The following is a 72089-nucleotide window of genomic DNA, read 5'->3' on the forward strand; positions in this document are numbered from 1 at the left end:
AAAGTGATGTATTGCATGAAAAATTGAGTTTATATTTAAGAGTAGTCTTATTTACTTAAATGTGGTGGTATTATTTGTGATTCTGAATGCATGATATGAACAGTGCATAGTTGAATTTGAATCAGAGGATGTTGGTGCATAAGGAATAGAAATTTAGAGAACTATTATGAATTCTCTGAATTAAACAAAAGTTTAATTCTTGAAGCAAAAGAAACAGCAAAAGAAAAATAAAAGTAAGGTCCAAGGCTCTGAGCATCAATGACTAGGAAGGTTAGACATGATTAAAAGCTCAAAGAGTTGTTTTCCTAGTCATATGTTTGTGGTGTAATTGTGTCAAGTAATCCTTGAGATAGAGCACTAAGAGTCGTGATCAAGTACATTTAACAGAGTATGCCAAAGGCTTTGAGCACCACTGTCTGGGAGTAACTGAATGAAAAATCAGAACCTAAAGAGAGTTCCCCAGTTAAGTGCTTGTGGTGTTTTTATGTCAAGTGAAGCTTGAGACAAAGCATTTAAAGTCACGGCTAGGCTCAAGGTGCAAAGCACCAAAGAAAAGAGAATTAAAAGAAATTTGTTGTGTTCAAGGATTAATCCGAAGTAAAAAGATTAGAGAACTGATAATATTATCTGTATTCTAATTCCGAATGACAATGGCATTCGTCTGATTCAAAGGATAGTGAGATGCCAAAATTATTCAGGATTACAGTGTATAAACCCCACTTTGAGAAGAGACAGGAGCTTAATTGAATGCTCACCTCTCATGCAAATTCATATCCTAAGCCTATATTAGTTTTGGTTGCTTGAGGACAAGCAACAATTCAAGTTTGGTGTTGTGATGCGTGAGCATCTTTCCTATCTTTTTCTAGTGAATTTGCATTCAAATTGTTGAGTTTAATCAAGATTTAAATATCTTTTAGCCACTATAGATGCTACTTTGAGTCGTGTACAATTCTGTTTATTTCAGGTAGCATTTGAACGGATTTGACAGAATTCGTATAGAAGAAACGGAAGAAAGTGGATGATGCTGTCAACGTTGACATCCTTTCACTCCAATGAGTATAACTTGAACTACAAAGGTCTAGTTGATGAAATTTCAACGATATTAGAAAGCTAACTTTCAGAGCTTTTTAACGATATATAATAGCCTATACTTTTCTTTTGGAATCACTGCCTTGGTGGCGCAAAACTTGGGATTTTTCAAGTTTGGCGCCATAATCATATAATTTTCCAAAGCATTCAGTCTCAATGAAGCCAAACTTGGAATTTTCCAAGTTTGGCGCCACACTCACCCACCTCAAGGAATCGCATGGCGTTGATCACCACACTCTCAAGATTGCATGCGAGCATTGTGGCGCCAAACTTGGAACAGCTCAAGTTTGGCGCCACAACTAATTCTAAGGTGGTCCCCATTCGTCCTTTAGAGCAGCTCGAAGATTTTATTTAGTTTTAGAAAATATATTTTTACATTAATTAGGATTAGATATAAAAGTAAAAAAAATCAGCCCTACGGGCTCTTCTCTTCTCTTTTACCTCATTCCACAATTTACAATTTTTTTGAATTCTAGTTTTTCTCCTTGAACCAAGAGTAGCTAACCTCCACTGTTAATGTAAAACCCGGTTAATTAACGGCTAATTAACCCATAAATGAGAATTTATTCTAGAAAGCCTAAAATGTGATTTTTGTGGCTAAATGTGATAGAGGAGACTGAGACGAGAATTTCGGTACCAATTTTATAGAATTCGGACCAAGATTGGACCGAACGGGCCAAACCGGGCCAACCGGACCCAAAGTGGGCCCTTGGTCCAACATAACTAAACCAAAACCCTAGTTTTCAGCACTCTCTCTCCTCACAACACTCATATTCACGCTGAAATTAGAGAGAAAGGGGGGAAGAACACTCTCTCAAGTTCTCTCCCTTGGTTGATCTTCAAACCACCATAACTTTTGATCTAGAGCTCCGATTGCCGCACCGTTTGCGGCCACGCGTTCACCGCGGAGAGCTCTATAAAACCCATACAATTAATCTTGAGGTAAGCCACGTTTTGCTCTTCGAAATTCCAGCCTTGTTTTCGAGTTTTATGAGCAAAAATATTGAGATTTTGGGCTCTTTGATGTTATAGGACCCAACTCTCTTGAAGGAGAAGGTTAATCTTGTCTCCTTGGACCTTGGATGTGGTAAGATTCTCAACCCTAGTGTAATTTATGGTTTTATGATGTTTGGGTTTTGAGATGTTGTGTATGGGTGTGATGATTGTGGCTTAGGTTGTTGGTGCGCGAAATTGTGATCACTACAACTTCGCACAACTAACCAGCAAGTGCACTGGGTCGTCCAAGTAATACCTTACGTGAGTAAGGGTCGATCCCACGGAGATTGTTGGTATGAAGCAAGCTATGGTCACCTTGTAAATCTTAGTCAGGCAGACTCAAATGGGTATAGATGATGAATAAAACATAAAGATAAAGATAGAGATACTTATGTATATCATTGGTGAGAGCTTCAGATAAGCGTATGAAGATACTGTCCCTTCCGTCTCTCTGCTTTCCTACTGTCTTCATCCAATCCTTCTTACTCCTTTCCATGGCAAGCTTATGCAAGGGTTTCACCGTTGTCAATGGCTACCTCCCATCCTCTCATTGGAAATGTTCAACGCACCCTGTCACGGCACGGCTATCCATCTGTCGGTTCTCAATCAGGCCGGAATAGAATCCAGTGATTCTTTTGCGTCTGTCACTAACGCCCCGCCTTCAGGAGTTTGAAGCACGTCACAGTCATTCAATCATTGAATCCTACTCAGAATACCACAGACAAGGTTAGACCTTCCGGATTCTCTTGAATGCCGCCATCAGTTCTTGCCTATACCACGAAGACTCTGATCTCACGGAATGGCTGACTCGTTTGTTAGGTGAGCACTCGGTTGTCAGGCGATCAACCATGCATCGTGTATCAGGAATCCAAGAGATATTCACCCAATCTAAGGTAGAACGGAGGTGGTTGTCAGTCACACGTTCATAGGTGAGAATGATGATGAGTGTCACGGATCATCACATTCATCAAGTTGAAGAACAAGTGATATCTTGGACAAAGAACAAGCGGAATTGAATGGAAGAACAATAGTAATTGCATTAATAAAGATCTAAAGTGATCAAAAGATGAAAATACAATAGTAAAAGGTCCTACTTATAGGAAACTAGTAGCTTAAGAATTACAAAGATGAGTAAATGACATAAAAATCCACTTCCGGGCCCACTTGGTGTGTGCTTGGGCTGAGAAATGAAGCATTTTTCGTGTAGAGACTCTTCTTGGAGTTAAACGCCAGCTTTTATGCCAGTTTGGGCGTTTAACTCCCATTTTGGTGCCAGTTCCGGCGTTTAACGCTGGGAATTCTGAAGGTGACTTTGAACGCCGGTTTGGGCTATCAAATCTTGGGCAAAGTATAGACTATCATATATTGCTGGAAAGCCCAGGATGTCTACTTTCCAACGCCGTTGAGAGCGCGCCAATTGGGCTTCCGTAGCTCCAGAAAATTCACTTCGAGTGCAGGGAGGTCAGAATCCAACAGCATCTGCAGTCCTTTTCAGTCTCTGAATCAGATTTTTGCTCAGGTCCCTCAATTTCAGCCAGAAAATACCTGAAATCACAGAAAAACACACAAACTCATAGTAAAGTCCAGAAAAGTGAATTTTAATTAAAAACTAATAAAAATATACTAAAAACTAACTAAATCATACTAAAGACATACTAAAAACAATGCCAAAAAGCGTACAAATTATCCGCTCATCAGTTGTGTATATGTGAATATTGGAGCTTGATTGGTGATTTTGAAAAGCTTGAAAAAGGGACTTGGTGGTGAAAAATCTGTTCTTGGAGGTTTTGAGGCCTTGAGAACTTGTGGATAAGTGGTTTGGAAGTGCTCCGGTTGAGCTTGGGAAATCGGCTAAGGTATGGTTTCGGTTTCCCGTATCTAATATGTAATGTGGTAGGAAATACTTAGGCTAGAGGCCCTAAGATAGGCATTGAATGGTTGATGTTGTTAAATGATTGAGATATATGATGTGGTTATATCTGTGATGATGATTATTGATGCCTTGGTGGCATGATGTATGAGAAATATGCATGTTGTGATATATGCTTGATGATTGGTTATGGTTGAATTGTGGGTGAAACCATGTTGATGGCAAGTATGATATTGATTGTGTACAATGATAATTTATTGAGATTGGTGTTGTGGAAAATTGGCATGAGGAAGAGTATATGATATGTCAATGTGTTTGAGTTTGAGCCACTTGGGTGAAGTGGGGTAAAATGATGAGATAGTGATTTTGGTAATTTGTGGTAATGTGTCAATGTGTGAGTTGAGGAGGCTTGATGTTGAATTTGATATATTTTGATTGATTTCAAAGAAAAGGGATGAATTTGGCATGTTTTTGATTGATTTTGAAATGAGTTGGAAATGGCTTGTTTTGAAAATGGCACTTTGTGGTTTTGTATGAAAAATATGATTTTTGGGCATACGTTGACGGGACATAACTTGGACTATGGATCTCTGTTTTGTGCCAAATCTATTTAGAAATGAAATTGGATCCGGGATGTCCATGCCGTTCGAAGAACAGGTGAAAAACGATTTAAAATGAGGAAGTTATGTCCGTCGGAAGATTGGGGGTTGAGTTTGTGAATTCTGCAGCTTTTAACTTAGAAAATATTTAGCAGAATGACCCCTTGCGCGTGGGCGCACCTGGCGCGTACGCGCCGATCTTCCAGAAAACGCCATCCACGTGTGCGCGTGATGTGCGCGGGCGCGCCGATTGTGCTGCACCCAATGCCTAGCCATTTTCAGAGAGTTGTGCCAGAACTGTACCAGCTTTGTGCCTGGGGCACAAGAGCACCCACGCGTACGCGTGATTGACGCGTGCGCGTCGAGTGGCAAATTTTTAATCCACGCGTTAGCGTGCACGACGCTTGCGCGTCGATGAGTTTTTGAGGTCATCCACGCGTGCGCGTGGAGTGCGCGTACGCGTGGCCCTGTTTTCATCCCAAAGTTGATTTTTGAGTTTTAAAAGCCAAATCTCATACTTCTAAGCCTCCGATCTCACCATTTATGTCTTAAATCATTATGATATGCCTAGCTATTAGAAAAGGAGCTAGTGAATGAAGTAACTTGCGAGTGAAGCAAGTGAAAAATGAATGATCAATGAGGATCAAAGATGATTATGTGAGATGCGGAGGATGGTGGAGGTGCTTGTTATGCCATGGGCCGAAAGGCTGTAATTGTTAATGAAACGGCTGGTTATGGATTTAACCGTGAGCCGGGTGGCTGGTTATGGATTTAACCGTGAGCCGGAATGGCTGTGTATGATTATAATATTGGCTGGTTCTGGACTGGACCGTGAGCCGAATGGCTGATATGGATGTTGATCCATGGATGAGAATTCATGCATGTTTATGCTGGATTATTGTTAATTGTGAATTGCACTTCCACTATCTGAGATACGAGTTTCCCTGGGTAGTAGCAGTGGCTAGCCACCACGTGCTCCAGGTTGAGACTCGAAGCTCTGTTAACCCTATGTCGTAAGTGTGGCCGGGCACTGTGAAAGGCCCGGATGAGCTCGCCCCCGTAAATATTCACCAGTGAGGGTGATGGATATGGATCATGATTATGATCAAGTTTATGATGAGTATAACTCGAGTTGGGGATGCGCGACAGAGGGACAGTCCAATGGTTAGCTGCCAGGACTTGTCGGGTTGGCTCTATAACCGACAGATGATATCATCAGCCACTAGGGACAGGCATTCATCATATGCATACTATATGAATTGTTTGAGATTGCCTATTTGACTGCATATTACTTGCTAATTGTCTAAATGCCTTAATTGTTCCTATTTGTATATTCCTTATTTGATATAACTGTGTTTGCTACATTATACTCTTGTTGGTGGTTGGGAGGTTTGAAGGAAATGGAAAGGGAAGTATTAGCTAGACTGAAGAATCTTTAGTTAGATGCCCTTATATGGTTTAGCTTGTTTATAAGCTTTGATATTATCTGGAGGAAGTTCTAGGATTGCCTTCGGCTTTCCTCTATTATTATGTATTATATATGTGGAAGCTGCTACCATGCTGGGGACCTCTGGTTCTCACCCATGCGGATTTTGTGGTTTTCAGATGCAGGACGTGAGGTTTCCCGCTGAGGATGCTGGAGACTTCTAGATTTGCGAAGATCCTTTGTTCTCGGGACTCTATTTTAGTTTATATGTTTTGCTTAGATACTTTTATCTCCATTAAATAATACAAACTGTGATGACTCCTCTTATGGGAGATTTTGGAGAATAGGTTTTATGTATTTGTGTCCCTTTGGGTTTCCTTTGGGGTTTTCATTATTTTATCATATGTATATATTACTATGCTCGGACCGGTTATCTTCGCAGCCGGATTTTGAGTCTTGATATTCCTGTTTTTGACACTCCTTTGTATATATATAATCTCGCGTTGGTTATCCTTGTTCGTTACGTTATCGATCGGAGTGTTGCGCTTTTGAGTTGCGATTTTTGTTTACCCCTTTTTCTATAAAGGCTCCTAGTTATAATCAATCATTCATACTACTATACGTACTAAATTTTTATTTTAGAGGTCGTAATACCTTGCCATCTCCGAATTATGACTTAAGCATAAGACTCTGTATGGTAGGGTGTTACAATTAAGGTTAGGAGCTCTGTTTATTCTAAGGATTAATACTATTACTTTTCTATTTTAATTCATGTATTGTTTTCAATTTTAAAAATTGTTTTCGTTCTTTATCTTATGAATCTCAGTGGAACGGAAGTATGACCCTTGTTCTAATTGAGTTCTTGTAAAACTTGGAAAAGCTCTTTGCTTGAACAATAGATTGAAAACAATTTCTCGAAAATTTCTAATTATCTGGACTTACAGGATACGTGACATATAATCCTCTTATATTTAGATAATTAGGATTTCTGTGGTATATAAACTAGAATTGAACTTCACCCTCTAATTGGAATTAAGTGACCAAGAAATTGGCAGTTGATCAAGGTTAGAGGAGACTAAAATGGTCTAAGGAATTAGGGTTTAGTCACATATAGTTTGCCATGAATTAAATCTTGCATGATTAAAATAGTTGGTAAGAAAAATTAATCCGAAAAATAAATATCTCTGAAACCTTAACTGTTTTACTCATATATTTCACAACCTGTGTACTGCTTGCTTTCTGATATTCTGAATTTACTATTAATGCTCTTGAACTCTCAAAACACCATCTTCTGTTTGTCTAACTAAGTAAATCACGCAATCATTGTTTCTTAGTTCATCAATCCTCGTGGGATTGACCCTCATTCACTTGAGGTACTACTTGGTACGATCCGGTGCACTTGCCAGTTAGTTTGTGGTTATAAATTCTGCACCACTTTCACTCAGGGAAACTTGTATCTCAGATATTTGGAAGTGCAACTATCACATTATCAAATCAATAATCATACATATTCATACTCAGCCATAATTCAATATTAATATAACCATCCGGCTCATAACATAATCCATGACCAGCCATAATTTGTTATCATATACATCCATCCGGCTTATAACATAAACAGCACTACCACCACCATCATCAGCAAACTCATATAATCATCATTAGTCATGGTTCATCACTAATTCACACCTCACTTCATCCACAAGTTATCTTTCTCACAATCCTCACTATACTTCATTACCCAAAATCCACCAACCAGGCTTTAAACAAGAGAAAATAATGTTTTGAAAGCTGGAGGAATGCCTTTGAAATAAAAAAGCAAAATTTGGAAGAAAATAGGGCTCCGCGTACACGAACCATGTCATGCGTACGCGAGAATGCATTTTTTCTCAAGATGTGTACGCATTCCTTGTCCGCATACGCAAGGGCACTGGATAGAGACAAACGTCCGCGTATGTAAAGGTGTGTCCGCGTACGCGAGTGTCCCTTTTGGCCCATGACGCTTACGCAGCACCTGCCTGCGTATGTGGGCGCACCAACCAGAAACTAATGGCCGCGTATGATGGGGATCCGCATACGCATGTATAGCAGAAGTTTCAAAAAGCTATTAAATCCAAAATTTTCAGTTTTATACCCCAAACTTTGATCGCGCATAACTTTCTCGTTTTAAAACTTTTTCCATCCATTTCTCAAACGGCGTAAACATCTCGAACCAAATTTTCTTCCTAAATAAGTTTGATACAAATCGGAGATCCAGAGATCAAGTTATGCTCCGCCAAAGTTGGTCAAAATCATGATTTTCATAAAACTTAACAAACCTCCAGTTTCAAAACATACAATTTCCAAACCCTTTAGAACCAACCCAAACCTTTACCAATTCAACATCCTTCATAAATCTTAACTCAATATTCCATGTTTAACAATATAAAATACACCTTCATCAACCTACCAATTCTCCATTTTCATCACATTCCAATCCCATACTTCTGATTCCACAATATTCAATATACATCATCAAATATCCATAGCAAGTACAATATCAACTTCAAAATCAACCTTTATACATACCAATCATCATCATATACAAATCACATGCATCATCAACAAGGACATCAATTTCACCCTCAAAAACCAACAACCACATAACCAACACAATCCATTTCAACCAATCAACAACATCACAAATTCAATTCCTATCTTATTGTCACTAGCCTAAATTTTCACATTACATTACATTTTAGAAACGAGAACCCGAAATCATACTTTGGCCAATTCTCCAATCAACTCGAAACACCTCCAATTCACCTTTCCTCAAGCTTCCAAGGCCTCAAACATCACCAACAGATTTTTTAGCATACAATTACACTTCCAAGCTTCCAAAATCTCAATCAAGCTCCATACCACATACATATATATTGCCTAATACACATTATAGACACCAACACATACAAACTCAATAACTAATCACATATACTCAATAAATTCACTATGGTTTGAGAATTCTTACCGTACCCATGGACCAAAGAGGCAAGATTAAGCATTTCTCTCAAGCTAATTGGACCCTATAACATCAAGGAACTCAAAATCTCAACACCTTTACTCAATAAATTCAAAAATCAAGGGTTGGAAGACTGGAATGAATTCGTGGCTTGCCGCTTAAATAATCTTGTGGGCTTTGTAGAACTCGACGCATCGGTCGCATGGCCGTAAACGGTGCTGCGATCAAAGTTCAGAGTAGCAAGATATGGTGACTTGAAGTGGGTCAAGGGTTTGCTTCTTCTTCTCCTACTCTTCAATGTCTCCAGCGTGTTTAGCTTATGGGAAGGGAAGAAGAACTGATTTCTTTTATTTTAATGAAACTTGGGTTGGGCATTGGGCCTAATACGGGCCCGATTTGCTCGGTTTGGTCCGTTCGGCCCAATTTTGGGCCGAATTTTTTAAAATTAATGTCAAAGTTCTTATTTTAATTAGCTCTATCATATTAAACTATAAAATTTTATTTTCTAATTTTCTAAAATAAATATTAATTTATGAATTAATTATTTATTAATTATTCGGTGTTACATTTTTTGTCATCATTATGTGTTTAAATTTTGAAAAATATGAGTGAAATTTGTATTGATTTGTGCGTATAAAACTGTGATAATATAAGTATAAACAATATATTTTTTGTATAAATAATAATATTTGCTGATCATGTAACATTGCATCTAATATAAAATTAAAGTGTTGGTCAAAGTATTAGTTAATATTAAAAAATATCGACCTCTAATATTTCTCAATTTTCATTTAACTTAGAGTTTGATTACAGATCATTGTTAAAAAATTGTCAAAAAAGTTAGTTAAAAAAAATGTGCTATTTTCCCATATATAAAAATTTAGTTATTTAACCCTCAACTGGATCACATGGTTAAAAGACGAGATGAATTATACCACTATATCATCCTTAATTATTTTTTCCTATTATTAATTTTATTAAACTGACCCAACAAGAAAAGTTAATTTATTAAAGATTTAACTTTGATATTCTATCACAGAGGTTTTTATGTTAACGTAGGCCTTATAATTTTGGCTTTGTTTGATTTATTAGATGAAAAGTGATTGGGTACCAGTTTTTTTTTTTTTTTTGTTACAATTAATTACCAGAAGATGATGAATTAAAAATCACTGTCTTTAAGTAATTGCATGGCAAAACAATGGTAATTCTTCATTGAATAATGCAACCATTATATAGAAGATGGTGGACATTACATGCATAGTAGGTTTCATTTTAAGAGTCAGTATACATTGGAATGAAGTAAATATTTTCACAGAGATGCAAATCAAAGTTATGTAGTAAACAGAAAGAAGACAGAAGGGAAAATGTGTTTCTTCAGAGTTCACTACAACAATATAGACTATTTTTTAGGATTATTATGTGTCAAAAAAAAATTAAAATTCGTCAAAAAAATAAATTTTAACACTATTTTAACCGTGAAAATATGTTAATAAAAGTTTTGTCAAAAATAGTATTTTTGACATATAAGTAATTGTAAAAAAAGTTTAAATCTTATTTTGATAAATATTGGCCGTAAAAAATAATTTGTTAGAAAAATTTGAGAATATATTTTTTGTGATACTTATTAATCGTCAAAAATACTATTTATTTTGACACTTATTGACCATAAAAATTTTTCAACAAAAATTTTTAACAAAAAATGAGATGAGATCTTGAAACTGAAGAATAAACTGAGATTTTAAAGATGAAGAATGAGTAATATGATCCTAAATTGAGAGTAGTGTGATGCTAAAATTGACGGAGCTCAACGAAGAAAAAGAATAATGAAGTAAGTTAAAAATAAATAATGTCAAAATTGAGGAGTAATTTTCTACAATCAAATTATTCATAAAAAAACATAAAAAAATTGATATATGTGATATTTGTCAAAAATATATATTAATTTTTACACTTAACTATGGCCGTTAAAAAAAATCACGTTAAAATAGCTCTTTTTTCTTGTAGTGGTTGTTGCAACCAGAGCAAAGGTTTTCAATGCCTTCTTTTTTATTATAACTTCGAACAACAAGTTTTATCATTTCTGACAATCTTTTTAACTTCATTAACTTTGTTCTTGATGATCCACTTAATTCCAATAAAAGTTTTATACTCGGTCTCAAAATTAAATGTCAACCTTGATTCTTTTCAAATTGTTCAAGTTCTTGAATAATAGCAGTGATCCAATCTGATTCCTTGAAAAATTTTAGAGTAATGCTACATGTGCACTAAAATCAGTCACCAAAATCAGCCACCATCAGTATAAAATACATGTTAAAATACAAATACATATTGAAAATAAATTAAATCAGACATGTATTTATATACAAATATATTGGTGACTGATTTTAGTAGCTGATTTTGGTGTATAAATAGCAGTTTTAAAAATTTTAATACATGATTTAGCTCAATCTCAAATATTAGGATACAGTTTTTTTGGAGATCTGCTACAAACTCCTTCTAAGTTCACTACAAGAAAAGAGAGCTATTTTAACATATTTTTTTTAACGACCATAGTTAAGTATAAAAATTAATATATATTTTTGACAAATATCACAAATGTCAAATTTTCTATGTTTTTTGATGAATAATTTGATTGTAGAAAATTACTCCTCAATTTTGACACTCATTTGTTTTCATCTTACTCCATTATTCCTTTTCTTCGTTGAGCTCCGTCAATTTTGGCATCACACTGCTCTCAGTTTGGGATCATACTACTCATTCTTCATCTTCAAAATCTCAATTTATTCTTCAGTTTCAACTTTCAAGATCTCATCTAATTCTTTGTTAAAAATTTTTGTTGAGAATTTTTTATGGTCAATAAGTGTCAAAATAAATAATATTTTTGACGATTAATAAGTATCACAAAAAATATATTCTCAAATTTTTCTAATAAATTATTTTTGACGGCCAATATTCTTCAAAATAAGATTTAAACTTTTTTTACAATTACTTATATGTTAAAAATACTATTTTTGACAAAACTTTTATTAACATATTTTCATAGTTAAAATAGTGTCAAAATTTGTTTTTTTTTTTGACGAATTTTAATTTTTTTGACACATAATAATCCTAAAAAATAGTCTATATTATTGTAGTGGTTCTTTCAAAGGATTAGGTTTAGTGAGACTTCTTTGAAATCAATTCATCCTTGTAGTTTTGAGACTTCTCAAACTTATCTCTATATTCTTCTTCTTTTGACTTCTATTCCTCAAGAATCTAAGGTGGTGAACTAAGCATATTCTGAGGTGAAGGTACCATCTTAAGTTTAGTCTTTTAATTAAGTTTTAAGATTGTCTAGTTCGTCTTCAATCTTTTTCAGATTTGTCTTGAGATCATTTTCAAACTACTTAAACTTCACATTCATAGTTTCTTCACCACAGAGGTATACTCTATAAGCTTTAGGCACTTGTGAACATTTTAATAATACACTATCATCGAATTTGGGATCAAATCTTACAAGCTTGTCCCTTATAAAGCAGTGTGATCCAAAAATATAAAATTAAGAAATTTTGGAATTTCTTCCTTTTCAAATCACATAAGGTGTAAATTTAAGGACTAGTTTTATAAAGATTCTGCACTGAATATGACATGTCACAAACTCACCACCATGATCTGATCTAATAGTTGAGAATGCAACTCTCTTTTGTTCTGGACTTTCTTAATGACTTCAACAAAAGTTTGAAATGCTTCATCCTTATGAACTAAGAAAAATAATCAACAATCACAAAAAAGCATATCTTTTTTCATTCAGACTTGTTTTTTTTGGTAGAGCCGAATAGATCAAGATGTAAAGGTTCAAAAGGCCATAAAGTATTCACATCATTAATGCTTTTAAAAGATGCTTTGGTCTGTTTTCCCTTCTCACAATAATCATATGTGAAATCTTATTCATTGCAAATTTTGAAAAGATCTTTCACAAACTCTTTCTAAGATAGCTTAGAAATGATTTTGATGTGAGTATAACCAAGCTTCTTGTGACAAAAAAAATTGTTTTAATCATTGAGGTCAAGTACCTCACATATTGGTTTTAAAGGACCTCAAAGGTACAACACATAATGTTGTCTACCCTTTGAGTTGTCACAGCCCAAAATGAGTCATGACTGGCACTCAGGAAAAAGAGTTCCCTAGCAAGCCTAACAGATTCGAATATAAGATAAATAAAAATGTTACAAATAATTTTTGATGAATTTAAACTTTTTAGAATGAATAATTACATAATTGAACAAAAATAAAATAAATAAATATAGATGGATCCTGCTTGTGACATATGGAGCAGATGATGCCTAAGAACTCAACAAGGAATAGAACCCATTACAGATTATTACTCTTGAATAGAAAGACTCACATAATCAAATACTTTTTCCTGAAAAATATTTTTTTAAAAAAAAGGAGTGATTTTTGCAAATCAATGACTAGACAGTACATTTATAATTCACATGAGACCATCTAAACATTATTATGAAAATAATTTTAGTTAAAAAATAATAATTTATATGAATAAGTGAATCAATAAGGGAGTTCTCATACAGAAATCAAATCAAATAGTCCACACTTGGGCGGCTCCACCTCTAAGGGTAGCCCTTTCCTCTAGCGTGTCCGTACGGAATAACAGATCCAACGTGTGGCCTACACGTTAGGCTAGCAACGCCCCTGCTAGCTGAGGTCTGAGCCAGATACATCTAGGTTAACGTCATAACTGCCGTTAACTACGGTTTTTTAATACGAACCTCCCAAACCAATTCAAAACATATAATTTCAAATACAACCAATCTTTGATCTTTCAAATATATACAGTATCAAATCAAATCAAATAATACTCTCTTATCAAAAATCCTTTTCAATCATATGAAATGTCAAATATACTTTACAAATTCATAGTATATGAGTGAGTATTTACAATATTTTAATGTTTCAAAAACACATATTCAATAAAATCAAATATTCTAAAATAATACAAAACTTCATCAAACATGTATATAGTCTCATGTACATATTAAAAATTTGAATTTCACAAAAATAATATTTAGTTCAAATAAATCCATTATTAAAATCAAATTCAAATCCTTTGTTAATAACTTGTAAGTATAGTCATAAATTCAGGCAGCATATATTAAAATAATTATAGATGTAAAGCCAAATAATTATAAATGTAAAGCATACTTACAACTTGGTCCTGAAGGACCGAAAAGACCAAATCCGGAGTGCCAAATTAAAAGATGAGGATGGTTGGAATAGGATAGATTGAAAGAACACAGTGATGGCAACAACTCAGACTAATCCCGCAGCAACGTTGCAATAATCACAGCTATAGCGGCTGAAACAGAACAGAACGGAAATAAGGTAGCATAAATGGAATAGTAGCAGAACAAAAGTGAAAACGAGGCAAGTTAAAGGAAATGACCTAGAACAGAATAAAGGCACTTCAACAGTAACGGCAACATAAGCTCTGGTAGGATGCTTAAACAGGAAGCGGAGGGAACTTTACTAGTAGCCGCGTGCAACTCGATGGTGAACTCCTTCCCTAGCAACGACAGTAGCAGCGACAACATGCACCACCGGTACCCCTTTTTCCGGCGACAAGCTCTGCCACGTTCTCCTTTCCCCTTCGCAAAGTCCCTCTCTCTCTCTCTCTCCAGCCTCCTCGGTGGCATAGTGGTTTGATGACGGCGAAGCTAGCTTCAACGGCGGCGGCTAGGCTCCGGCAGTGACGGCGACGAAACCTCCCTCCTCTTTCGTCACGACTCTCTCTTCCTCATGCATTCTCTTCTCTCTCCTCGGGCTCCCCTCAGCCATGGCGACAGCAACAACAGTGTGGCCCTAACCGGCGTCATCCTCCTTCCCCCTCTTCTTCCTTTCTTCTCCTCCTCCGTTTCCCCTCTCTGTTTTTCCTTCTTTCCTTCTCAGCTGTGTGTGTGTTAGAAGAGGTTTAGTATGGACAAAAATTAGGGTTAAGTTTGGGAAAAAGGAATAAGGGTAATTTAAGAATTTTAATAAAATTAGAGGGTACGGTAGTAAAAAAAATTTGGGACATTACATGAATAGTTAGAACAATAAAACCATTTGCTTTGTTAATGACCTCACATTAATCAATATAAAAAATAACACTGTAATCTTTGTCACAGAAGTTAATGATATTGAGTTGATTGTGAGTCAATCCATCTACTTAAAGCACACCAAATAAAAATTTTCAAATGTCGTTACCTCTTGGTCTGACTTATAGTCAGCCATAATACACATGTAGCCATGTAGGCAACTATCCAAATCTCCATCATTCTCAGATTTATCATATATCAGCCAGTAAGTGTAGTAGAAATAGCTTTTTATTTGAAGGTCTTTTTTCTTGATAACTAGGATGATAATGAATTCACGAATGTGCTTTTTTCGTAGATGAGAGAGGAAGTTTCTCTAAATGATTTGTTTTGTTAAGGACATCCAAATTTAAATATTATTAGAACCAAATCGAATAGTTTCATTAAATGACATTCTAACATAAACAGTTTCGCATATGGAAATGAGACAATTGTGTTTCTAAGGTTACTTGGATATTTCTGAGGTTGTTTGTTTTTCTAACATAAACGATATATATTAGTTCGATCTAAAACTCTTACATCCAACACTCTAACTATTTTAGAATTCTATTGTTAAAATTATGGTATAAAAGATATTATTTATTAAAATTTTTTACTTTCTTAGATTAAAACTTTAACTCAAATTAAATTATAATTCTACTTAAAAGTCTTGGATATTTTTTTGATCTGATCTTTTTAAGTAATATTCAAACTAAGTATGTAGTTAGAATATCCCACCCATTTAATAGACTGAATTAACTATTTTTAGTTACAATATATTTTTATCCCTTACATGATTTATTACTAGAAATTTAGAATATATCATGATAACATTGCTTGGGATTTATTAATTTATTAAGAGATTTTAGGGTAAAAAACCTAAATAAGCCAAGGAGAGCTCCAAATTACCCAAATCAGCCAAATCAAAAATCAACACCAGAATCCACCAGGACGAATTATTATATAATTCGAATCAATAAGATTCGAATTACACTATCAAGTAATTCGAATTGATATAATTCGAATTATGTGCATGCAATGATTTAACGTAATTCGAATTGAATTAATTCGAATTACTAGGGAGGAAACAAAATAACGTAACTCGAAACAACTTGTTTCGAATTATACTTAACTAATTCGAATTTAGTTAATTCGAATTACTAGGTTAGCTTGTGATACAACATAATTCGAAACAATTTGTTTCGAATTATATATATATAGTGCGAACCAGAGCTGTATATATATGCTGTGAACTCATGATGCTCTCAACAAAGAGGGGAGATGGCTAGTGAGGAGAGTTTCCTAGTTCTGGTACATTACAGAGGGTCGATTAAGAGAAAAACTCGGTCTGGCGTGAAGTTCACTGATAAGGATCCCCTATGTATTATCGTGACGCCAACAACCACCTACGATGCTCTTGTTAGCTCTGTGCTGGAGAAGCTTGGTCTTGAAGGAGTTAAAAGGGTCAAGAAGTTTTTCTACCGCATTCCAACAGCGGTGCTCCATGACACCGTGAAGTTTGATTGTTCCACAATCGGTAGTGACGAGGACTTGCAGGTTATGTTTCTTTGTCGTAGGCAGTTTCCCGAGGTAAGGACACCAGAGTTGTTGGCAAAGTTGGTTGATGTGGTATCTAGCTCGAGTGGTTCGAACCGGAATGCCAATACTATAGCCGTGGTTGCCGGCTCGAGCTCGAGACCTGCTGTTGCTTCATCCTCTGCTCCTGTGTATGAGCCACCGATGCAGCCTGTTGCGTCCCCTTCGTTTGCTGTTGATCTGAGCGGCAATGTTGGAGACGAGGTTCGGTATGGGGAACATATTCCCACCGAGGTACATTGTCCCACACCGGCTGGTGTAGGTGATGGTTTGTTTGAGGATCCAGATGACGATGACGTGGAGCCGGATATGATTGCTGATGAAAGCGGCGATGATGTTGGAACTACTGTTTCGAGAAGGGCTACAGGTGGATCTAGTTCTGGCACACAGCAGTATCCACCCCATTTTTCCTCGTTGGACCTGGATGCCATGTGGCAGGACGAAAATGCTCTGCAGCCCTCAGGATATGGCGCTAGAGATACCGAGGGGTCTGCCGGTATGAACGAGTTCCAGGTTGGCCAACAATTTCAGGATAAAGATGAGGCGCTGTTGAGTGTGAAGACGTACAGTATCCGCCGAGGGGTCCAGTACAAGGTTGTTGAGTCTGACTACTGCAGGTATGTGGGAAAGTGTTCTGAGTTTGGGAATGGTTGCATATGGCTGATTCGGTTGAGTCTCCGACAGCGGAAGGGTATCTGGGAAGTGAAGCGATACAACGGACCGCATACATGTCTCGCCAGCTCCATCTCCAGCGACCATAGGAGTCTGGACTACCATGTCATATCCACCTTCATTATGCCGATGGTTAGGGCTGATGCAGCTGTGAACATCAAGGTGCTTCAAAATGCCACGGCCGCACACTTTGGGTTCAGGCCAACGTACAGGAGGATATGGATGGCGAAGCAGAAGGCCGTTGCCGTCATATATGGGGACTGGGACGAGTCGTACAATGAGCTTCCTAGGTGGGATTTAGGAGTTCAGCTGACGATGCCTGGCACTGTAGCCGTCATCAGGACTTGCCCTATTCTAGTTGGGGGACAGGTTGACGAGTCTCAGGTTTATTTTCATAGGCTGTTCTGGACTTTCCCCCCTTGTAGTCAGGCATTCCGTCATTGCAAGCCTTTGGTCAGTATTGATGGCACCCATCTATATGGGAAGTATGGGGGAACGTTGCTAGTCGCCATTGGGAAACCTCTAGAAGATCCAAGACTGTAGTAACTGTAAAGGGCCAGCTAACTTCACCACATGTCTGTTGGTGACTCGGCACATGCACCTGTACAACCATGCTAGTGCCGCCGACCCCCAACTGTAGCGACCCATCTCCTCAAGCCGAGCAACATAAGGTAGCCATCTGATGTGTATACGATTGACGGACTTGTCGGCAAACAGCTGCGTGCCCAATAACATCATGATATAGGCCCGGGCAAAGCGCCTAACTGTCTCCTCATCAACCCCGTCTGGACACTCTGCAAATGTCTCCTGAAAACAGGTGCAGTTGACTGCGAATTTCTGCACCTGGTTCTCGGGAGGTAAAACACCGAGCAACTCATGGAACCACTGCCAAGCAGGTCTCCCACCCTCAATGTAAAGGTGGAAGTCTGTCAGGCAGCCACTAACGTAATCCCCGTCGACTGGCAACCCCAGCTGGTATGCGACGTCCTGAAGCGTGATGGTGCACTCTCCGAACGGCATGTGGAAGGTGTGCGTCTCAGGCCGCCACCTCTCGACGAATGCGCTGACTAGGGGCTCGTCTAGTTGGAACCATCTGTCGTTCAGTCTCGCAAGATGGTACAATCCGGCCATCTGCAAGTACGGAACGTACCTCTCATCAAGACGCATCCCCTGCTGCCGCCTAACGCTGGATATGCAACGACGAGGCTGGCCAGTACATAAACCGCATAATTAGAACATATGCACAAACCGCTAACATATACAATATATTTCATAAGGAACCAGAAAATAAATCGTGATGGGTAAAAGATATATGAAACAAACGACCAACATTTTATACACAAACCGCTCACTCAAACCACGTGCAAATACCATTAACAAAAACAGATGCATTTTCACATTTATCATAAACCACTACCATTAACCGCTAACCATCACTGAAACCACTATCCAAAACCGTTAACAAAAACCGAGTACAAAAATCACTAACAAAAACCACTGGCCTAAACCGCTTGCTTAAACCGCTAACACTAAAATAAACCGCTATAAAAAACCATTAACAAAAACCACTGTCCTACACCACCAACCTAAACCACGACCCCAAACCGCTAACCATCACTAAAACCACTATCCAAAACCATTAACACAAACCGCTTACAAAAAACAATTTCAAATACCACTAAAAAAAACTACTGGCCTAAACCACTTGCTTACACCGCTAACACTTAAATAAACCGCTATAAAAAACCATTAACAAAAACCACTAGCCTACACCACTATCCTAAACCACTAACAGTAACATAAACCATTATCAAAAACCATTAACAAATAACGTTATCATAAACCGCTTTCATAAACCACTAACCTCGTCGTTGATCACACCGGCGATATGAGCTACTCCATCCAAACGATATAGCCTTCCCGGATCGTCCCCCATCGACAAAAAAAGCCGCTCTGGTCTTACTCGTACCGAACGTTAGTCTTTTTCTTTGGGATTTGGTGGGGTTGGAGAATGAGAAAGTGATTCGAATGAACTTGGTTCGAACTCCTTTTATAGCCGAAACCCTTGTAATTCGAATCAACTTGATTCGAATTACTATGCATATCTATTTTCACCTAATTCGAATCAACTAGATTCGAACTCCTCTAAAGTGCACTTCTCCTAGTAATTCGAGTTAACTAAATTCGAATTAGTTAGGTATAATTCGAGACGAGTTGTTTCGAATTACTTCATGTTGTTGCATGTGTATAATTCGAATTATGTCAATTCGAATTATGTGAGAGTATAATTCGAATCTTATAATAATTCGTCCTGGTGGATTCAAGTATGGATTTTTGATTTGGCTGATTTGGATAATTTAGAACTCTCCTTGGCTTATTTGGGTTTTTTACCCGAGATTTTATGTTCTTTTATATATATATATGGATTCACGAGAAAATTTAGATGATCGAGCTGGAGCTGGCACATGTGTCGAAGTATCTGATAAAACCTACTTTAAAAAAGTGAGGGTAGGTGATAGCCCATCAATCCATCATCCCAAAAAGAAGATCTTCATCAATCATTAAAATCGCGTATATATATATATAGTGCTTGGACTACTGTATGAGTGTATGCTGCTCCATCAATAATTTTTTTTCGTACTCAAGTATTTATCCAAATTCATAAACATCGGTACTTTGAATTAGTTCCTAGCTAATTATTTCCTATATCTATTTGAGTCCCAATTAGCGTGCTAGATTGTAATGTAATAATGACTTGTATCATTTCCTTTGATTTGCTCTGTATATATACCAAGAGAAAATGTTGACGAGGACTAAGAATCATGACCCGGAAGCTAATAATCTCCAATAAATCAGGATACTTAGATACAAAAGAGCTGGCTGCTAGCTAGCTTGGTTGCTACGGAAGATTCTTTCAACTCAAGTCCAAAGTAATATGATGTATTATCATAACACGAGTCAGAGACTTAGGTGCTATTATTATTATTATTATTATTATTATTATTATTATTATTTAAGCAAAAATATTGTTATGAAAACATCTCTATTCTGATGTTTGGGACTCTTCCCCTATGATTTCAACTTAAATTTGATTTCATAGTATTATGTGATATTTATTGATGCTTATTCACGTTGTGTTTGTATTTTTCTTTCTGTTAATAAATGGCAAGTTCTATAAGCTTTTAAATAGTTTAAATCTTTAATAAAAAATCTCACTTGTCACAAAGTTAAAGTTCTACAATCTGACCATGGATGTAAATATATCTAGAACTTTTTTTTTGAATTACTTGCTTAGGAAGGAATTCAGTATTTATTTTCTTGTACTTATATATCTGAACAAAATAGAGCACGAGAAAGAAAGCATAAATACATCATTGAAATTACTTTCATGCCTTTAATTTATTGGGATGAAATTATCTTAATAGGACCATGAGTGTTCATGGATTAGATCCGATCTGAATATCTGTAGTATTTATTCGAATTTGATTCTAAAATTACGGATATGGATCAGATCCGCAAGATTATCGGATCGGATCTGCACGCTAATAGAATCGAATTGTGGATTTTGTGTAGATATCCACATATCCGATCTGCATATCCACGTATCCACAAAAATAAAAAAATAAATAAGTAAATATTTTTTTATGTTTTATTTCAGTTAATAGTTATTATATTGTATTATTTTAATTTATTATTTAAGAAAAGTATATTTAATATTATTTTAAGAATAAAAATTTTTAAAAGAAAAAAATAAATTTTATTGATATTTTTTAATAAAATTAAACCTTTAAAAATATTTTTGTATTTTGTGATCCGATATCCAATCTAAAATCGGATTCAAGTTTAAAAACTGTGGATATTAGATCTGATCCAATCCAATAATTTTAATGCAGACTATAATATCTCGGATTATTTTGAAAATTAAGTAATTAGTTATTTATAAGTTATTATATTATATTGAGATTTTATTTTTAAGAAATCTATTTTTTTTAACAAAGATAATTAAATAAAATTTTATGATTATTGAAGTTTAATTTAAATATAACTTATTTTATTAGTTTGAACTATTTATTAAAAACTATTTTGATAGGCAAAAATTAAGTTAATTTTTTATAGTTATTATTATTATTATTATTATTATTATTATTATTATTATTATTATTATTATTATTATTATTATTATTATTATTATTTATTAGTTACTTCTTTCTTTTATTTATATATATAACCAATGAGGTATGTCCTTTTTCATGACACCTAACCCTTTTCTTAATAAATGCTTCAGCACTAATCCATTCTTTCTTTTAAATTATGAACAAATCAATTAAGAAACAAAAAGAAAGGAAATGTGGTTTGTATATATATAACACTTTGACGCCTAATGAGTTTTAGTATCACAAAATTCTCATTCAATACCCTTAGCCTTTAATCATATTCATCTCTTTGATATCACCGAATGAACGAAAGAAAAAAAAAGAGAGAGAAACACCGTGAGAGAGAGAAGAGAACAAAACCATGGAACCATGAGTTTCCAACTTCGATTACTTGCGATCCGCAACTCCAATAAAAAATCTAATATGGTAAAAGTGTTCGTATCTTCCTCCTCTACGTGTTGGCGTTACTTTTGTCCAGTGAAAATCGACGGTGACGTAGCTCCCCTACCCCTTGAGCTTGGCCAACTGGAGTTCTAGGAGGCACGGAGGATTCCGGACGTTTTTTCCTTCAACAGCACGGTCAGAAAGTTTCTCTAGAGTTTCGAGTATTTCGATTACGTACGAAGGTAGGGTTTTGATAAATTTTCACCGACTAAATGATATTTGAAAGTAAATTGATGTTTGGATTGAGTGTTATTGAAATTTGATTGCATTTCATATTGAATTTTGTTGATATATTGATATTTTGATGAAGTTGTGTTTAGTCAGCTCGAGAATGGATAAATTTTTAAGTTAATATTTTGATAAAAATAAAACAGGTTTTCGGTCTCGTTGAAAGACAAGATATTAGTTTGGAAATTTTATTTTAAAGGATGTCATTATATTTTTATAAAAAGACTGAGGTTATGTTTATTATTATAAACTAAGTTTTGAAAGGAAAATGCTATTTTGAGTTTTTATTCAAAAATTATCGCCACAGGAGAGCAGATGTGACATTGTTTGGGCCTTAGTGCCAAATGTAAAGTGGGGACGCCCACACACTGAGAACCGTTTTCCAGATGTACGCTTATTGATTTGGAAAGTCACACTGTATGCGGCCTAGCCGTACGACTTATAAGCACACTGATGCATCTGGAAAACCATATCTGGGACTCGTGCCCGGGTAATGTCGGGAGCGGGTAGGCAACCGACACATGAGCTCATGGCCTGCGTTAGGAATAGACATGCATCATTCTTGTTGGGCATTTGCATTTTACTTGACATTGTGAAATTGTTTGTGATTGTCTTCTCGTGTTTATACATTCTTTAATGTTATTCTGAATTGTGGTGACTAGATATTTCGTTGTGAATTACTTGAACTGTGGTAATCCTGACTAAACTAACCACCCTCGACCCTACTAAGAACCCCCCAGTTCTTACCCCTTCTCTTCCTCCCCTTTAGATGGAGACCGGAGTTATATTTTACGAGATGGACCCTCCCTATATATACGAGGATATTGTACAGCAAAGGTTTTATGTAGTAGCTGCGGAGATTAGGACTCGTATGTACATTCTGCGTGATCATCCTTTCCATCACCCGATTGACACTCCACAGTTTAACCCCGACATGCCCTATGATTTCCCACTGCAGTGGCTCCACCCAGATGCTCCATTTCACCCGTTTCATGATGGGCTGGTGCCTCACCAGCATCCCGATCAGCCTGCGGATCAGGCAGACCCTGAGCCTGAGCCCATGGAAGAGCATTTTCCAGAGCCTGTACCAGACGAGGACATCCCCGTGGAGCAGATCTCAGTATCTTCATCCGAGCCATCTTCTGAGGAGCCGTTCACCGCCTCTATTAGTGGACCAGCGAGTGCTGGTCAGACCAGTAGCACGAGTGCCAGTGCCCCTCCCGAGATTATAGAGATTTTCGATGACGAGGACGAGGATCCTGAGGAGTGTTCTGATGTGGTTGTGATCTCCTCTGACGATAACAGTTGAGTCCTGGGAGCTGCGGTTATGCCTTTTGATAGTTTTTTTTTGTGTTAGCCTAGCCTTTGTGTTAATCTCTCACTTTTGGTCAGACTCACTGAGAGAGTAGGGTGTACATAGTGGACTAGGCTAGTTCGGGTGCCAGTTTAGGGATTTTCTATATGGACCAGGGCCCGGAGTGTTGGGTTGTACATAGTAGTATTTCTGAAGGGTTGTATGCTAACTCAGGATATATATATATATATATATATATATATATATATATATATATATATATATATATATATATATGTACGACAGTACCTATATGCTTATGCTTGTGTATGTTTAATTAGTTGTCCTTGCAAGTTTTCTTATAAAAGTTTATCCAAAACTCGATAGTACGCTAACCCGATTACAGGCTTAATAATACATAGTAAAGGTTTCATGTGAACAAGTTGGTGACACTTGATTTCTGGTATGATCATGACTTACTGGGAATTGGGTCGTTACAACTTGGTATCAGAGCAGTTCGTTCCTATTAAAGCCTGGGGATATGGACTGAATCATGCTTCATTGCATTCTCTGAGTTGTGTCTCATGCACATAGGATATCGTTGTGATATGAATTGCATGATTGTCACTGTGTTTCCATTTTAGAGACTATTCACACTTTGCCTGAAATGTTAAGACTGATCACCTTAATATTACATGTTGGGTGTGCACAGAATCTTGATGGCTGCACGGGGACGAGGACGTGGTAGGCGTGGTGCAAACCATGCAGAGAAACCGATGAGGGGTGCAGATGCTTTTATAGCTGCAATGAACACCATGGCTGAGGCTGTGCGTGAAACGGCAACTTCTACTACGCGAGCAATTGACCGTTTAGGGGAGAGGAAGGGAGATCGTAACGGAGGATGCAATGGTGAGCGTGGTGGAGACGGTAATGATAATGAAGGTATCGGAAACCACGATAACCCTATGACACTGGCAACCTTTCTGAAGGTAAATCCGCCCAAGTTTAAGGGGACGCTTGTTGCAACTGAAGATGACAATTGGTTCCGTGGTATTGAGAAGTCATTGCGAGCACAACATGTACCAGAGGAGACAGTACGTGGAATTTGCAACCTATATGCTGGAGGGAGAAGCTGAACACTGGTGGCATGGAGTGCAACGCTTGTTAAGGCAGGTGGTGGAAGAGATTGACTGGGATACTTTTAAGGAGGAATTTTACAAAAAGTACTTCCCTAGAACTGTTCGTGATGCTAAAGAAATGGAACTGATGCAGTTGACGCAGGGGAATATGTCAGTAGCAGAATATACTCGGAAATTTGAGGATTTGTGCCGATTCTCTAAGATCTGTCAGGGAAACCCAGATGATTTTGAGGAATGGAAGTGTTTGAAGTACGAAGGAGGACTCTGCGAAGAACTAATGCACTCGTTGGTACCACTGCAAATACGAAATTTTGCAGAGCTTGTCAATAGGAGTCAGTTGGTGGAAGACTGTACCAAGAAGGTGGTGGCAGCAAAGATGAGTCGTCAAGAATTACCTCCGAAAAATTTTAATCGGTATATAGCCCCTCAGGGAAGGAACTTTAAAATGAATAGGACACTTTCTTATGGGAATCAGCAAGTTAGTAATCTTCCTGCTCGTGACAATATCGATAGGCAAGGACGAGATACTGGAAAGCGACCACAGCCAGCACTAACAAACCTTGTTTGTAATCAGTGTGGGAAGAACCATGGTAGGAATCCATGTCGATTGGGTTCGAGCGTTTGTTATTTTTGTGGTATGCCTGGACACATAGCGAGGAATTGTGAGAAGAAGATTGCTCAAGATTCAGCTAAATCTCAGCAGCCAGGAAGAGTATTTACAATGATGACTGAAGATGCTCGTACTCGAACTCCCTGACCCAAGGTCAGTATTGTGTTAAGACTCGCTCCTTAACTGCACTTTATGTTTCTGGTGCGTCACATTCTTGTATTTCTTTAACTGCTATACGTAAGTTGAGACGAGATGAGGACACACAACATACCTAAGGACTAGAAAATATGATAAGAACGTTTACTCGCACCTGCTTACAAGTAAAGAAAATGTTGAGGGCAAAATTTCCTTTTAGGATGCAAATTTTCGTTTATAGCAATTTTCGAGGACGAAAATTTTTGTAAGGTGGGTAAGATATAACATCTCGGATTTTTTTGAAAATTAAGTAATTAGTTATTTATAAGTTATCATATTATATTGAGATTTTGTTTTTAAGAAATCTATTTTTTTTAACAAAGATAATTAAATAAAATTTTATGATTATTGAAGTTTAATTTAAATATAACTTATTTTATTAGTTTGAACTATTTATTAAAAACTATTTTGATAGGCAAAAATTAAGTTAATCTTTTATAGTTATTATTATTATTATTATTATTATTATTAGTTACTTCTTTCTTTTATATATATATATATATATATAACCAATGAGGTATGTCCTTTTTCATGACACCTAACCCTTTTCTTAATAAATGCTTCAGCACTAATCCATTCTTTCTTTTAAATCATGAACAAGTCAATTAAGAAACAAAAAGAAAGGAAACGTGGCTTGTATATATATAACACTTTGACACCTAATGAGTTTTAGTATCACAAAATTCTCATTCAATACCCTTAGCCTTTAATCACATTCATCTCTTTCATATCACCGAATGAACGAAAGAAAAAAAAAGAGAGAGAGAAACACCGTGAGAGAGAGAAGAGAACGAAACCATGGAACCGTGAGTTTCCAACTTCGATTACTTGCGATCCGCAACTCCAATAAAAAATCCAATCTGGTAAAAGTGTTCGTATCTTCCTCCTCTACGTGTTGGCGTTACTTTTGTCTGGTGGAAATCGACGGTGACGTAGCTCTCCTACCCCTTGAGCTTGGCCAACTGGAGTTCTAGGAGGCACGGAGGATTCCGGACGTTTTTTCCTTCAGCAGCACGGTCAGAAAGTTTCTCTAGAGTTTCGAGTATTTCGATTACGTACGAAGGTAGGGTTTTGATAAATTTTCACCGACTAAATGATATTTGAAAGTAAATTGATGTTTGGATTGAGTGTTATTGAAATTTGATTGCATTTCATATTGAATTTTGTTGATATATTGATATTTTGATGAAGTTGTGTTTAGTCAGCTCGAGAATGGATAAATTTTTAAGTTAATATTTTGATAAAAATAAAACAGGTTTTCGGTCTCATTGAAGGACAGGATATTAGTTTGGAAATTTTATTTTAAAGGATGTCATTATATTTTTACAAAAATACTGAGGTTATGTTTATTATTATAAACTAAGTTTTGAAAGGAAAATGCTATTTTGAGTTTTTATTCAAAAATTATTGCCACAGGAGAGCAGATGTGACATTGTTTGGGCCTTAGTGCCAAATGTAAAGTGGGGACGCCCACACACTGAGAACCGTTTTCCAGATGTACGCTTATTGATTTGGAAAGTCACACTGTATGCGGCCTAGCCGTACGACTTATAAGCACACTAATGCATCTGGAAAACCATATCTGGGACTCGTGCCCGGGTAATGTCGGGAGTGGGTAGGCAACCGACACATGAGCTCATGGCCTGCGTTAGGAATAGACATGCATCATTCTTGTTGCGCATTTGCATTTTACTTGACATTGTAAAATTGTTTGTGATTGTCTTCTCGTGTTTATACATTCTTTAATGTTATTCTGAATTGTGGTGACTAGATATTTCGTTGTGAATTACTTGAACTGTGGTAATCCTGACTAAACTAACCACCCTCGACCCTACTAAGAACCCCCCAATTCTTACCCCTTCTCTTCCTCCCCTTCAGATGGAGACCGGAGTTATATTTTACGAGATGGACCCTTCCTATATATACGAGGATATTGTACAGCATAGGTTTTATGTAGTAGCTACGGAGATTAGGACTCGTATGTACATTCTGCGTGATCATCCTTTCCATCACCCGATTGACACTCCACAGTTTAACCCCGACATGCCCTATGAGTTTCCACTGCAGTGGCTCCACCCAGATGCTCCATTTCACCCGTTTCATGATGGGCCGGTGCCTCACCAGCATCCCGATCAGCTTGCGGATCAGGCGGACCCTGAGCCTGAGCCCATGGAGGAGCATTTTCCAGAGCCTGTACCGGAGGAGGACATCCCCGTGGAGCAGATCTCAGTATCTTCATCCGAGCCATCTTCTGAGGAGCCGCTCACCGCCTCTATTAGTGGACCGGCGAGTGCTGGTCAGACCAGTAGCACGAGTGCCAGTGCCCCTCCCGAGATTATAGAGATTTCCGATGACAAGGACGAGGATCCTAAGGAGTGTTCTGATGTGGTTCTGATATCCTCTGACGATGACAGTTGAGTCCTGGGAGCTGCGGTTGTGCCTTTTGATATTTTTTTTTGTGTTAGCCTAGCCTTTGTGTTAATCTCTCACTTTTGGTCAGACTCACTGAGAGAGTAGGGTGTACATAGTGGACTAGGCTAGTTCGGGTGCCAGTTTAGGGGTTTTCTATATGGACTAGGGCTCGGAGTGTTGGGTTGTACATAGTAGTATTTCTGAAGGGTTGTATGCTAACTCAGGATATATATATATACATATATATATATATATGTATATATATATATATACATATACATATACATATATACATACATATATGTACAACAGTACCTATATGCTTATGCTTGTGTATGTTTAATTAGTTGTCCTTGCAAGTTTTCTTATAAAAGTTTATCCAAAACTCGATAGTACGCTAACCCGATTACATGCTTAATAATACATAGTAAAGGTTTCATGTGAACAAGTTGGTGACACTTGATTTCTGGTATGATCATGACTTACTGGGAATTAGGTCGTTACACAGACCGAATCAAAATTTTAATCAAATCCAATCCGATCCTATTCATCCTAATAATAGCAACATATTTAATAAAGCATTTGCTTACACTGCACCTATTTTAAGCAATACTCACCCTATGAAAATAGAGTCGCCATTTTTGACGAGAAGGGATAAGTTTATAAATGAGTTTCTAGGTGGATGTTACAATACTCCCTTCATGTTTGGAGTTTTGAAACTCCTTTACATTATTAATAATATAATTAATAATTATTTTAAGTTTAACCCTTATGCTAACTCAGGATATATATATATATATATACATATACATATATACATACATATATGTACAACAGTACCTATATGCTTATGCTTGTGTATGTTTAATTAGTTGTCCTTGCAAGTTTTCTTATAAAAGTTTATCCAAAACTCGATAGTACGCTAACCCGATTACATGCTTAATAATACATAGTAAAGGTTTCATGTGAACAAGTTGGTGACACTTGATTTCTGGTATGATCATGACTTACTGGGAATTAGGTCGTTACACAGACCGAATCAAAATTTTAATCAAATCCAATCCGATCCTATTCATCCTAATAATAGCAACATATTTAATAAAGCATTTGCTTACACTGCACCTATTTTAAGCAATACTCACCCTATGAAAATAGAGTCGCCATTTTTGACGAGAAGGGATAAGTTTATAAATGAGTTTCTAGGTGGATGTTACAATACTCCCTTCATGTTTGGAGTTTTGAAACTCCTTTACATTATTAATAATATAATTAATAATTATTTTAAGTTTAACCCTTTTTTTTTACAAAGGCAAAGCCCAAGAAAAAAAATTCAAACCCACCCGACCCAGACACAATAAGAAATCTGAACCGTGAATCTTCTTCTTTTTCAACCAGTATGTTGATGCCTCCCTAATAACCTCAAGGTTCAAAATCCCTGCCGCTCTGTCAAGAGAGTTCCAAGCCGCCGCCAGTTTCTGACCACTGCTGTGCCACTACAATACCTGGCGCGCTTTCTTCTCCGGTCGTGATACTTCCATGGTCATCCAGAGCATCGACAAGACACTGCTGATCGTCTTTTTGCCGTCATCGAGGTTCAAAATTGGGTTCCATATCTGCCGTTTTGCATCTCGAAGGCCTGTTGAACCGACGCCTGTTCTTCTTCTGAACTTTGTTGTTGTCCCGTCACAGGTGGCTTTGTCTGCGTGCTATTATTACTACAGGTAAACACTATCCTCCATGATTTTTTCTTGCTTTTAATTCACTGCAAAAATTTGAATTTTACCTTCTTTGATTTAAAAAAAGTGTAATAATTTTTCAATGGACTGCTTTTTTATTTTTAAATATTGTTAAATCAATTTTTATGTATTATAATACCCATTTACTCGTTTTATACTTACTTTATTTTGGAATTTGACAATTTGTCTTGGTTGATACTAGTTCATAATATTTTGATAGTAATGCATGTTAAGATTTTTTTGCTTGCAAATTGATGCTACTTTAAATGTGATATTGCTATTGATTTGTGGTTATTATATGGTGATATCTGTTATGTTGAATTTTGTTCTCCTAGTATGTAAATAAAAATTAAAACTTAAAATGATTTTTAACTGGCACATAACCATTGTTGTTGTAAGCTATTGTGATGATATGATATTTATTCATGATTGCTAAATTTGCAAATTTGTTAATTGAATAGATTCAAAATTGTTTAAACTATGCATTTTTTGTAATGGAAATTTTGTACTCTTTTTTTTGTTTGATTGCTTTTCTTTGAGTTTGAGACATGTGACTTTTTTTATAATAAATTTTAGTCATTTAATAAATAATTTTTTTCTGTATAAATAATGTTATGTAGACTGATATGAACTTATTATTAAGACTTGTTAATAATTTATGCCTAATTATCATTGTGTAGTATTTAATTTACTAGGAAAAAATAAATAACATACATATTTTGGTGTTGTATTTCTTTATTTGTAAGTCTAATTTTAGGAGCTTTATCCTAAGCATTTTGTCTTGGAGTACTTAGTACTCAGTTCTAAATTTTTATGACAGTATTATTTATGTTCAGATTATTTCCTTGCAAATGTCATTGATGGGAGAGGACGAGATCATGGATGAATGTGAGTATGAGCATGAGGATAGTATTTTTTATGATGAGAAGTATCCTGGTGATGAGTCATACTTAGATGAGTTACAACAGGAAGAAGAGTTGGGTGATGAGTTAGACGGTGAGGAGATTTTTGCAGAATTGACAAATTATGATAATGATGATGCATATGGATTGGATTCAATTGAGGATTTATTGAAACTTGACTTTTTAAGAATTGGTGAGGTTGAAGTTGACAAGTTTCACTTTGGAACCGTAGCCATTGCTTTTGAATTTTACAACAGATTTGCAAAGAGTCAAGGTTTCAGTGCAAGAAAAGACAAAAACTAAAAGAACTCAAACGACGAGACCTACATGCAGAGATTTGTGTGTTTTCGGCAAGGATATCGATTAGAGAAGTGGTACACTTTGCCAAATAGAAAAAGGGAACCAAAGATCGAGACAAGAACTGGGTGCGAAGCTCAATTCCTAGTCAAGTTTGTAGGGGTAACTGGAAGATGGCATGTGACCCGATTTTCAAATGTTCATAATCACGAACTATTGGAAGGCCGGTTGAGCAGGTTATTGCCAGCTCATAGGAGTATGTCCAAAGCCGAAATTGCACTCATGAACAACATGCGCAAGTCGGGGATTAGCACATCCCAGATTTATGCTTTGCTAGCAAGTCAAAGTGGTGGTTTTGACAAGTTGAACTATGGCCCCAGAGACATGTACAATCAAATAGCTAAGGCGAGGCGTGAGATTTCAGAGGATGTGGGTAGAGCATTAAATTATTTGGAGGGGATGGCTGCAAACGATAAATCTTTATACTACGAAGAGCTTCGGGTGACGGATGGAAGGTTACTAAATCTCTTTTGGTGTGATGGTTTATGTAGAGAGGACTATGAATTGTTTGGAGATGTTGTTGCATTTGATGCTACATACAACAAGAATAAATATAGGTGTCCTTTTGTTGTGTTCATAGGTGTCAACCATCACAACCAAACTATTGTCTTTGCTGCATGCATTGTAACAGATGAGACGGATGAGACTTATATATAGGTGTTGCAACAGTTTTTGGAGGCAATAAATGGTAGAGCCCCATCCTCTGTGATAACTGATGGGGCAAGGGCAATGAAAAATGTGATTGAGGAAGTATTCCCTGGTACTCACCACAGATTGTGTGCTTGGCATCTCCTGCGTAATGCAACTACAAATATGTGTAGTCCTCGTTTCACATCTAAGTTTAGGGATTGTATGTTATGAGATTACGAGATTCCAGTGTTCCGTAACAAGTGGCAAATATTGGTAGAGGAATTTGGGGTTGAGGAAAAAGAATGGCTAAATGAAATTTATGAGAAACGTCGATCATGGGCAACATGTTACATCCGAGGGAAGTTCTTTGCTGGATTTAGGACTACATCACGCTGCGAGGGTTTGCATTCATTGATTGGGAAGTACACTAAGCCTCATTATGACTTATCCGAGTTTATTGAGCACTTCCAACGAATGTTGGGCCATATGCGGTTTAGGGAATTTTATGCTGAATATGAATCTGCTTGTGGAGTTCCAGTTATACAAACTTGTATTGAACCCCTTGAGATGTGTGCTGCTGATACTTACACAAGGGAGGTATTCTTTTTATTCAGGTCTATTCTTGTTCCGTTGGGTGCAATGAGAGTCGTGGATTACCAAACAAGAGACAATAGTGGAATTTATTATGTTTGTAGGTATGCCAAACCACCAACAAAGGTGTGGGAGGTTGAGTGGGTGGATAATGGTAACGCAATTACTTGTTCATGCATGCGTATGGAATCATTCGGTATTCTCTGTGAACACATTATCTCTGTATTGGTCCGTAGGGATGTGCGCAAAATCCCTAAATGTCTAGTGTTGCAAAGATGGACTAAGAAAGCAAAAGAATCTATGTCTGAGTCAAGTAGTTTTACAAGCGAATTACAAGCCAACAGTCGACTTTGTATCCTTAATGAGTGTGCTAAGATGATGTCAGAGGTTGCATGTGCTACTACAGAGAGGTTCTATGAAGCAAGGGATCTTATGCTTGATCTTTATAGCTCATACAAAGCACTAGATGAAGGGAACACGCCTTCGAAACCTAGACTGAGAGGTGGTACCAATCCTAAAAGGCATAGTGGTCGGAAAAAGCCCCAACGTTGCAGTAATTGCAAGAAACCTGGTCATAATAAAACTTCTTGCTCAAAACGCAATGAAAATGCTTTCAGTACACAAGGTAGCTCTACCCGTCAAACTGATGTAAGTGGACAAAAATGATATATAATTTTATTTTTTATTCACTCACTTGATATTGGAACTGCTCCATGGTGCTAATTTAAAGTGTTATTGATATAAAATTTCGGTGGTTGTAGGCAATTTATGATGGTGAATGCATGGATAATGTGGAATACGAAACTTAAGAATGGTGGTGAACTTTGGGATTAGATGTTGTTTTATTCGTGATTAATTTTGATAGTTGATTAGGGGAATATGCAGTTACTAACTAAACTATAAATTATTACTGTTTCTTTCGTTTATTCTTAATAGTCGATTTTAATTTAGGACAATCAATTAAGTTGTTATGGGAAGACTTATTATTATTATTATTATTATTATATATGGAAATAGAGATCATAGATTTCCTTTTTTTGCTTTGTTTTGCTATTTGAGAATGTGACTTGGTTTAGGAGTATGATATTTTTAATTATGAAAAGTGTTTGAAATATATAAGACAATTTGTCACTATCATGTATGATGTGCCAAATTTGGCTAAATATGTATATAAATAGGTAGATGATAAAAAATTATTATAAAATCTGATATAATGTTGCATAAACTTATTGTAGGAAGCTGATTTAATCATCATGAAATTAGCTGCAAAGTAAAATAAATAAACATATGAAAAATCAATGATAGAGAATTCCTATGAATGAAACAAAAAAAACATAAAATAAGAACTCCATGATTTTATTTATACAATCATAATTGGTAACATCAACTAATCTATTCTTAATATATAAAAGTAGATACATAAGAATGTACCACATTACTTTTGAAACATTTCTTTTTTCCTACTAATGCCATGTCAGCAATATTGCTTACTTGGCACAACTTTAGAATCAACCACTCAATTCTTGCAAAATCAACTACTATTTTCAAATCAGCCAAAAAAAAATATACAAATAAAAAACTAAAAAATAGAATACAATAAATTTGTAACCTCTAAATATATTGAATTCATATTCCTATATTTATTATATCTTACCGCTATAAACAATACAATAAATTTATAACCGCAACAATTAATTTATAAATTAAAAGTTTAAAAAATAAAAATTATATTTTATTATTATAATTATGTTTATTATAATCATTTTAATTTTTGCCAATGAGTTATATCTCAAATAGCATAGTCTTTCATATTGGTCGCCAGTTCGAGTCTCTGTATGTTTGGTAAAAAAAATTATTTTAATTTTTATAAGTAACACTAGGTACAAAGAACTATTATTGTAGTTTTTACTTATTATTAACAAATTCTATTTTATTTTACCAATATAAATTTTGAAAAGAATATTTAAAAACTAAAAAAAACACAAATTATTAAAAGAGTATAAAAACGAAACTAAAAAATATATGATATTAGACATACATTTTCATATTAGATACATTTGTAGTATATAAGATGCATCATGCATGCATGTTTACCTCAAAACACTAATTAACTATTTTCTTTTTTTTTACTAAAAATATTTAACTTTTAGCTTTTATTGAGTATATTTGTACATATAAGATGTATCATGCATGGATATAAATCTAAATATATAATTATTACAATAATTATGTTGACCGCAACTCCATAAGTTTAGGTCATTAACTACGTCAATTGCATTGCCAACTTTAGAATAATTATTATTTGGCACAACTTTAAAATCAATCACTCAATTCTCGCCAAATCAACTATTATTTTCAAATCAGCAAAAAAATAAAATATACAAATAAAAAACTAAAAAATAGAATCTAATAAATTTGTAACCTCCAAATACATTGAATTCATATTCCTATATTTATTATATCTTACCGTTATAAACAATACAATAAATTTATAACCGTAACAATTAATTTATTAATTTTTATAAATAACTCACGGTAACAAACATCCATATTACAAATGTCATAATATTATTAATCATAATAAATTTTACGTTATAAGTATTTAAATTCCATACCATTTAAACTACATATATAAGTCTCTTATCACTATTTCTTCACATAACATTAAATTTAGCACAAAAAATTTATTTTCGAACTGCATATCTCAAACTTACTCAATAGAGCATCATTCTTTCAAGAGCATAACGATTAGATCTAATGGCCATGTAATGAGAATCTGATGATCAGGTATGACAAAAAAAAAATTACAACATGCATCATACATTCATACTTACTCAAATACCATATACCTAATGATAACATAAATTGAATATTGGAATAGGAAAAGATCTTCACAATTTTAGCAACTATAAACGAAATTGATGACAAATTAGGATGAAATTGTGTTAAATGTAAAAAGTGTCAGAAGAAAGTATATATAAAAAAGAAACAACTACATTTGCGTGGCACATGTAATCAAATACCACAATATCCAACAATAAGGTAACTCTATATATTTTTCATAATCTCATTTATCAAATTATTAGTTGTTAGCCCAATACTTATTTTAGATTCAAAATTCAATTAAAGGTTTTAGATCAAAGTGTTACAACAACTTTTGTACTATTTGATGGCGACACAAAAAACTTATTGGACACAACTACTTTAAATCTAATGACATTTCAGAAAAATAATGACATTGAAGCACCACCCCATCAAGAGATTAAGGAGAAAGAAAACCATACAAATTCAAGACACATCTTCAGAAGAAGAACATACATATAAAGATGGAACCAAATAACACAATAGAAAGTGCATCAAACTCAACAATTCATAAAGAACATGTCTTCACAAGAACCTACGACAAAAAGAAGAAAGCACCAACTCTAACTACCAACTAAAAAAAGGAGGACGAGCGCCATATAAGATGACTAAGTCCATCAACTAAAACAAATACAAAAATCAAACCACCAAATAAAAATGTTACTTTGTACAACTCCAACATTTAAATCTTTTGTACTACAAATTATTTAAAATAAAACACCTTTTAAATTTAACTTCAATTTACACATATTAAATTTATTTCTACAAAATATACCAATTTTTAATATTTATTATATACTATCATTAATTTATCGTCCTGCGCATCGCGCGGGTCTCATTCTAGTTATATTAAGAAGAGAGATGCACACCGTTGTTGCAGGGAGAAGAATGGGAAGCCTAGTTTTTTTTCGTATTTTTTTTCCTTGCTTCCTGACCTATTTTCTTTATCCCTTCGTGTGGGCACTCAGTTTAAAATGATTTGTCCAACTAACCAAAAATAAAAAAGAAAGGTTGAATAGAAAAATTTTAATGAAAGAAAAAAAAGAAAATCTCATGTAATAGTTTTCTAATATACAAGATTGATTTTATTAAAAAATAGTGCTAACTAATATTTCATATGAATAAAAAACAATTGATATTCTCATGTTATATGACGTAATGTGAGAGAATACCGCCAAAATATGTTAAATTGTTATATTATTTATAAAACATGAATAAAACAATATAAGTAGTCAATGAATGGAACAAAAAATATTTCATTCATACTTGCCAATTATATATATATATTGACGAGACTAGAATTTTAATATTATAGAGACCAAAATTACTTTTTATAATTATTCTTAATTCATGTACTCCACGATTATAATTATTCTTAAATTGTCAAAAATTGCATTATCAAATAGTTTAAAATTAAATATTTTAGTATTTTATTGCAATTTAGAAATATATTTATAAAAAGTTTAATTCTTAATTCATGTACTCACCAATTATAACTATTCTTAAGTCGTCATAATGTGCATTATCAAATAATTTAAAATTAAATATTTTAATATTTTATTGCAATTTAGAAATATACTTATAAAAAGTTTAATTATATGTTTTTTGTTAACATAAAACTCCAATTATAAAATTTGTAAACTGTATTGAATATATTAAAAATGTAATAAAATTACAAGAATTAATAAGTTAACTAAATATTTATCTTAAATAATTTACTAGTATATGTAAATAAGTTATTTAAATTGCAAACCTAAAGATAGCAATTTAATAATCATATCAATATAAAGATGTTGAAATTTGTTATGGAATATAGCCATAAACAATACACTACCGAATAAACTATTTAAAGCATTAGTGTCATGAATTCACAATCCTAATTGACAACACAGCTCCAAAAAACAAAAATAAGAAAGAAATTATAAGTGTCATTCCATGTAGTTAACAAAGCAAAGACATAAATATGATGCACACGACATTTTAGTAATCATCGTCCTCTGCATGCATGCTCTAAAACTCTTGAACAAGTGGAGCTATTTCAGTTTTGAGTTCATTGAATCGTCCATGAAATAATTGCATTGTAGTGTACATCCGTGTGCCATTTTCATCTAACTGCAAAAATAAAAAATCACTTATAGCCAAATCTATGACAACATTGGTAATACGTATTCACAAATGCAGTTTTTAAGTGACCAGATCATACCACATGAACTTCAGAGCATTGGGCATCAAATGCATGTTCCAAATTCATCCATTGAAGAACCCATGATGGAGAATCACGGCTGCACAACAATAATAACAGAAAAAGGAATTGAAATGAGAAAAATAATTTGTAGAAATGACATGATACATTTTATGTTAACAACAACATACAATCCATTTATTGTATTTTGTAAAAGTGATGATACCTTTGATGTCGATTAGGGATTCCTCTTGGAGCATGAATTCTCTATCTGCGCATGTTTTCTTTCATCTCAAGTTTACATTCGTTGTAGATGTCACTTTTTAAAATGTGCTCTACTATTGCAGCCTATATTAAAAAATATAAAACAACTTCAGATTTTGAGTCACTTAACATGTGCTCATTGATGCTAGGGCATCTAGGCCAGTTTCACTGACCTTTTCTTTACTATTTTAAGGTAGTTTCATGCATTTTCTTAGAGAATAAGGCAAGTTTTGGATGAAAATATACTCACACCTTGATTCAAGCAACTATTGTGAATTTCACATGATTTCATGAGGATTTTGCAAGAATTGAATGACAAATTGATGATGCATAATCTCATAACTTTGACTAGAGCTTTGATGCACATTATTTGCTTGATTTTAGGACAAAGGAAGCAAGGAAGAACCACGTTAGTAGCCACGTTAACCTAGTTAACGTAACCACTAACGTGGAATGGGGAAGAGCTTGCAACGTTAATGAGAAAAGTGATCACCAATAATGCCTGCGAAGCCATCATAAGCCCACGTTAATTGCCACGTTAACTAGGTTAACGTAGTAGTTAACGTGGAGACAAAGAAAGCTCCAACGTTAGTGGTAAACGTGAACACCACTAACGCTCCAAGATATGGCAATGAGCCATGTTAAGAGTCACGTTAACTTAGTTAACGTGAACTCTAACGTGGAAGAGAGGAACAATGTCAACGTTAGTGACACTCACCTTTGTCACTAATGTTGGATCAAACTAGCATTGCCCACGTTAGTGGTCACGTTAAGACCACTAACGTGAAAGTTAACGTGGAGCTAAGATTGATGAGCCAACATTAGTGACACTCACCTTTGTCACTAACGTTGGAGATAGCATTCACTACCACGTTAGTGGCCACGTTAACTTAGTTAACGTGAGCTTTAACGTGGAGAGTAGGGGCACTTGGAGCGTTAGTGACAAAGGTAAGTGTCACTAACGCTCTCGAAGATGAGGCATACCCACGTTAAGAGCTACGTTAGTTACACTAACGTGAACTCTAACGTAGGGACAAGGGGCACAAGGCAACGTTATTGGGAAAGGTGAGTCCCAATAACGCTTGCGAAGGTTTATAAGGCAACGTTAGTGGTCACGTTACTGCCACTAACGTTGGAGTTAACGTGGGTTATATGGGGTTGGAAAGTTAGTGAAAAAGGTGATTGCCACTAACGTTCTCGAACCCACAATGTCACTTAACGTTAACTTCACTAACGCCCATGCCTAATTCATACTTTTCTGCAAGCTGAGCCCACTAAAGATTGTAACTGCTTTAACTCAAGATCTAAGGCCCACATTCAAGACTTGAAGAACTCACTAGAAGATCAAGAGAAGTAGTATATATAGGAGTAGTTTTGAACTATAGAGAAGCTTAGCACTTTGGAGAACTACCCTCTGTATATTTACTTTTATGCACTTTTAGCTAAGGATGTATTCTTTTCTGCCATTTTCCATTTCTAGAGCTATGAACAACTAAACCCCTTTCATTGGGTTAGGGAGCTCTGTTGTAATTTGATGGATCAATTATAGTTTTCATTCTCTTCTTCTTTTTTGATTTACTAGAAAGCTTTCGATCTTAATTCAATTGGTTAGTTGTCTTGGAAAAGAAACTCTCCATAATTGGATCTCCTCTGAGCCTTGGAAAAGGGATGAGGAGATCATGCTAGAAATGCTTTCTCATGTTGGACCAAATTGGGGTCTGGGTAGATATAGTGACATGTAATCCTCCCAACACTTTGATTTGGAAATACATGTGGTATAATCAGTGACCACACTTCATCTCTTCTCATGAGCAATTAAATCAAGGAATTGGGCAATTGTTCAAGCTTAGAGAGATTGGGTTGCCAAGGAATTGGAACCCAATCACTTAAGATTGCCAAGGAGATCAATAGATGCTTTAATTGAGGAAGAGATGAAAATGAATTTAATCCGGACAATACAACATCTCCTGAGCCCAATGAATTCCCCATTTCTGATCTTACCCATTCTCTTTACTTTCTGCCATTTATTTACATGCTCATTTCCCCAGATCCCCATCTAAGATTCTGCACTTTATTTTCTACTATTTACTTTCCCGCCATTTAATTTTCTGCAATTCTCAAACTATATTATGTTTAGCTCAACTAGCATACTCTTCCAACTAAAGTTGCTTGACCAATCAATCCCTGCGGGATTCGACCTCACTCTATTGTGAGTTTTTACTTGACGACAATTCGGTATACTTGCCGAAAGGAAATTTGTTGAGAGACAAGTTTCTGTGCATCAAGTTTATGGCGCCGTTGCCGGGATTGATTTTGTATCAACAATGATTATGTTGGAAGTTCACTAGATTGAGCATTTTTCTTTTGTTTGTTTACTTTATTCAGTTGTTTACCTTCAGTTTGTTTCGTTTCTTCCTCACCCCCTATACCCCTTTTGTTTTCTTTCTTTCTTTATTATTATTTACAATTCTACTCATTAACCCACTAACTGTTTGATAATTTGCACCACTCACACTAACAATCACTCTAACAAGAATAACCTCTTCATTTTATCTCTAGCTGTGTGTTTTGTTAGTTGTATGACAGGGAGAAGAGGGGGAGCTTTAACTTCCTTCGATTCAGAACCTGAAAGAACCCTCCAGAGACTAAGGAGGGAAGCAAGAGGGAAAGGAGTTGTTGGTGCTGAGGAAGAGGAAGAGTATTTTGAAACCAATATGGAGGAGAACTTGGAAAACAATCATGAAGGATAAGCTCACAACCATGCTAGAGAAGGCCCTGCAAACCATATTGGTCAAGAAAGGAGAGTTCTAGGCTCCTACATCAATCCAAATCTAGGAAACTATGGAAGTAGCATCCAAAAGCCTACCATACATGCCAACAACTTTGAATTAAAACACTAGCTAATCACCCTTGTTCAAAACAATTGCTCATTTGGAGGAAGTGCTCAAGAAGACCCCAATCAACATCTAACCACCTTCCTGAGAATTTGTGACACTGTGAAGTCTAATGGAGTCCACCCGGATGTCTATAGGCTACTTTTGTTCCCTTTTTCACTCAGGGACAAAGCATCCAAGTGGCGTGAATCCTTCCCAAAGGAGAGCTTGAGAAATTGGGAAGATGTGGTGAACAATTTTTTAGCAAGATTCTACCCTCCTCAAAGAATTAACAGGCTGAGAGCTGAGGTACAAACCTTCAGGCAACAAAATGGTGAGACTCTCTATGAGGCATGGGAGAGGTTCAAGGACTTAACAAGAAGATGCCCACCAGATATGTTTAATGAATGGGTTCAACTTCACATTTTCTATGAAGGTCTTTCTTATGAGTCAAAGAAAGCTGTAGACCATTCAGCAGGGGGCTCTCTAAACAAGAAAAAAAATCATTGAAGAAGCCATAGATGTCATTGAAACAGTAGCTGAGAATGACTACTTCTATGCCTCTAAAAGAAGCAATACTCGAGGAGTAATGAAGCTGAACCTCATGGATGCATTGCTAGCTCAAAATAAGATGATCACCAAGAAGCTAGCAGATCTTACCAAGAAGGTGGAGGAAAACCAAGTTGCAGCAGTCATCACTTCATCACCAGCTCAAGAAGGAGTGAATATAGGAGAATAAGGTGACTAGGAACAAGCCAACTATGTTGGAAACTCTCCTAGACAAATCCATGATCCATACTCCAAAATTTACAACTCTGGATGGAGAAATCACCCCAACTTTGGGTGGGGAAATCAACAAGACCAAGGCCAAGACCAGAGACGCCACAACCACAACCCCAACAACAATGCAACTCACCAGCATCCCTCACAGAGGTCCTATCAACAACCACCTAATCCCAACCCACCATCACTAACCGAGGATAGACTTTCAAAAATTGAGACTCTACTTGAAGACATCTGTAGAGAAATCCAAGACAATAAGGTGTTTAAGGAGGAAGTGCGAGCCAATATCAAAAACCAAGGGGAAAACATCAAGAGACTGGAGTCTCAAGTAGGGTATCTAGCTTAACAAATTCCCAAACCGACTGATGGTTTTCCAAGTGACACAGAGAAGAACCCAAGAGGAGAAACAAAGAAAGTAAGGTGGGAAGAATGTAAGATGATCACCACAAGTGATGAGAGTAGTATGGAGGAAGTAAAACACCTCCAAGACAGTCCAAAGGAAAATCATGAAGAAAGAAACTCTACACCTCAACTCACACTCAAGGAAGAGCTGAAGGAGAGGGAGATACTGAACCCATATGCACCCTTCCCCCAAGGCTTAAGGGTGGTATAGCAGGGAGAATGTATTCAAGGTTCCTCGATATGTTTGCATCTCTTGATGTAAATATACCATTCATTAAGGCCCTCCAGTAAATGCCTTCCTACATCAAGTATATAAGGAGCTACTAGCCAGAAAGAGTTCATTGAAGGGTGGACAAACAATAAAGATGAACAGGGATTGCAGTGCTCTCATTCAAACAGAGCCACCCACAGAGAAGAAGGATCCAGGGAGTTTCCACATTCCCTGTGCTATAGGAGAAACAATAATTGATAAGGGACTCTGTGACTTGGGAGCAAGTATCAACCTAATGCCTCTATCTCTCATGAAAAAGCTTTAAATCAATGAGCTAACACCCACAGATGTAATCATCAAATTAGCTGACAAAACTCAAAAATAAGCAATAGGAGTGGTTGAGAATGTGTTAGCAAAGGTTGGGAACTACTTCCTCCCCACAGACTTTGTCATCCTGGAAATGGATGAGAATCCTATTCACCCCATCATTCTGGGAAGGCCATTCTTAGCCACAGCCAGAGCACTTATAGATGTGGAGCGAGGAGAGCTAGTATTGAGAATACATGATGAGCAGCTCACCTTCAATGTTTTCAAACTCTCACAAGAAGCAGATCATGATAACAAAGAGCTAAAGGAAGAGTCAAACAAGGGAGCTCAAGCACTACCCCTAAGAACTCCTGTGGCTAACAACCAATGTGATCAGAAGGAGCAACAGCCAAGTGTAATCCAAAAGGAACCAGACCCACCAGAGTCATATGAGATAGGCAACAAACCATTCTTAAAGAGGAAACCACAAGGAACAAATTGACATCAAAGGACAAAAAAAGGGTCCTAAGGGGATGGAAAAACAAGAAGATCCCTACAGAAGATTTCTCTCCAGGAGATGAAGTGGTCTCTACATACTTTCCATCTATACCACCTTACCTCCCCACTATTCCATCTCAGCTGCCTCCAGTGTACACCATCAACAAAATCTTGTCCTTAGAGCATGTGGAACTTGTCAACAAGGCCAATAGAAACAGATTTACTGCAAGGGGGGAAAGATTTTAAGCACTACCAACCACCTTGACAAGGACCAAACGTCAAGCTAATGACGCTAAAGAAGCGCTTCATGGGAGGCAACCCATATTCTATACCCTCTGTCTTTAATCTCTAATAGTAGTAATAAAGCAAATTTCATGGATTTTTAAATCAATTTTGACAACCAATATAAGACCCCTTACATGCAGCATATACTACATGATAAGTTTGGTGTTCAAGGCACACCAAGAGGGCTTGAACACATTTCATGATGAGAGATTATTTCTGAATCTTGTTGCACATATGATCACAAACAAGTTTGGTTTACCAACGTTGCATGCATGGACAATTTAGTGGTTGATTGATTTACATTCATAAAAAGCATTTAGTATTTAAAAACAAAAGAAAAATATTTTTTTTTTCTAGTAGCTAGTTCACACCTTAAGTCTTCCCACCAAAATTCTCAATTAACCGTTTGCATTCCTTTTTGTCTTGTATAGGAAATCAAAAATGACATTGATGGTACTTGATAGGACAATCAAGGAAGGGAGATTCGGCCACTATACCAAGGAACTTATACACTTGTCTCCGAGGGGAGTATCTTGGAAAGTGTTGCCATGCAACATTGGGAGTTGGAGAAGCCTTGGAGACCAAACCAAAACCCTCATAAAAGAGGTGATCCTTGTGCTCATCCAAGGTCAAACCCCAACCGTCCATCACAAAACAGCACTAGCAATCTACACCTTTCAAATACCCATCACTCTTCTATATAAATGATCCTCATTTTTCACCCTCTCCGTGTATTTCTTGTTCTCATTCATCTCCCCTCCCTTCTTTTGAACACACACACTTCATCCTCCACCAAAAAAACTCCATACACACCCTCCTAGCCACTTTTTGTGAGTAACAAACACCTCAACCATCTTGCATGGCATCATCAAGCTCCAAGAGACGAAAAGGGAAGGAAGCTATAGAGCAGCCTCCTTTTGATGAAAAGAAATTCAGAACATTTTACTATGCACTACAATTTGGGTGGATGGCTGATAAAGAAATCATATATGAATTGGGCTTTCAACTCACAAAAACTGAGTGCCCGAAAATCATAAAGAAGGTGGAAAAACGTCGATGGGAGCTCCTCACTGATCCGATTACAAGGGTGAATGCAACTCTAGTAAGAGAGTTTTATGCAAATGCAGTTAGACATGATAAGGCAGATGAATCCTATACAAGTTTCATGAGAGGGGTAATGGTGGATTTTAGTCCCATGAGCATCATGAGAGTGCTTAAGCTGTGAACCATACCCTTTGCAAAAGAGAGCTATCACTCAAAAATAGATAACAACCCCAACCACGACCAGATTATAAAAGATATCTGTGTGCAAAGAGCAGATTGGGATAGAGACCCCCATGGGAAGCCTAAATTTATAAAAAGAGGAGACCTCCTTCCTGAAGCTAAGGGGTGATTTGAAATTGTAAGGAGATCCATCCTCCCAACTGGGAACAACTCAGAGGTAAACCTTAAGAGAGCAAAAATGGTGCAATGCATAATGAAAGGAGGAGAAATCAAGGTTCATGAACTCATAGCCCAAGGCATTCGGAAGCTTGCTGAGAAAAGTGATTCTGGAGGAAGGTTGGGTTATCCCAGCACCATTCTCCATCTTTGCAACAAGCCTGGGGTAGTGTTTGAGGATGGAGACCCCGAGAGGATAAAGGTTGGCCTTCCAATCACTTATCGTCGGATGCATGCTACTGCATCTCCCCTACCTCAACGAAGGGTAAGAAAGAGGCCAGCCCATCAAGCTGAGGAAGGACAACATCCACGGGAGCAAGCCCCAGCCACCTTAGGCATGCACTAATTACAAGAGGCTATTGACACCTTATCTAGGCAATACATGGAGAATCAAGGTTCACAAAAGGAGCTTCAAATGCAAATAATGGACCGTCAAGAAGAATTACTCTCTAGATGGATGAATCAGCAAGGGAAATGGCAAAAATAGTTGATGGAACAGCAATTGGAACAAGGGAGACAATGGAGTGAGTCCTTCTATAACCTGAACCAAAAGCAAGACCAACAATAAGAAGCCATCCAAAAGCTGATCAACATCCAAACACATCAAGGTGCACACATTCATGAGATGTATAGAAAACAAAGAGAACATGCAGATCTTTTCGATGAATATAGAGCATTTTCGGAAGGAGTTTACATGAGTGAAACTGGATATCATGTAAATACCCAAGCCAGGCTTGGGTACTTGGTTAGACAACTACCTGTATTGCATCCTGGGATCACAAAATATGAGGATGTAAAGGATGAATTAGCACGAGTGGAACGCGAAAGAGCCGAAAAGAGTCATGAGTCAGTAAGGAAAGCACTGGAAGATTGGAAAATAGCCAGAATGAATCGGATGAGAGGAAGCACAAGTGGACAAAGTGGACACAAAGAAGACAAAGAAGCAGAAGAACATAGGCATCCCCATGAATAAAAGGTGGTGGAGTTCCTTTTGAGTCCTATCTTTTTCAAAGCTTTAAATAAGGAAAATCATGTATGAAATAGAACATGCTTCCATAGTAACTTAGGAATTTTCAATTATGCTTTAAGATCTTGTTGCTTAGGCCCATGCTCACTAGTCTAGGTCCCTAGTTTTTATCTTCATCTTTCTTAATTGTATGCTTGTCCTTTAAGTTAATCAAAAAGAAAATGTTATGATAAGAACAAGAGTGGAGTTATTTTGTGAAGTGAATCCTGAATGTTTGTGGTAGGGTGATTAGTTAGCTAAGTTGGTTCACCAACAAGGAAAGAAGGCAACTATCTATCCTGAATCCTATGCTTGAAACACATCCTATGAGACTAACTAAATAATAAGATCCCAATAAGAAAAGAGAAAGAGCAATAAAAGTGAAAAGGAAAGAAACACAATAAGAAACAATGCTAGGCACCAAGGGTTTTAAGATTGAGGCATGTGTCTGTGGTGTTCATGTGCAAGGGATATGCTTGGATGAATAAGCTCTTAGGGGTGCCTTATCACTTGGTAACTTGGATTAACTAATCTGAGATTATCAGCTGAAAGTCCACTATCAAGAGTGACCCTTGCTACAGAACACTTAGTAACCCAAAGAGGTGTTGGACACCAAGGTCTTAAGAAGAAAAAATAACAAACCATGTGCCTGTGGTGTGTATGTATGAGGGAAAGAGATTTGAGGGAGTAAGTCCTTAGGGGTGTCTTAACACCTAGCACCTTGAACCAACTGGTTCGGGAGTGTTGACTGAAAGCTTATCATAAAGAGTCACCCTCTTACAGAGCACTTAGCTAAAAAAAGAATGCAATAAATCTTGAGAAAACAAAAGAAGGAAGGATCAACAACTAGGAAGTCTCAAGGGATGTAAGTAAGCAAGTGTTCAAGGGCATGATAAAGGCCTGAAACCTGGTAAAGGAATGAACCTAAGTTGCTATGCATGAAGCCCCATAAACCAGGAATTTTACTTTTATATTGTTCATCTTGTTCTTTCATTCATTATTCCTATGTTCTAGTACTTGCTTAGGGACAAGCAAGCTTTAAGTTTGGTGTTGTGATGCCAGAGCATCTAGACCAGTTTCACTGACCTTTTCTTTACAGTTTTAAGGTAGTTTCATGCATTTTTTTAGAGAATAAGGCAAGTTTTGGATGAAAATACACTCACACCTTGATTCAAGCAACTATTGTGAATTTCACATGATTTCATGAGGATTTTGCAACAATTGAATGACAAATTAATGATGCATAATCTCATAACTTTGACTAGAGCTTTGATGCACTTTACTTGCTTGATTTCAGGACAAAGGAAGCAAGGAAGAACTACGTTAGTAGCCACGTTAACCTAGTTAACGTGACCACTAACGTGGAATGGGGAAGAGCTTGCAACGTTAATGAGAAAAGTGATCACCAATAACGCCTGCGAAGCCATCATAAGCCCACGTTAATTGCCACGTTAACTAGGTTAACGTAGTAGTTAACGTGGAGACAAAGAAAGCTCCAAAGTTGGTGGTAAACGTGAACACCACTAACGCTCCAAGATATGGCAATGAGCCACGTTAAGAGTCACGTAAACTTAGTTAACGTGAACTCTAACATGGAAGAGAGGAACAATGCCAACGTTAGTGACACTCACCTTTGTCACTAACGTTGGATCAAACTAGCATTGCCCACGTTAGTGGTCACGTTAAGACCACTAATGTGAAAGTTAACGTGGAGCTAAGATTGATGAGCCAACGTTAGTGACACTCACCTTTGTCACTAACGTTGGAGATGGCATTCACTACCACGTTGGTGACCACGTTAACTTAGTTAACGTGAGCTCTAACGTGGAGAGTAGGGGCACTTGGAGTGTTAGTGACAAAGGTAAGTGTCACTAACGCTCTCGAAGATGAGGCATACCCACGTTAAGAGCCACGTTAGTTACACTAACGTGAACTCTAACGTAGGGACAAGGGGCACAAGGCAACATTATTGGGAAAGGTGAGTCCCAATAACGCTTGCGAAGGTTATAAGGCAACGTTTGTGGTCACGTTAGTGCCACTAACATTGGAGTTAACGTGGGTTATATGGGGTTGGAACGTTAGTGAAAAAGGTGATTGCCACTAACATTCTCGAACCCACAATGTCACTTAACGTTAACTTCACTAACGCCCATGCCTAATTCATACTTTTCTGCAAGCTGAGCCCACTAAAGATTGTAACTGCTTCAACTCAAGATCTAAGGCCCACATCCAAGACTTGAAGAACTCACTAGAAGATCAAGAGAAGTAGTATATATAGGAGTAGTTTTGAACTATAGAGAAGCTTGGCACTTTGGAGAACTACCCTCTGTATATTTACTTTTCTGCACTTTTAGCTAAGGATGTATTCTTTTCTGCCATTTTCCATTTCTAGAGCTATGAACAACTAAACCTATTTCATTGGGTTAGGGAGCTCTGTTGTAATTTGATGGATCAATTATAGTTTTCATTCTCTTCTTCTTTCTTCTCTTTTGATTTACTAGAAAGCTTTCGATCTTAATTCAATTGGTTAGTTGTCTTGGAAAAGAAACTCTCCATAATTGGATCTCCTCTGAGCCTTGGAAAAGGGAAGAGGAGATCATGCTAGAAATGCTTTCTCATGTTGGACTAAATTGGGGCCTGGACAGATATAGTGACATGTAATCCTCCCAACACTTTGACTTGGAAATACATGTGGTATAATCAGTGACCACACTTCATCTCTTCCCATGAGCAATTAAATCAAGGAATTGGACAATTGTTCAAGCTTAGAGAGATTGGGTTGCCAAGGAATTGGAACCGAATCACTTAAGATTGCCAAGGAGATCAATAGATGCTTTGATTGAGGAAGAGATGAAAATGAATTTGATCCGGAGAATACAACATCTCCTGAGCCCAATGAATTCCCTATTTCTGATCTTACCCATTCTCTTTACTTTCTGCCATTTATTTACATGCTCATTTACCCAAATCCCTATCTAAGATTCTGCAATTTATTTTATGCTATTTACTTTCCCGCCATTTAATTTTCTGCAATTCTCAAACTACATTCTGTTTAGCTCAACTAGCATACTCTTCCAACTAAAGTTGATTGACCAATCAATCCCTGTGAGATTTGACCTCACTCTATTGTGAGTTTTTACTTGACGACAATTCGGTATACTTGCTGAAGGGAAATTTGTTGAGAGACAAGTTTCCGTGCATCACTCATGAGCAACTAAATTGATTAAGGGTATTAGTTACAATGTCACGAACCACTGTTGTCATCTTGGTTCTACGACGCTGAATATCATCATCTTCTAAATAAGAATCCAGTTGCCAAATTATGCCAACGTGTATGCTGATAACCATTAGGTACCGGTGCTCATTTTCTCTCATTGGGATGTATATCTGCATCAAGCAGGAGATATAATGCATCAAAGATTAATGTCTTTGTTCTGTTAAAATTTTTTTATTTGAAAATATTTGATGACATGGCGTATTTATAGAGTCAATAACACTTACAAACTGAAGATCCTTAGTTGGCTGCATGAACTGTTCGACCATGGGAACTAATATCTCATCCAAATTATTTCCATCTAATATGGTATCTTAGGTATTTATTTTTATTTCAGTAGACATTAATATGTATATAATCAAATTATAAATAGCAAACTAATGCACTTACTGCAAAAGCTGGAGGAAGCTGCCACACATTTTTCCATGTCAATAAAGTCTTATTATGGACACATTTCAAGGCAGTCAAGTACAATATCTTCTCACTTATTTGTTGTGTTGGACAAAGTGACTCAAAATCCTTCCTAGTTGCAGTCACATCTCCTATCTTAAGAAGCTCTTCTCTAGAATAAACAAATAAAAAAAATAAGAAACCAAATTCTTATTAAAAAAAAATATAGATTAAATAATCAATAACTATACTGTAGCAACTAAAGCATAAGTGTTACCCTGGATCCAGCTCTGCAGAAAATATGAATGCAGCGGCCTGAATTTCTTCAGATTTGAGACCCATCTTTGGGTTTGGCTTGAATTTGCATTTCATGCCCTGGCAAATATTAAAACAATTTGGCTACATACTGTTAGAAGTTTACTTTAATTTATGTATACGTTATTAAGTTATTAAAAGGAATTATATAACATGTCAGTGAAAGAATGATAACACAAATTTCACCTGGTTGTTTAACATTAGATAAATTTTAAAATTTCCAACATAATGCTAAAGTGAAGTGAGAACTTATTGCATCTTGACAGGAGAGCATGATATAAAAATAATTATTTAAAAAAATATTAATCTAAACATCTTACGTCCATGATAATAATTGTTTAATATAAAAGTCTTACCCTTGTAACATCGAAACAGTATATTTCTTTGTCTTTGTTTTCTTTGTACCCTTCAGCACTATGATCTTCAGTGTTCCTTGCCTCCCCACCCGCAGCTATTTTGTTAACTTTTGGAATCTTTGGAGTTTTAGCATTTGATGGCGAAAAAGCTAATTTTCTGCCTGCTCCAACTGTGGCTGTTGGCGGAGACTTTTTCTGCAACAAATTAACTAAAGTTTATGGCTGAACAAATAATTTCAATTAAGGACCATATCCAAAGCCAATGAATATTTTTGCCATGTGTCTAACATACCAGCTGAAAATCGGTATATTGCATTTAATTCGAATTAAAAAAAAGAGTCCGATATATCTTGGAAAAAAGAACATAGCAACCAATGAAAATGGACCCCAAATGTCATGTTGCAATAAATACCGATTGTGGGGAAATTTGCTTTCGGAGGTTGCTTCCAATGTTTCCAGTTGAGTTGTTCGAATTCACACTATTCAAGTTGATGTTGAGGTTGTTCTTGTTGTTTTCTGCTCTCACTTGTTCCCTTTTCCTATTGCTTGGAGTAGTCTTGGTGTTAGATTTGCTAGACATTAGATTTGTCACGTCTACAACACCCTCGTCATTGTCAACCACGTCAGTAAGAATGTCCAATGCGGGTGTGCCAGCTCCGAAAGGCCTAAGCTTGCTTACAAATGGTCTTAAAGACAGAGACGGTTTCACAATGGGCTTAACATCTTGTCCCTCGGGTATGATCAACAGCGGTGAGATTGATCTTGTTTTTTGGACGTTGTCTTCCTTTTCTTTTTTGGACTGAGCAACAAGAATGTCAATCTTGCGTTCCATTGATAACAAGTTGGCTCAAGTATTTAGGCATTCTATTTTAACGTATTCCTTCACATCCTAGTGTAAAATATTAAATTTTAATATTCGTATCATTTGATAACGTATGAACTTAAATAATCTCACAGTAGTAAAAGGACTTGTCCCACTGTGTTCTATTGAAAAATACCTTCATAAAAGAGAGGATTTGTCCCAATGTGCAATCCGGCAACTTGCCACTCTTGTCTTGACTTCGAGAAGAACCGAGAAATAAAATTGGTTTGACGAAGTCGTCCTACATGGGATTCAAAAAAAAGTAGTTCGACAACACCACAAAATATTTCAGGAAATGTGAATTTTTTAAGTAAGACCTAAAGTCTGAATAATATATATATATATATATATGCTACCGATATCATTTATACCTCAACAATTTTGTTTCGAGAGACTTCGTCAGCCTTGTCTTGTATCCTTTCCCTTTTCTTCAGCAAATAATCATCTCCATTATTACTATAAAATACATAAATTGGGACATTAATTCGTGTAACTGAAATAATAATGCAATAGAGAGGACAGAGCCATTAGGCAAGTATCACCTTCCGAATTTTGGTTGGCTCAAACTAGAATTATTGCAATTGTCCTCCACTTCTACGTGGTGCACCTTGTCAGCTGTTTTCAAGTTTGAAAGTGGTTCATTTTCTTCATGAGTCATTTTTTACAATGAAATTTCTTAGAAGAAAAAATGTACTTTCTCTTAAGGTACTCAGATATTCTTATATATTGGTACCATCATCCACCAATAATCAACCTATATTGAGAAGCGGAATCTCCTCGTAACACGATAAGCATATTAATTATAGTTTTAATGAATTATTTGTAATAAATAACAATGAAGATCATTAAAAGGTATTTAAACTGCCCTATCCAAAGGCGCAAAATAAACAAACACATGATGATTAATATTCAGTTATATAAATAATTTATCAGAAAAAAATGGGAAAATAACTTTTGTTGAAAAACTACAAGTACATTTATTGTAGCGTAAATGATTTATTTTCAACAAATAATAATTAATTGTAACCTATAAGATCTAAATTGTTCTATTCAAAATACCCCAAGCTTTAATACATGACGTTTGGTATGAAATTACTAACAGATAACAAACTATTTACATAATTTACAAACAAAAAATGAATATGTTTTCTTTAATGTCGTAAACCCATTAGCTTATTAATTATAGTCGTTATGACCTATTTCCAGCAACTAACCATCACGATTACCATATGAAATTAAAACCGCTATAGTCAACTAACATCATGTGACCAAAACACAACGTGAAATTTACCTGAAGTAGTTTAAAAGCAACATGGTTCGATCCTTACATAAATCATTGTGTTTACGAATTGACTGTTAAACCGTTCGGAAATAGACCGAATGGAACCCGAATCACAACCCAGACGAGTCCAATCTACCCCGCCCAAAAGAGAACAGCAGAAAGAGGATTGCTCCAGACGAAGCGGCGGACGGTGGCCGTGAAAGCCGCAGAACATCTACAAATGTGAAGACGAAAACCATGACTGAGAGAGAAAAACAAGACGAACACAACGAGGGGGGAGACAAAGAGATGTCAATCAGAAGTGGAGCTCTAGTATGGAGTGATAAAAAGACCGCGTGCGAATGAGATGAGAGAAGTGAGGATTTTCAATTTTTCTTCAATTTATTTTTACTAGTAACAGAGAGTGAGAGGCTGTGGTATGCGGTTGCTGAAGACGAATTCATTCATTAGGGTTTCTTAGCTGAGGTTAATAACTTATGCTTTTTTCGATAAATTTTCTTCAAATTTTTTGGATTTTTTTAATGTCTATACAAAATTATTTTGTCTATTGTACGTATCCTTCTTTATCTGAAAAAAATCCTTACTATGTCCTTTTTTTTACAAAATATAAAACTTGAGTTTTTTTATTTTTTTATTACTTATATTAATTTTTTAAGAAATTAATATACAAAAATATATTGTTATCAAAATTCATATACCGTAATATTTATTACCAAATAACTATATATCTTTTTAACTTCGAATATATATTTTTAAAATAATCTAACAAGTCTAATTTTTGAAAGACAGTTTTTTTTTAAAATAACAAAAATTTGGTTTACTCTCTTAAAATAAACCGCATGAGACTTAATAGCAATATTACTTTTTAAAATATAATAAAAATTCAAAAAAAAATTTTGAAATTCACAGACTCTTGATGTTCATTGATGCAGTATCCTAGGAGTCTTCCATTAAATGCGGAAGAAATCACGCTGTCTTCATTAAGTTGTAATTAATATTTAAACTAAATACTAAGTAATATATTTGATCTATTAATTAAATGGCAAATTCACATCCCAAATTTCCAATGTTGTTTCTTTTACTTACTAATAAAAAAAATTCAACTTCGATTTTTTATTTTTTAATTTAATGTTGTTTTTTCTATATTTTTTTTGTTCAATTAAATTTTTATACCATATCAAAATTTGAAACTAGGTCCGAGTCATGACAAAAACATTAAAATCGGCTGAATATTCTGTTAAACAAAATAGAATATTTAATCAAGTGTTAGGCATATTTATTTTGTTTGACATAATATTCTATTAATTACAATGTTCTTATCACTCTATGGACTTAATTATAAAATTTAATATCTTATAGGAACCTAATTGAAAAGAAAAAGTATAGAGACTCAATTAAACATTCGGTAAAACTATAGGGACAAACAGAATAATTAAACTATTTTTTATTTTAAAATTAAGGTTTTAAACAAGGTATATTTTAAAAAACAAAATAAATATAATTACACATATGAGTACAATAATATGACTACGTTTATTTTTATCAAATTAAATTAAATTGTTAATTTAAACTATATCCATTTAATTTTAAAATTAACAATTTTAAATTAGGTGAATAAAATTATATTATTTGAAAAAAAATAAAAATATACTAATACGATCAAAATTGTACTGTAGTGAGAATCCGATCCAGTGGTTTGCAAAAAATAGAATCTAATCAAATCCGAACTAATGCGGTTTTAATCGGTTTTCGGTTTGGATTGGATTAGATGAGCGGTTTAATTTGGATCGATTTGGATTTGAACACTCCTAGTGCCATTGTTATTTTATTGCTTAAACTACTTGTAATGATCTTCTTTGCTGACTGACGAGATAATGAAGCTTAAAGTTGTGGTCTTCCCTTATACTTCACAGTTTTGCAATTGTACATTCATGGATCTTTGAGGGAGCAGGTTAAATAGGTCTTATGGGTATTGCATAATGGGATTAAAGTGTGTCTGAAGAATCCTTGGTGAAACGACATCGTTTTGGTGTCAGAGGACTAATATGTCATGTTTTTAAAAGCTACATGTCGCGTGGGTTCCCGTAACAGCCTGGTCAACGCCACAGGAGCCACGTCAGACTTTTTCGTCGAGTCCAGTGAAGTCACTTCAGCGGAGAGGTAAATTTGTTCACGTTTTGGAGGGGGTCAGGGACATGAATGTATTTTTCACTCCTTGGGACAAGAATATAGCCATAGAAAAAATAGTCAAGGACCTATTTGTTCTTTTTTCTCAATATATTATTAAAGAAGCAGTCTCTGTCTCTAAAAATTTCAATCTCCTATGTCCCTAATTTTTTGAGGTACTGAAATATTGAAATTTTAGAGACAGAGACTGAAATTTTAGAACCAATTTCTGGGCCAACAAACATAATACTGACTCTCAATTAGGGGTGTTTATGGTTTGGATAATCCAAAAATCAAACCAGTTTTTTGGTTAACTAAAAATATAGTATTGGTTAATTAACCAAATTGGTTTTATATGATGAAACCGGTTAGTGAAATTCAAAACAGGTTTTTAACCGATTATTAAAGCAAAAACCAGTTTTAAAAAAAATCGATTTTTATATAGAAAAACCGGTTTTTATATTAAAAAACAGGCTTTTACACTAAAAATCAGTTTTTACACCAAAAAATCAGTTTTTATACTAAAAAATTAGTTTTTATACCATAAAATTGGTTTTTACATGTAAAAATAAATTTTTACACAAAAATTAATATTTTTAATACAAAAACCAAATTTTTAAACCTTCTCTCTCTCTCTCTTCTCTCTTTCTTCTCTCTCTCTTTCTCTCTCTCTTCCTCTCTCTCCCCTCTTTCCCATTTTTCTCTCTTTCCCCTCCTCTCTCTCTCCTCTTCTCTTCCTTTTCTCTCTCTCTCTCTCTCTCTCTCTCTCTCTCTCTATCTATCTGTCTCTCTCTCCTCTATTTCATTTATCTCTTTTCCCTTCCCCTTTCTTTCTCTCTATCCTTTTCTCCCTCTCTCTCCCCCTTCCATCTTTCTCTCTCCCCCCTCTCCCTCTCTCCTTCTCTCTCTCCTCCCCTCTTTTCTCTCTCTCTTTCTCTTTTCTGTCTCTCTCTCCTTCTCTCTCCCCATCCCCTCTTTCTCTCCCTTCTCTCTTTCTCTCTCTTTGTCCTTTTTCTCTTTCTCTTTCTCTCTCTTCTTCTCTCTTTTTATCTCTCTTCTTTTTTCTTTCTCCTCCTCTATCTTTTCTTCCTCTCTCTCTTTTCTCTCGCTTTAGAGAAAAGAGGAGAAAAGAGATAAAAGAGGGATAGAGAGATAGAAGGTTGAGAGAGAAATAGAAAAGAGAGAGTAAGAAAAGAAAGACGAGAAGGAGAGAAAAGGAAGAGAGAAAATGGGAGAGAGAGAAAGAAGAAAATGAAAGAGAGAGGAGCGACAGAGAGAAAGAGAGAAAAGAAAAAAAGAGAAAAAAATAGAGGGGAGAAAAAGGGGAGAGAGAGAGGGGAGAGAGAGAGGGGAAGGAGAGGGGAGAGAGAGAAAGAGAGAGAGGGAAAAGAAATGAGGAATGAGGGAGATATGGGAGAGAGATAAGGAGAGGAGAGAACAGAGAAATAGAAAAAGAAGACAGATGATTAGAGAGAGAAGGGAGAGGATAGAGAGGAAGAGAGAGAGAAGGGAGTAGGAGAAAGAGGACAAGGAGAGATAGTGAGAGGAAGTGAGAGAAGGAGAGAAAGAGAGAGAGTGGAAGAATGAGAGAAAGAAAGAGGGAAGGAGAGAGAAGATGGAGAGACAAGAAAGGGAGGAAGAGACGAGAGAGACGAGAGATAAAGAGAGAGAAAAGGGGAGGAGAGAGAGAGAAGGGAGAGGGGGAAGAGAGAGAGAAAGAGACGACAAAAGGGAAAGAGAGAGATAGGGGAGAGAGAGGAGGAGAGAAGAAGGGGGAGAAAGAGGGAGAGAGAGAGAGAGAGAAGCAGAGAGAAATGAAAAAGAGAGAGAGAATGGGGAGAGGAGATAAAGAGGAAAATGAGTGAGACAGAGAAGGAAGAGAGAGAGGGGGAAAGGAAGGGGGAGAGAGAGGGATAGGGGAGAGAAATAGGGGGATTAATTAAACATGATGATTCTTTTAACAAATTTGATTACAAGCAATGAGATTTAAAACAATGCAGAGTTGGAGCAACTGATGATGGAAGTCTAATCTATTGTGGATTAAATTCAATAATGCTTAGATTCAATATGATGGAACTCTAAAAATACTAATAAAACATCTATACATACCTATGGCATCAATAGTCCAATAATGCTTAGATTCGCATCCATGTTTACGTTTAGGTTCGGATGGATGCCCATATATAGTTGGAGCAACTGATGATGGCTCAGAAGAATTTGAAGCTGCCAAATTATCTCGGGAGGAACTTGTAACTGCTGCCGACTTATCTCGGGAGGAATTTGCAGCTACCGACTTGTCCCAGGAGGAATTTGAAGCTGCCAACTTGTCTTAGGAGGAATTTGCAGCTGCTGCCGACTTGTCTCGGGAGAAATTTGTAGCTACTAATGTGTCTCGGGAGGAATTTGCAGCTGCTGCGGACTTCACTTGTGATGCATTTGAAGATGCCCACTTGTCTCGGGATGAATTTGCAACTGCTATTGACTTGTCTTGTGAAGAATTTGCAGCTGCTGCTACTTTAAGTAGATTCTTGTACCTCTTTTCCTTTGTCATATCAGCATAATAGGTCAAATCAATAATTAATAAATATAGAATAAAATGTGCATCAAAGCTTAGTAGTTCCATTAAATCAATTAATGAATCTAAACATATTTATGTAAAATTTACAAACAAAATTAGTTATAGGTTTCAAATCACAAGATTTTCATTTTTGTCCTTTTTATTTTTATCTTAAATTTCAAGCATACTTGAATAGACCCTGTAGCTAAGTTTGATCCTCCCCTTAATCTCACCTACTCTACCATCTTTCGCTTAGCTCAATTTGAAGACCTGGTAACTAGTATATATCAGCAGGCGCTACTATAATTTAATTTTGTTAATAGGCACTACTATATGTAACCTACTAACATTAGTTGATCTCATAGGAACACTAAAATAATAGTTGGAAATAAAATAATTAATAAGTATAGATAAAATGTGAATTATAACTAAATGAAAACTTAAATATAAATTTCATACCATAAATTAATTTAACCTACTAAGTATTTTGACATGTGTTCGTCTTTTCCAATGTCATCATCTAGTAGTTCATCTACCTCATCTCTTAACAATGATAGATTATCACCATTTTCAAATAAAGAATCCAAGTTTTGCTCTAACCATGGCTCATTCTCGCATGTCTCATCATCTTCATTTTCTCCCATATCATATGAGTCTCTTGGCTTCAAATGCACGACAACACTCTAATCTTTATTCACTTCATCATTGACAAAATATACCATTTGAGCTTGTGAGGCTTCAATATATGGATCATCCTCCTCTAGGTCACCATTATGTATTACTCGTGAAAAATTAACATAAGTAAAACCCTAACTATCGTTTTTACAACCCCGTTCTCTAGTGGTTTCAGCCCATTTACATTTGAATAAAGTAACCCAAAATTGGCCATTGTAGTTTAGTTCTATAATATCTTTTAATTTGCCATAATATGACAAATAAGCATTTCTAACATTAGCATCACTAGAGCTAGCAACACAAGGAGTTGAAGACATTAAGAAAACTCCGCTATTCTGGGTCTTTAACCTATTGTCTCAATTCATAGTTTGAAAGGAGAACACATTGATACTAAATGTAAAAAACCTCTTGGCATATCGTGATGGACCCCTTGCTAAGTATCTTAAATCCTCATGCACAGTATTCATAATGTCTGGGTTCATAAGCTATTATGATAGAAAAACATATTAGTTATTATATCAATAAATACTGCTTAATATTAGCAAAAAATTATCACTTTTCTATTTACCTGCATAGGAAACCAAGTGACAAAATCTTTATTGATTCTTTTTTCTATCTCTACATTTGAAGGCCTTCTACCTTTAGATCATCTTCGTACAAAATCTTTGAAGTCACTGTGAGATATGAAAGTTTAACTCTAACTAAACAACTATTTTCAAGTAAATACGCAAATCCTTAAGTGCTTACTCAATGAATAGTTTGACATATGGACAATTTAGAACCACATAGCGATGTGCTTATTTTTTTTTCATAGGTGACAACTCAAATATTGTGAAAGCTCCCTTAAGGTTTTCCATTTGTGGAAAAAGTGAATCAACATGTGTTATGTAATTACCGTACGGACGATCATCAACACGTGGTGGCCTATTAAATCTTGTCTCAATCCCTTCTAAGCATCGAGAGCAAAATGTAAGAGCTTCTTCAGCCAAATATCCCTCAGCTATAGAACCTTCTGATTTAGCTTTGTTTCGTACATTGGACTTCAAATATCCTAAATACCTAGTCTGTATAATTGGCTTTAGTAAGCAAGATATAACTAAGTGACAGGTTAAATGAACAATGATTGAAAAGAGATATTTACCTCTCAATAGGATACATCCACCTATAGTGTATTGGTCTTCTAAGTTTTACTTCATCAACTAGATGACAGGTTAAATAAACCATGATTGTAAAAAAAGAAGGAGGGAACAACATTTCTAAATGACAAAGGGTAAGGATTATTTGAGGTTGGAGCTTCTCAAGTTCTGTAAGACTTAAGCTTTTAGAGCACAACTGTTGAAAGAATGAAGACAACTCTATTAGCACTGCAGTAACTTTATCTGGTAGCACATTACGTATGGCAATGGGTAATAGTTGCTGCATAAGAACGAGAAAATCATGGCTTTTCAATCCAGAGAGCTTTTTTTGCTTCAGGTCAACACACCGAGAAATATTACTCGAGAGACCATCTGGTACTCTAGTATTCTTTATAGTACACAAGAATATATCTTTCATGGAATTTGACATTGTGAACAAAGATGGATGATATCTCCCATTTTCATCTGGCCATAAATCTTTCCTTACCCATTTCTTTAATCATTTTTATATGGATCTTCGGAAAATCTATCATGAAGTAAATCGAATGTCTTCCAAGCTTCAGAATCCCGCGGATGCCTCATCTTCGAATCTTTCTTATCTACCAAAGCATGCCATCACATTGATTGAGCAGTCTTAGAACACATGAATAATCGTTGAAGTCTCGGTTTTAGTGAAAAGTATTGTAAGATCTTTGCCAGTTTCTTACTTTTTAGTATCGCTCCATTTAAATGTCTTGCATCTTTTGCATTCTTGCAAATCTTCATCCTCCCCCCAATATAACATGTAGTCATTAGGGCAAGCAGGTATCTTGGTATAATTAAGTCCTTCTTTGTTTATGGTTTTCTTGGCCTCATAGAATGTATTTGAAATCTTTGCATTTCCAAAAGCATCTTTTATTAACTTGAGGATTTCGGTTATGGCTTTGTCGCTTATTCTGTATAAGCACTTTATGTGATACAGACTAATCAAGAAAGACAATTTTGAATACTTTGTGCACCCTTCATACAATTGTTCATTACTGATGCGGTATTTTACAACCCACACTACTAACCGGCAAGTGCACCGGGTCGTACTAAGTAATACCTTACGTGAGTAAGGGTCGATCCCACGAGGATTGATGGATCAAGCAACAAGAGCGTTGGATAGGATTAGTTAGGCAAGCATAAAATGGTTTTGAGATATTCAAAGAGCATTAAACAGTACTTTAAGAATTTCATAAAGTAAGCAGCAATAAGTTGGGAATAAAATATTTGAGAAAGTAGTTAAGGTTTCAGAGTTATCTAAATTCCGGATTAACTTTTATTACTAATTATTTTAATCATGCAAGATTTAATTTCATGGCAAACTATATGTGACTAGACCCTAATTCCTTAGACCTTCCTAGTCTCCTCTAAAATTCATCGACTGCCAATGTCTTGGTCAATTAATTCCAATTAAAGGGTGAAGTTCAATTTCCATTTTATATGCCACAAAAATTCTAATTATCTAAAAATAAGGGGATTATATGTCATGTATCCCGTTAAATCCAAATAATTAAAATTTAGGAGAAATTGTTTTCAAGCTGTTGTTCAAGTAAAGAGCTTTTCCAAGTTTTACAAGAACTCAAATAGAAAGAGGGTCATACTTCCGTTCCACCCAAATTCATAAGATAAAGAGCGAAAACAATTCTTAAGTTATAAATCCATGCATAAATTAAAATAGAAAAAGCAGTAAAATCAATCCATGAAAATAGACAGAGCTCCAAACCTTAACAATGGAGGATTACTTACTCATGACTCAGTGAAAAATAAGGATTCTAGTAACAATCTATGTCGTGTCTTGATAAACGGATTTTTGACGGTTTAGAATTTCACTAATAAAATCTCGTTGTAAAGTATAGTTTCTAAACCAAACAATAATCCTTTCATACAAAAAGTTGTTTGTCACTAGTACAAACCCCTAAAATTTATAAACCGAAGTATTTAAACCTCGGGTCGTTCTCCCTAGGAATTACAATAAAGTGTCTTGTTATTGGTTGTGAGTTATTTTGGGGTTTTGGATAAGGAGCATGAAAAGTAAATGGTAATGAAAATAAACTAACAACTATAAAAGGCTCTTGGCAAGATATGAGAAATAGAAGTCCTATCCTAGTTACCCTCCTCAATTGTGATGAGAATTGTTCATTGCTCCCACTTATTTAACCTCTAACAATGGAGGAAAGTCAAGTGGATGAATCAAATTGATTTCTCAAGCCCTAATCAACTCCTAAAGGAATGACTAGCTTTAGAGATATTCAAATTAATTAGCAACTTCTAATTATCAATCAACAACGGAATTAGATAACTCAAGTGTCACTAATTACTCTACCTAGGCCAAGAGGAACAAAATCTACACTAAAACTAAAAGAGACATTTCATCTAAGAATTAAAGGAGTCTACAACTACAAAAACAAGAGATCAATAATAGAAAAGCAATGAAGAACAATTATTATGAATTACCTCTTATTGAATTGAAAGAAAATGGAAGTAGCAATAGTAGATCTATAACAAAGTATAAGAACAATATAAAGGAAATTACAACAAAGGAGTAGAAGAATGATGAATATAACAACAAAGAATTGGGAAGTAGAAGTAGAGGGAAACTAAGATAAAAATCTAGATCTAAGAACTAAACCTAATCCTAATTCTAGAGAGAAGTGAGAGCTTCTCTCTCTAAAACTCCAAACTAATCCTAAGTATATTCTATATTAGACTTAGATGATTATTGATTGATTAATTGATGCCGTCCCCTTAATCCTTCATCCTTTTATTCCTTTCTCTTAGCAATTGGCGCCAAAAATGGGTTCAGAAACCCTCTCAAATCGCCAGGCACGTGCTGCATTAATGAGGTCATGTGCTGTCATCGACGCGTGCGCACACGGTACGCGTGCGCGTCCCTGGCTTGTTTCGCAATGTGCGCGCGAGCGCCTTGTGCGCGTGTGCGTGCATGGCCGAGATCAATTCTTTGGCTTTTTGTGCTTCTCTCCACTTGCATGCTTTCTTCCTTGCTCCCTTGATCCATGCCTAACCTATTTCATCCTGAGATTACTAGCAAACATATCAAGGCATCTTATGGAATCAACGAGGAACTAGAATTCATCAAAATAAGGCTTAAAAAGCATGTTTTTACACTTAAGCACAAATACGGGAGAGATTACAAAACCATGCCAATTCATAGGTTAAATGCGAGAAAAGGTTATCAAAATACTCTAAATTCAATACAAGATAAACCCTAAAAATGAGGCTTATCAACCTCCCCACACTTAAACCTTAGCATGTCCTCATGCTAAAATAAGAAGGAACTAAGGGGTATGGCATTTATTGAATGCAACTAAACTATGTGAATCCTATCTAAATGCAATTATCTAAGCAAATGGAAATGCTTAGTTCAAACAAGTCAATTCCCAAGAGAGCATGTGTAAGCACAAGAGCTAGGCAATAGGAATTAAGTCCAAACCACAATTGTATTGAATTATCAAAAAGAGTTCAAGCTTGCAAGAATATAGATAATATGGGTGAACACATGTGATTGAACTTTTGAACCCTCACCAGATGTGTATCCGCTCTATTCACTCAAGTGTTTAAGGGTTAATTCACTCAATTCTCTTCTAATCATACTCTCCAAAATTTGATTTTCTTCTAACAATCAACACTTATTCAATGCATGCATACATTCATCATGAGGTCTTTCATTTAGGTTGTAATGGGGCTAGGGTCAAGGTAGGATCATATATGGCTAGTGGACTTAGGATTTGAATCTTTGATTAACTTAAACTTTCCCGCCTAACCTATATAATGACCTATACAATTAAGTACTAATCTAACTACCCATTCCTCACTTTTTCACATACTCATGCATTTCTTTTCATTTCACAACACTTATGCATTGATTCTTATTGAGCTTCACTTTGGGGCATTTTGTCTCCTTTTTATTATTTGTCTTCCTTTTTCTTTCTTTCTCTATTATGATATTTTTTTTTTCTCTTTTTTTTCTATTCTTTTGTTTTTCTCATTTTCACTTTTATTTCTTTTTTCTTTTCATTTTTCCCTTTTTTTTTCCAAACTATACACAAGAAAATCAATGCATAAGGTCTATACACTTAATCAATACATGAATATGTACCCAATTCCTAAACATGACAGTGTACTACCCTTTTTATTCCATCCAATGTTCCCAAGCCTCACCAACTTTGAATAATAAACACTCTCACTAGCCTGAGCTAATCAAAGATCCAAACAAGGACTTTTCATTGGTTTTCTGCCTTGGGCTTGTAATGTGCTAAAATGAGAATAAGTTGGTTAAGCATAGGCTCAAAATTGGCTAACAATGGAGAGTAAAAGGTAGGCTAATTGGGTAAGTAGGCTAATGAAATAATGGCCTCAATCATACAAATGCATAAATACAAGAAGTAAATGGACATATAGAATCAAGCAAATCAAGGATCATAATCATAGAAAGAGAACAATTTCACACAAGAATGGAAAATAAGTGGTTATAAAATGTAACCACATCAATAGGCTCAAGTCTCACAAGCTTGTGTTCTCAATTCAATACATGCTTCACAAAGTATGAATTCAAGCAAGTTTCACCAAAAATTTTCTTTCAATCAATTGGGTTAATGCCTTATATTTAAATTTCTTGAAAATTCTCAATGTTTGACTAAGCATTCTTGTGATTGGAAAATCCAAAAATTTCCTTAGTTTACCCTTTCCTTTTGCTTAAAACCAATTTCTTATGCAAAAAGGGTGACTAAGTTTTTGCAATTCAAAGTATGATTTCTAATCACAACCACAAACTAAAAAGAAAGATATGCAAAAAATGTATAAAGAAAAATCCAACTAAAAGTATGAAATCTAAAGATATCCACAAGCATCAAAAGCATCAAAATATCTAAAATCCAAAATAAGCAGTAAAGGTGTCCAAAATAAACTCAAAATGCATCAAAATATATACAATAGGTATGCAAAATAAGATAACTAGGAGATTAGCCAAAAAGTTCACCGGTCCCCAAATAATGCTACCGGTGCCCTCCCCACACTTAAGATCAAGCATCGTCCTCGATGCTAAACCGGAGGATCAGTGGGAGGTACAACGGTAGGCTCTGGCTCTGGCTGTGACTGTGGGACCGGCTCTGCATGAGTCTGAGCTGTCTCTGTGGTGTCTGGGGCATCTGGAGGGGCAGCCTGCTGAGTCGGTCCCTCCGCATCCTCCTCCTGAAGATCCTGCTCATCGGAGGCCGGAGAATCGGGAAGCGGAGGTAACTCAGCACCCAAAGAAATAAGCGCCTGGTCCATCCGATCCAATCGGCGTCTGACATGGAGTCTCTCTCGCTCTAAAAATCGGAATAGATGCTGGACCAGTAAGTAGGTGGGCTCAGGTGCTGCAGGTGGAACTGTCGATGATGAGGGAGCTGCGGCTGTGGAGGAGGATGGTGCTGCTGTAGGGGCTGACTGTCCGGCTGTCCCCACTACGCTCTAGCCCTGGAACGGCGTCTAGCTGGCGGCCTCTCATGTACCCAACCACCCCAAGGAATGGTAACCTCTCTGTCATCTGCATCAGGGGGTGGTGGTAACACATCATCATCTGACCAAGGGACCTCGGCTAGGGCAGCCATACTCGTGACCAAAGTAGGAAATGGAAGTAGGCCACGAATATGCGCCCGCCACATGCACTGCCGGATGAAGCGAAGAAAATAGACATCCTTCCCCTCCATGACGCACCCAATCAGCAGAAGCATCTCCATGGGGATCTCAGAGAAGTGAGTGGTAGGCAAGACGTAGTGGGCAAAGATCATCTGCCAAGTCCTGGCCTCTCTAGTCAAGTGAGCGAATAGCATCCCCTTAGGCTTGGTATTGTTTGCATCCATAACCCATGTAGCCTCTGGTAGACCAATCACGCTCCTCAGTGCCTCGTAATCAAAAGTCATGCTGTGTATGGCCAGCTCGGCCTGCTGATGGGCGCAAGTGCCAACAGGAATATGTCGGCACTGCAAAGCCTCCTCTATGGCCGTCTCAGTGATCATGATCTCTCTACCCCTCAACTGGATCGAATCCAAAGTCGGACGGAAGAAGTTGCAATAAAATTCTTTCACCCAAGATATGTTGATATCCCCCAAATCTCGGTCAACAAAGTCTATACCCAACTCAAGGATCCGACTAGTAATGGACCGTCGGACATCATTGGGGAGAACAAGCTTCTTCTCGGTGTTCAGTTTTGTTGTCTGATACTTAGAAAGTCGAAGCTCACAGTAGAGATTGGGGAACTTGGTTGGGTCAGTAGAAGGTAACAGCTGATTTTCCTTTTCTTCATCATTTAAAGGATTCTTAGCATAGTTCTTATAGATGGAGGGGATAGAGGGTGTAGAGTGTTTTCTTTTCCTGGAAGAGGTGGCTATAGCCTTTCCCTTATCCGACATCCTGAAAAAGAAATATAATAGAATATAAGCAATAAAGCATGTAGCACAAAGTAAGAAAGCATATTCAGGATGTAAAATGGATGACAGGCAAACATGATGTGAATGGGACTTGAAATATGGCCAACAAATAAGAGCAGAGAACACAGCCATATTCCGAGAATTCAATGTTCACTAATGACCACAATTCATAAAGAATAAGCATGTCATCATCAATACTCAAAAGAATGGTTAAAAGAGTTAAAATGCAAGTTGGGAAGGAAAGGGGCAGTGAGTTAGAGAAAAAGAAAAGAAATGGGGTTAAAAATTGGGAGCATGATGAGAGATAAATATTTCAAGCATACAAATTATGGCACAACATATCATGCAAATCCCGGAAGTCGAAAATAACGAAAGGTAGCCCAAATTCGTAATAGAGAGCAAAATGAAATTAAATTTTTCGAAATTGGGCAGCATTTCGGCTTAAAATTGGACGTTCCCGGATTGCAAAATGGCACAAACAATCATGGTTACAATATTATTTATTCAAAGCAACACAAGAGAGCATCCAGGCGACACAGAATATACACAGAGCAACTCAAACATGGCACTTATCAAACAAATGAACAAGCAGAAAATAAACACAAACGGAGCACTTATCAGGCCTAGAATCCTCTATCCAGCCCTAGCTACCTAACAGCAGATATTTCTATCTAATCCTAACATGCAAAACTCAAATTTTAACTAAGTAACAGAAAATTACAAAAACTAACAAAATTGAACGGTGAAGAACAAACAGAGTATGAACAGGAACCTGGGAGCGGGAGGAAAACTGTGGAGGAAAGAAGAATTGGGGTTGGTGGGCAGCAGAGGCGCGTTGCCGTGAACGGTGGCCGAGAAGATGGCCGGCTGCGGTGGTGTGACCGGGAGGAAGAGGGGAGAGTGAAGGCCGGTTGAGAGAGAGAGAGAGAACGAAGTGAATGGATGAGAGAGAGAGGGTTGATGGTGAACGATGGCGGCCGCGGTGATGGCGGCGATGGCAGTTGCTGCGGCGGCCGAGGTGAACTGAATGGGTGAGAGGGAGAAAGAGAGAGAGAGAGAGGTTGGGTGGTGATGAGAGAGGAAGAGAGGATGGCCGTCCGGTGGTGGCTGCCGGCGCTGCTGCCACGGCGGTTGTGGGAGAGAAGAGGAAGAATGGAAGTTGGGGAAGAAGAAAGGGGGCGCGGCTGCGCGACACTCTTCGTGTGTTAGGGTTATCCCTTTTTTTGGATCGACGCGGGCGCGCACCTTGCGCGTCCGCGTACATGGAGAAAATAGGGATCCACGCGTGAGCGTGCAGTGCGCTCTAGCGTGGGTTGGCAGACTATGCAACGGCGCGTGCGCGTACAGTGCGCGCACGCGTACATGGGGTTGGGCCTGAGGCTTAGACTGGGCTTGACGCACACCCAACTTTCGGGACAAAGGCCTAGAGTGGCAGCATCATGTAAGGGACGCGCGCGCGGCAAGTGCGCGTCCGCGTACGTTAGTAATTTGTGATAAGGCGCGCTAGCGCGATGCGTACGCTCGCGTCTGTTCCTCCTTGGGCATATGGGCGTGCACGCGGCAAGTGCGCGTCCGCGCAGAGCGAGTTGGGCCAGGGGCTTAAGGTTGGCCCAGAGCTGGCTCAACTCTCTGGGGCTTGGCTCAAAACTTGCAGCAGCAGATCGACGCGGACGCGGTAGGTGCGCGTCCGCGTGGACTTCCATGATCTCATGATCGGCGCGCACGCACGTAGTGCGCGTCAGCATGGGCCATGTTGGGCTCAGGGCATAATGTTGGTCTTCACATAGCGAACCGGGATCCCATATCTTATCTTCACACCCGTCCGTTAGTTGAGTTTCATGATTTTGTCGGACGGGTGGTTGACATAAGGGTGATTGACACCTAGAATTCTCTTTATTCCGCCAATGCTTCCTTCTAAGCCCATATATGGTGATTTTCGTACCATCCTCATTCATACACCGTAGAGTTTTGGCCTTTATGATTTTTATACCGAAATTTCAACCACTACACAACTCTTTCCTATTTTTAATTCCACAAAGAGCTCTAAGTTGACCATCATTTTCAATTAAACCATATTCAAGTGAGAAAGTAAAGCTTAGGGATGAGAGTTTTACCCACTTGAAGGTTGATTTAGGGAGGGGGACCTCCCCACACTTAGACAATGCAAGGTCTACTTCTTTAGGCTCTTCTTTGGTTGTTCCCACCTCTTCATAAACTTCTTCGATTTCAACCTTATCCCCTTTTCCGCTTGGCTTGGTGTTGTCTTCAAGAACTTCATCTTGGCCAATGGGAGGTGACTCAATTTGGGATAGGAATTCATTGATGAATGAATCCATCTTTTGATCAACCTCTTCATATTCTTCAATTTCAATATACAACATGCCATTTCCGTCTTCCTCGGGAGGTTGTGCACACTCTTTTATAATTTTAACTTCATGTCCAAAGGGAGAGGATTCCATTGTAGAGAGAAATTCATCCATGATTGAGTTCATCTCTTGATAAGCTTCTTCCAAGGCTCCGGTGATAGTATGCCTTGGAGGTTGCGCACCCTCCTCAACATCAATATCAAGCTTCTTGGAAGAGTGCTCCATGATGCTACATTCCCATGGACTTTCAACATCTCCCAAATTTTCAACGACTTCTCCCTTTTCTTCAATGGTCATTGGCTCCTCCAATTGTTCCAATGCGGAACTTGGTTTCTCCTTCTCTACCGAATTATCCCATTTCTCCTTCATACTTTGCTCTTCTGTTGACTTTTCAAATGTAGTCATGAAAGTACCTTGAGTATTCAAACATTGGTGGGCTAAAGTGTGCACCACCTTGGTCAAATTGGTCACAAACTCAAGTGTATCCCGCTTCATGGCTTCTTGTCCTTGGAGTAACAAAGTGAGAGGATCGTCTATTGGGGCTTGGGGTGAGTAAGAGGGTTCATTACTTTGGGAGGATGGTTTATGGTAGGAAGGTGGGTCTTCTTGGTGAAATTGTGGAGGTGGTGTGCATCGAGGTGGATTTTGGTAGTAGTAATCTTGGAATTTGGGTTCCATGTATGGCTCATATGGTTCAAAAGTTGGATGGTGTGGTGAATATTGATTGGGTTCATATGGAAGCGTTTGGTGAAAATAGGCTTGTGAGCATGGTTGAGAGTTATGTTGAGGATATGGCTCATAGACATATGGTGGTGGTTCTTGAAAGTCACAAGGTGATTCACCATAGCCATTGGATTGATATGCATCATAGAATGGCTCTTCTTCATAGTGCATTGGTGGGGGTTGTTGCCATGAAGATTGATCATATGCATATGGCTCCTCCCACCTTTGATTGTCCCATTCTTGATGCACATCTTCATTGAAGTTCTCATTACCTACAACATAATTGTAATCACACTCATAGCCAAAGTGAGAATTCATGATAGCAAGAGAGGGCAAAAACAAAAAATAGTAACAAATAAAGAGAACAAACTAAAAACTAACAAAGAAGCAAAAAGTAAACATATTCACAATATTCACATATATACAATAACCAATAACACAACACCATTGCAATCCCCGGCAACGGCGCCGTTTTGATAAACGGATTTTTGACGGTTTAGAATTTCACTAATAAAATCTCGTTGTAAAGTATAGTTTCTAAACCAAACAATAATCCTTTCATACAAAAAGTTGTTTGTCACTAGTACAAACCCCTAAAATTTATAAACCGAAGTATTTAAACCTCGGGTCGTTCTCCCTAGGAATTACAATAAAGTGTCTTGTTATTGGTTGTGAGTTATTTTGGGGTTTTGGATAAGGAGCATGAAAAGTAAATGGTAATGAAAATAAACTAACAACTATAAAAGGCTCTTGGCAAGATATGAGAACTAGAAGTCCTATCCTAGTTACCCTCCTCAATTGTGATGAGAATTGTTCATTGCTCCCACTTAGTTAACCTCTAACTATGGAGGAAAGTCAAGTGGATGAATCAAATTGATTTCTCAAGCCCTAATCAACTCCTAAAGGAATGACTAGCTTTAGAGATATTCAAATTAATTAGCAACTTCTAATTATCAATCAACAACGGAATTAGATAACTCAAGTGTCACTAATTACTCTACCTAGGCCAAGAGGAACAAAATCTACACTAAAACTAAAAGAGACATTTCATCAAACACATAGAGTGCAATACAAGTAAACATTATTAAATGCAAGAATTAAAGGAGTCTACAACTACAAAAACAAGAGATCAACAGTAGAAAAGCAATGAAGAATAATTATTATGAATTACCTCTTATTGAATTGAAAGAAAATGGAAGTAGCAATAGTAGATCTATAACAAAGTATAAGAACAATATAAAGGAAATTACAACAAAGGAGTAGAAGAATGATGAATGTAACAACAAAGAATTGGGAAGTAGAAGTAGAGGGAAACTAAGATAAAAATCTAGATCTAAGAACTAAAGCTAATCCTAATTCTAGAGAGAAGTGAGAGCTTCTCTCTCTAAAACTCTAAACTAATCCTAAGTATATTCTATATTAGACTTAGATGATTATTGATTGATTAATTGATGCCTTCCCCTTAATCCTTCATCCTTTTATTCCTTTCCCTTAGCAATTGGCGCCAAAAATGGGTTCAGAAACCCTCTCAAATCGCCAGGCATGTGCTGCATTAATGAGGTCATGTGCTGTCATCGACGCGTGCGCGTACGGTACGCGTGCACGTCCCTGGCTTGTTTCGCAATGTGCGCGCGAGCGCCTTGTGCGCGTGCGCGTGCATGGCCGAGATCAATTCTTTGGCTTTTTGTGCTTCTCTCCACTTGCATGCTTTCTTCCTTGCTCCCTTGATCCATGCCTAACCTATTTCATCCTGAGATTACTAGCAAACATATCAAGGCATCTTATGGAATCAACGAGGAACTAGAATTCATCAAAATAAGGCTTAAAAAGCATGTTTTTACACTTAAGCACAAATACGAGAGAGACTACAAAACCATGCCAATTCATAGGTTAAATGCGAGAAAAGGTTATCAAAATACTCTAAATTCAATACAAGATAAACCCTAAAAATGAGGTTTATCATGTCTAAATGTACAGAGTTCCTATTTATAACTAATCCTAATAGATTTAAAATCTAATTATCTAAAAATAAAAATAATATCTTTTCCTAAAAGATAAGATTTGAATTTAAATTCGAATTAATTAACTACTCCGCGTCTTGTAACGTGGAGACCACTTGGCTTCACTGGATCTGCGGCTAACTTGGGTGCTAAAATGGGGCCCATAATTCACCCCTCAGCGTTTTCTGCATATTCTGCACGTGGCGCATGTCACGCGTATGCGTCGCTGGTCTTCTTCGCGAGTCACACAGACATGTCAGTCACGCAGACGCGTCGCTGAGAAAATCTTCAAATCACGCGTACGCGTCGCCATGGATACTTCCAGATCACGCGCACGCGTCAGCCACGCATCCGTGTCGCTCCTCGCAGCCATCTCCTTCAATTATTGTGCTGCAAAAACTCTGTCAAATTTCGCCAAATGCCACCTAAAATAAATAAAATTGCCCAAAACTCAAAATAGCATCCATAGTGGCTAAAATATAATTAATTCTTAATTAAACTAAAAAATTTAAGTGCAAATTCACTAGGAAAAGATAGACAAGATGCTCACGCATCACAACACCAAACTTAAACTGTTGCTTGTCCTCAAGCAACCAAAACTAATATAAGCTTATGATGTGGATTTGCACGATAATAAGAGTTCGATTAAGCTCGTGTCTCTTTTTAAAGTGGGGTTTATAACTGTAATCCTGAATAGGTTTGGCATTTCACTCTCCTTTGAATAAGAAGAATGTAAATGTCATTCGGAATTAGAATCCGGATAATATTATGAATTCTCTGATCTTTTATATTTTAGTTTAATCCTTGAACATAGCAAAATTGACTTTAATTTATTTTTTTCTTTCGTGCTTTGCACCTTGAGCCTAGCCGTGGCTTTAAATGTTTTGTCTCAAGAGTTACTTGACAAAGAGACACCACAAGCACTTAACTGGGGAACTCTCTTTGAGTTCTGATTTTTCTTTCAGTTACTCCCAGACAGTGGTGCTCAAATCCTTTGGCATACTCTGTTAAACGCACTTGGTCTCGACTCTAAGTGTTCTGTCTCAAGGATTACTTGACACAATCACACCACAAGCATATGACTAGGGAAACAACTCTTTGAGCTTTTAATCATGTCTGACCTCCCTAGTCATGATGCTCAGAGCCTTGGACCTTGCCTTTATTTATTTATTTATTTATTTATTTATTTATTTATTTATTTATTTATTATTATTATTATTATTATTATTATTATTATTATTATTATTATTATTATTATTATTATTATTTCTTTTGCTTCAAGGATTAAATTTTTCTAAACATTCAGATAAGTCATAATAATTCTCTAAATTCCTGTTCCTTATACATTAACATCCCTTGATTCAAATTCAAATATGTACTGTTCATATCATGTATTCAAAAATCACAGAAAATACCACCACCTTTAAGTAAATCAAACTATTCTTAAAATTAACTCAATTTCTCATGCAATACATCACTTCTTTTTCTTTTCTTTTTAGATTCAAGTTCAGTGAGTGGTACATGAAACATCTTTTCAGCGTTAAAGCAATTAAAAGAGAACTAAACTAGTCCTAGGATTCTAACTAATAAAGAATCATGCAGCAAACAAAGCAAAATAACAGAAAGCCAGAACATAACATAGAAAAAGAGGGGAGGAATAAAAAATGAAAGGAACTCAACCACCTTAGTTATCCTAGCGGTCGCTTTATTCTTCAGGTTGTGCTCCTCAATGAAGATGATTCGCCTCCCTGTTGTAGCAGAAAACCCATAAGCGCAGCATCAACACCAAACTTAAAGGTTTGCTTGTCCTCAAGAAAAGAAGAACTGAAAACAAGAATAAATAGTGAGAGGAAAGAAGAATATAAAGATAAAAGAATAAGGGAGAATTAGGATTGAGAGAGAGAGAAAGAAAGAAAAGTGAAAATGGTGCGGTGATAGCGACGCGTACGCAGTGTGTCACAAATTTTTCATAATGACGCGTAAGCGTCAGGCACGCGTCTGCGTGCCATTGATTTTGTGCGATTTGCGCGAAGCCAGCCGAGCGCCCACGTGACTCTCTGTTCGCATGGCTTGGGAGCCAAATTTTCATACGATGCGTTCGCGCCGTGCACGTGCTCGCGTGGATGGCCATAAGTGCAACTGACGCGGGCGCGTCAGTCACGCGTCCGCGTGCCCAAATTTGTGCTTTTAACACACTTCCTTCCCCAAGTCAGCACAACTCTCTGCCCAAACACTGTTTTACGTCGATTTTGTAGGTCACGCATCCGCGTCAGTGACGCGCACGCGTGGATGGCGAAAATTACAAACGACGCACACGCGTGGGGTATGCGTATGCGTGGTGATGTTTGTGTGCCAAGCATGAGTCCAGCACCATTCCC

The 72089-nt window shown here is 36.6% G+C and overlaps 4 protein-coding genes and 1 non-coding gene across 5 annotated transcripts; 3 read left to right on the forward strand and 2 right to left on the reverse strand.

Moving 5' to 3' along the window:
* The first annotated feature begins 16366 nt into the window (after positions 1-16366).
* On the forward strand, positions 16367-17817 carry LOC130978788 (uncharacterized). The gene is made up of 2 exons (XM_057902271.1): positions 16367-17737; positions 17779-17817. The coding sequence occupies exons 1-2, from the start codon at positions 16367-16369 to the stop codon at positions 17815-17817; spliced, it is 1410 nt and encodes a 469-aa protein (XP_057758254.1).
* Positions 17818-17875: 58 nt separating this feature from the next.
* LOC130978804 (protein MAIN-LIKE 1-like) lies at positions 17876-19289 on the reverse strand. The gene is made up of 2 exons (XM_057902273.1): positions 19218-19289; positions 17876-18559 (listed from the first exon to the last, which is right to left on the reverse strand). The coding sequence occupies exons 1-2, from the start codon at positions 19287-19289 to the stop codon at positions 17876-17878; spliced, it is 756 nt and encodes a 251-aa protein (XP_057758256.1).
* Positions 19290-24192: 4903 nt separating this feature from the next.
* Positions 24193-25369, forward strand: LOC130978820 (uncharacterized). The gene is made up of 2 exons (XM_057902274.1): positions 24193-24567; positions 24647-25369. The coding sequence occupies exons 1-2, from the start codon at positions 24193-24195 to the stop codon at positions 25367-25369; spliced, it is 1098 nt and encodes a 365-aa protein (XP_057758257.1).
* A 5425-nt stretch (positions 25370-30794) lies between these two features.
* LOC130978836 (protein FAR1-RELATED SEQUENCE 5-like) lies at positions 30795-32854 on the forward strand. Its single transcript, XM_057902275.1, has 4 exons — positions 30795-31448; positions 31494-31584; positions 31702-32693; positions 32807-32854. Exons 1-4 carry the CDS (start codon positions 30795-30797, stop codon positions 32852-32854), a joined length of 1785 nt encoding a protein of 594 aa, XP_057758258.1.
* Positions 32855-40520: 7666 nt separating this feature from the next.
* LOC130955048 (small nucleolar RNA R71) lies at positions 40521-40628 on the reverse strand. The gene has a single exon (XR_009076571.1). It is a non-coding gene; the product is annotated as a small nucleolar RNA R71 (small nucleolar RNA).
* Positions 40629-72089: the final 31461 nt, after the last annotated feature.

Source organism: Arachis stenosperma, chromosome 1 (assembly GCF_014773155.1).
Source record: "Arachis stenosperma cultivar V10309 chromosome 1, arast.V10309.gnm1.PFL2, whole genome shotgun sequence".
NCBI lineage: Eukaryota > Viridiplantae > Streptophyta > Magnoliopsida > Fabales > Fabaceae > Arachis > Arachis stenosperma.

Bases quoted from the DNA above. Each gene is read 5' to 3' on its own strand.
- LOC130978836 (XM_057902275.1), top strand. From the start codon at position 30,795: ATGCAGAGATTTGTGTGTTTTCGGCAAGGATATCGATTAGAGAAGTGG. The intron at 31,449-31,493 runs GTAACAGATGAG...GTGTTGCAACAG, and splicing joins TTGTCTTTGCTGCATGCATT to TTTTTGGAGGCAATAAATGG. The intron at 32,694-32,806 runs GTAAGTGGACAA...CGGTGGTTGTAG, and splicing joins GCTCTACCCGTCAAACTGAT to GCAATTTATGATGGTGAATG.
- LOC130978820 (XM_057902274.1), top strand. From the start codon at position 24,193: ATGGCTGCACGGGGACGAGGACGTGGTAGGCGTGGTGCAAACCATGCA. The intron at 24,568-24,646 runs GTACGTGGAATT...TTGTTAAGGCAG, and splicing joins AACATGTACCAGAGGAGACA to GTGGTGGAAGAGATTGACTG.
- LOC130978804 (XM_057902273.1), bottom strand. From the start codon at position 19,289: ATGGGGGACGATCCGGGAAGGCTATATCGTTTGGATGGAGTAGCTCAT. The intron at 18,560-19,217 runs GTTAGTGGTTTA...TGTACTGGCCAG, and splicing joins CCGGTGTGATCAACGACGAG to CCTCGTCGTTGCATATCCAG.
- LOC130978788 (XM_057902271.1), top strand. From the start codon at position 16,367: ATGGCTAGTGAGGAGAGTTTCCTAGTTCTGGTACATTACAGAGGGTCG. The intron at 17,738-17,778 runs GTTTATTTTCAT...CCCCCCTTGTAG, and splicing joins GACAGGTTGACGAGTCTCAG to TCAGGCATTCCGTCATTGCA.